Source organism: Pinus tabuliformis, chromosome 9 (assembly GCF_031772625.1).
Source record: "Pinus tabuliformis cultivar Carrire ecotype Pingquan chromosome 9, CPIR1, whole genome shotgun sequence".
Classification (NCBI taxonomy): domain Eukaryota; kingdom Viridiplantae; phylum Streptophyta; class Pinopsida; order Pinales; family Pinaceae; genus Pinus; species Pinus tabuliformis.
In genome coordinates this window covers 205,539,160-205,611,248 of record NC_142307.1, presented here as the reverse complement: position 1 = coordinate 205,611,248, position 72,089 = coordinate 205,539,160, and the positions used below count along the sequence as shown (strand labels likewise).

General features: G+C 36.2%; 1 long non-coding RNA gene across 4 annotated transcripts; it reads right to left on the bottom strand.

Annotated features, from left to right (window-relative positions):
• Positions 1–36,041: 36,041 nt before the first annotated feature.
• On the bottom strand, positions 36,042–50,335 carry LOC149147858 (uncharacterized). 4 transcript variants are annotated; one of them, XR_016262518.1, is made up of 10 exons: positions 49,541–50,335; positions 49,244–49,341; positions 48,780–48,858; positions 48,450–48,549; positions 38,735–38,811; positions 38,026–38,103; positions 37,288–37,364; positions 36,578–36,654; positions 36,418–36,464; positions 36,042–36,269 (listed from the first exon to the last, which is right to left on the bottom strand). It is a non-coding gene; the product is annotated as an uncharacterized LOC149147858 (long non-coding RNA). The 4 variants fall into 4 exon arrangements; XR_016262517.1 differs by having other exon boundaries at positions 48,780–48,853; XR_016262516.1 differs by having other exon boundaries at positions 49,244–49,336.
• Between the last annotated feature and the right edge of the window lie 21,754 nt (positions 50,336–72,089).

The window sequence follows — 72,089 nt, the reverse complement described above, 5'->3', positions numbered from 1 at the left end:
TCATTTCCCCCAAGTCACTTACTAACATCCCCCAAGGGGTCAAGGTCTGCTTGAGCCTCTCAGTTTCATCATTTCCATAAAATTTGCCTTGGTGAGGATCTGCTTCACTCAAGGACTGCTCACTCATCATCTGTGAGCCTTCTTTTCCCCAACAAAGCCTAAGGTCTCATACCTTAGCGCCCTCTTTTCACCTTCATATTAACTATTAACTTTATTATATAACTCCCTAACAATTTTCCCCTTCCCCTATTAAAATCATGTATATAAACTCCCCTATGTAAATACCCCTCCCTGGAAATATAGCCATATTTCCTATAAGTCTGGGAAATCACAGTCCATCTCGGGCTGTCTTTAGCCCATCCGAGACATTAAGGAGCTAGTCTGACATCAGGTCAGCTAGTAACCGCTTCCCTAGCCCTAAAACCCTCAAAAACTCCCTATTTTGTCCCCAAACCAAAGTTTTGTGCATAAAATCCTAAACCCGCGCACTTTTAACCCATATTTTACCCCTTACCCTAAGTCCCAACTGTAAATATTGATCGCGCGCGTTTTAAAAAAAAACCCCAAACCCGCTTTCCCTAAGTCATAACCCACCGCGCGCATATATTAAAAAAGGAATATTCCTGCAAATATTCCCCGCCCTAACCCGCCATCACCTTGCACCGACCGCCAACCGTTGGATCGCCCGCCCCGCAGATCAACGGTGGGTGGGCCATCCCATCTCCAAAGCGCCCGAGCTTTAGCGTCCGGGAGATGGGCGGTATTCCCGCCGTACTCCCGCCACGCGTCAAGCGTTGGGCTGTGGCGGAGCCCCCTCCCCCGAAACCACCTTTGTCCATAAGCGGTGCGCCAAAAAATTGCTTACCACCCATGACGTCATATCCCACGTCACCCCCCTGCACAGTCACTGCTTACGTCACCCCTTTGCCCAGTCACCCAATGAGTCACCTGCCTGCGTGGCCTCCTGCCACGTCACTGCCACATGTCTCTGCCACCGTACCTACCACGTCATCGTCTGTACATGATGATGTCATGTTGACATCATCCCGCCACGTCGCCCTACTGACGTCATGTTGACGTCACCCGTCGTACAATGTCACATCATGCTGACGTCATCAGCACTTTTTGGGCGCAAAGGCGCGAAAGTCGCATTTCGAAGCCCCGGAATCCAATTCTGAGGCAGTTTTTGATGAGCGATTTGCGCCTCATCACAGGATTTTTCAGGCCGAAATGGAGAATCTTTAGGGAATCTTCTCATCATGCGGCCCCAGGAAGCCCGAAAAGGCACAAAAATGATCCGTTTTCTTCACAGAGCATACCAAAAGGAGCAGAAGATAATTCTAGATGATACAAAGGCCGAACAATGGCCATTTACTGGTGATTAGACCCGCAGCACATCAGATCAGCAGTCCAAATTTTGTCAAAGAGTATCAGTGGAAGAAAAGACGCCAAAGAGTATCAGCAAATATTTGTTTAGGGGCTCGAAGCACCTAAACATTGATGAAGCCCCCAGAAAGTCAAATCAATAAGCATCAGCCCATCCTTGCTTTCAAATCACCATTAAGGCATTCAAAGCACCAGGACAGCAAGGAAGCAGAAACCCATGCATATTTATTTCAAAAGACATTGCACCAAGACACACAGGACTACATCATTTATTCATTTTTTTACGGCCGCCCCCAGCGCAGCCTGAGAATTTTCATGCATTTATTTCAGATAGGAGTAGGTCAATAAATTATTTTTTATGACCTGATTAGGTCAAGATGTAATAAAAGCAGTAGATAGAAAGTTTTGCCCTATATATACCACCCTTTGTATAGTTTTAAGGGTTGGTAAATTGAGAATTCTTCACTAGAGACTCGCTGTGTATACCTGAATTTTTCTGTAATCAAAGATTGCCGAAAGCTTGGAGAGCGAACTGTCTGTTGTTGATAAATGCTTTGGAGACTGAAGATGGAATTCTTGTGCTGCGGCCTGAAGCAATAAGTGCCTCTTATCTCTGTTTATGTGTTTGCCATTATCTAAATAGCAGGAAAAAAGAATAGCCTAGAATTAGTTTAAATACTCTCTATGCTCAATTTCTATTGTTTCTTGATGTTTTCCTCTGAATAAATTGGTTATGAATATTGAATTCCTTCTGGCTCATGTTTACCCCAATTCACCTGTGTTGGCCAATTATCTAGGGATTCTTAACTGCCCCTAGGTAGCGCCCTGTTACTTTCTCTGCTAATTTGTTGGAGAGATTCTTAACTGCCTCTCTTTCTTTAGCATTCATTTCATCCTTTAAACCTGAAAATTGCTTCAAGCTCAGCTATCTTGCTCCATGTTCCCTCACTATTATTAAGGAAACGCACCAGCAGTTCCCCTCCTCGACTCCACGCCCAATGGTTTGAAACATTCAGACTATACTCTGCCTCTCTACCTGAAAGTGTCAATTTTCCCACCAAAAAAAAACAAAAAACCCTCTGGACCCAAGACCTAGCCTAAAATCCTTTCAAACAAAGCTAAATCTAAAAGAGAGAGCCCTCTCTGATTGCAGGTTGGCTAGAACCTGCAGTCCAAAGTTGGTTTGTGGTTACCTCGGCCGTATCCCTTTCTTAACCTTCAGGGACAACCTGAGTGATAACATAATGGCGACTCCACTGGAGACTTTCCTCAGTTTATTTTACAAAGTTTCACGAAGAAGGTTAAAAATCCCCTGTAGAAATCGATTTTATAATTGCTATATATTTCCTAAAACTACAGATGAAGCCTGAATGTCAGCCAGGAAGCCTTTGAAACTGTTTTTGTTTTACATTAACAGGTTTAGATAAAAGCCGCTTCAGTCAATCTTCATGCTAGTTTTAAGATATACACAGCCATTCCAAAATCTTATCTGGCCCTTGTGAATACAAAAAATATACCCAAAAAAAAAAACAAGTTCGGAAGTTGGCTCCCAAGAAAAGTTCACGATATACAAGGTCAAACCCAGACCCAGATCCTCCAGCTGTTTTTGAAAACCCTAACATAATCCCTAAATCCTTAGGAAGCAACAAAGACAGGAAAATTTTGCTAATTTGAGTCCTGAAATAGTTTACTCTAGCTTTGTTCCAACTCCTGTCAAGGTTTTATTCCGGTCTACCCCTTCTTCCCCTTGTTCGTCATCCACATCTCATAGCACTCCTTCCACACCTTCATTCACTGCACATACTTCCATTACCACTACCGTTATCCCTGTTATCCCTGTTATCCCCGTTGTTCCACTTGTACCGGCCAATATGGCTAATAGATATGCACCCCTACAATTACCTGCTAACGCTGCGGCTTTACCCCAAGATTACCAATCGAAAATTTTGTATTTTGATTCCACTGGTCCTTTCACAGCTATTCAGCATGCCAAAAAGATGCAAGACTATTTTGAGAACTACGAAATAGATGATGATAGCGTGAGAATGAGAATTTTTGTTCAAAGTTTAACAGGTGATGTGAGAACTTGGTTCAGATCACTCGCTGCAAATTCCATAACCACTCCTTATGAGCTTTACCTATCCTTTACCAACAGATGGGAGAAAAAGAAAGATCCCTTGCACATACTAGCTGAATATGATACAATTAAACGATGTACTCAAGAGACCGTTTTAGAATACTGTGCAAGATTCAACAATGTATATAATGCGATACCACAGAATTTAAGGCCTCCACCCGACCTTGCCTTGTACAAATTTCCTGATGGTTTTGACCCTGATATGGCATATCAGTTGAAAGAAAGAGCTCCTGAAACCCTTGAAGACGCGCAAAAGGTTGTTGTCACGGTAGAAGCCAACTTAATTGCCAAAAGAAATAGAGCCCGAATGGAAAAGAGAACCACCTTTAAGGAAGAACCCTCAGCCTTTGACCAGAAGCTTGATGCTATCATCAATGGCTTGCAGACTGGGAGAGAGGGTAGAAAATGTGGAGAGAAAGGCATCATGGGAAGGACAGCAGTCTAATCCCATAAGAAATCCAAATTTCAGAAAAACGCAGAACACAAATGCTGGTAGGTCTAACCAAGACCATGATATAAGACCCCCTTTTCAAGATAACTATGTAGAAGGATCTACATCTAGTCAACCCATAGAAGACGATCATATGAATTTAATGGATCTAAAGGGTGAGCATCAAACTTTCCTGACACAAGAAGACCAAAATGAGCATGACTGCAATCAATTTCAGACTAAATCTGGTGAATCTTTTGATTTTAAACAAGGTTATGATACTGCTATGTATGAAGTACACAAACAGTATAAGCTCAGAACTAAGACCATTGACATCTCTGAGCCTAGCAAGAAAAAGGAAAGTAAACAACCCAACAAGGTTAAAAACAAAGCTGTTGTAATAGAACCAGCTGATATGACTGTCCCAAACCCACATCAAGTGATTGTAGAAGATATAACAGAAATACAGCGTTCCAAAGATCAGCCTTTTCCACCTCCTTTCTCAAAAGAAAATTCAAACAGCGTCCCAAAAAGTACTCCTGAAGTTGCCAAACCGCAAGCAAATACTTCCCATAGCACTGATAAACAAGAGCAAGTCGCTGAAAATTCAAATGAAAAGGAAAAAACTGTCAATGCCAATACTAAGACTCCATTGGAGAAGCCTTTCAGTTTAGAAACAGAGATTGGAAAACTCAAGATAGCCATTCCTCTTTCAGAATTGGCTAAACACGATGTATATAGGCAACAAATTCAAAGGTCACTTCAACTCCCAGAAAACAAAGATGATGTAAATGTTTTGGATGATTCCCCTGAACTATTGTTTGGACCAGAAGTTGATGGAAAGTCAACACAAGGATCTGTCCCACCCTTTTATGTCAGTCTGCATATACATGACAAAGTTTTACACAACGCTATGTTTGACTCAGGGGCATCGCACAATCTTATGCCCAAAGCAGTTATGGAAAAACTGAATCTCGACATCACAAGACCCTACAAAGATTTATACTCATTTGACTCAAGTCAAGTGAAATGTTTAGGCCTCATTAAAGATCTATGTGTCTCCTTAGTCCAATATCCCAACAAGACCACTCTCATGGATGTAGTGGTGGCTGACATTCCACCAAAGTACGGTATGCTCCTATCGAGATCATGGGGAGCAAAGCTCCAAGGATCCCTTCAATTAGACCTTTCCTACGCTACCATTTCAGTCTTTGGGCTACCAAAGAGACTGTACAGGGAAACGCTGATGAAATATGTAGTAAGTAGTGAAAGCAAGCCTGAAAATTTTCCCATTTATTCAATTCATTCCGATATGGATTCTTTCATTTTATTCAATGATGATTCAAATCTGCCCACTAATAAGGAGCCTTTGGCTCTAGAACAACAAGTGCACATCAATGAAGAAATGGTTGCCCACAATAGAGAAATTGTCAAAACAGTAAATGCAACCAGCATGTTACAAGAACCTCCCCAAACATAAATTTTTAATCTGCCCAACCCTGATTCGGATGACACTCTTAGCATTGTCAACAGGCAAGAAATCACATGGTTCTTAGAGTTTGATGGTTCTGTCAACAAGTTAGGAGCAGGGGCAGGTGTCTGGATTCACAATACACATGATAACCATGCAAAAGGACGTGCCTATAGACTGAATTTCAAATGCACGAACAACATGGCAGAGTATGAGGCTCTGCTTTTAGGCCTTAAACTGCTGAAAACTCTAGGTGTTGTAAAAGTGTTTATCTTAGGTGACTCTGATCTAGTTATACAACAGATGAAAGGTAATTTTGTTACCAATGACAATAGAATGAGAGCCTATAGAACTGCTGCTACTAACATACTCCAGGCATTCACTGAATTCAAGCTTGACAAGATTTCCAGAAATCACAACATTCATGCACACAACCTAGCCACCTTCGCGAGTACATGCAAGCTCCCTTTTGACCCGAATCATCACTTCACAGCCGAAATAAAACATAGGCCCACCGTCCCAAATAATGTCAGAGATTGGCAAGTATTCGAGAATGATGCCCAGATTAATAATTTCCTTACCCTCGAGCATGAATTTTCAAATATTCACATTGACATGGATGCCATGACAGATTCTGAACAACAGAGAAATGAAAGTCAGCAAGTTCTAACCGCTGCAACAGCCAAACAGATTCTGAAGCCAACCATTTTTGACAATGAAAACATTGAACAGCTGAAACAAACACAGGCAGAAGAAGTAGACAGAACAGAGGCAGAGGTCATTGACTTGAAAGATAATTTTTTGCCTGCTGGACTAACTCCGCTAGAAGACATGTTTGACTCTAATGACGTTCCCAGAAAACCAAAACTGCAACCAATAAACACGGAAATTGAAGAACACAACATTGGGACACCAGAGAACCCAAAAATGATCAAACTGTCCAAAAATTTGCCACCTGATCAAAAGCCCAAGTACATTGACTTATTCAAAGAATTTCAAGATGTATTTGCTTGGAGCTATGAGGATTTGAAATCCTATGATACATCAGTGATTCAGCACACGATCCCATTGAAGCCCAATCAGAAGCCCTTCAAGCAGAAATTGAGAAAAATCAACCCTGTGCTGCTTCCCCCGATTGAAAAAGAAGTAAAAAGGATGTGGGAAGCAGGAATTATAGCCCCTATCAGATTCTCTGAGTGGGTGTCCAACCTAGTGCCTACAAGAAAAAAAACAGGTGAAATCAGACTTTGTGTAGATCTCAGAAATTTAAATCAAGTCTCCTTAAAAGACCACTATCCCCTGCCCAAAATGGACCACATATTGCAGAGAGTAGTGGGAGCATCTAGAATTTCCCTGCTAGATGGTTTTTCAGGTTTTAACCAGATACTTTTTCACCCAGACGACCAAGACAAAACTGCCTTTACCACACCCTGGGGAACATTTAAATATGTAAAGATGCCATTTGGACTTAAAAACGCTGGTGCTACCTTTCAACGAGCAATGGACATTGCATTCGCCAAAGAATTACATGACTTCCTAGTTGTGTACCTTGATGATTTAACCCCATTTTCCAAATCTGACGAAGAACATCTCAAGCATCTCAGAAAAATTTTCATGACATGCAGGAAATATGGCATTTCCTTGAATCCAAAGAAGTCCTTATTTGGCCTGGAAGAAGGAAAATTACTTGGCCACATTATATCAAAGGATGGGATTAGAATTGATCCTGAAAGAATACAGGCCATCCTCCAAATTCCACATCTGAGAAACATAAAAGAGCTACAAGCATTCCTTGGGAAAATTAACTTTTTGAGAAGATTTATTCCAAATTTAGCTGAATTAATAAGACTGTTAAGCAACATGCTAAAGAAGGATGTCAAGGTAAGATGGTCCCTTGAGGCCAGGCAGGCATTCGAGAGTATCAACACTGCATTAACCCAAACTCCTGTTCTAACCAGTCCACAGTTTGACAAGGATTTTATCATATTTTCGTTCGCATCTAATCACACGATCGCTGCTATCCTGTTGCAAAAGGATGAGCAGGGAGCTGAAAAGCCAATTGCTTTTTTTAGATGAGCCTTAAGAGATGCCCCTCTGAAGTACCCAATAATGGAAAAGTAGGCCTACGCACTTGTTAAGGCCATCATGGATTTCAGAGTGTACATTTTATATTCACACGTGACTGCCTATGTCCCACACGCTGTTGTTAAAGATATATTGACTCAAGACGGATTAGAAGGCAAAAGAGGTAAGTGGATTGCAAGTATCCTCGAATATGACATTGAAATAAAACCAACCAAGCTGATAAAGGGACACGGTTTAGCCAAGCTGATGTCCGAAACAAACTTTCAGGCCTTAGACATTAACCAGCTGGACAATGAACCGGAGCTGGCGACTCCACAGATCAGTGAAATATTTCTGCAATGCCCCTAGTACACTGATATTTGCTTTGTATTGTTAACCCTGTGTGCTCCCCCGGGATTGTTCAGAACAAAGAAAAGATTTTTAAAAATGAAGGCTTTGAGATTTTGTGTTATAGATGGTGCATTATTTTGGAGAAATCATGAAGGTGTATTGTTAAATTGTTTAACCATGAATGAAACTAACAATGTCATGAAAGAATTCCATGCAGGTGATTGTGGAGGACATCTCTACTGGAAGTCCACAGCAGACAAAATCCTAAGGGCTGGTTTCTACTGGCCCACTCTTTTTGCAGATGTAAAAAAGTTTTCCACGACATGTCACAAGTGCCAAATTTTTGAAGGCAAGAGAAAATTGTTGCCCCTGCCCCTTAAACCCATCTCCACCGAAAAACCTTTTCAACAATGGGGTCTTGACTTCATTGGAGAAATTCATCCCTCTTCCTCAGGCCAGCACAAATGGATCCTAACAGCCACCGATTATTTCACCAAGTGGGTTGAAGCCATTCCCTGTAGACAAGCCAATGATACCATCATTATCCAATTCCTTGAATGCAACATCCTTTCCAGATTTGGCTGTCCTGAGAAAATCATCACTGACAATGCCGCTGGTTTTAAGTCCAAAAAGATGATCAGTTTCTGCCATAAGTTTCATATCACCCTGGGCCACTCTACAGCATATTACCCTCAAGGTAATGGATTGGCCGAATCATCTAACAAGAGCCTCATCAACATCATAAAGAAAATGCTAGAAGAAAACAAGAAAAACTGGCACAAAAAGCTGGTGAACGCCCTATGGGCAGACAGACTTTCAAGCAAAAGATCAATTGGAATGAGCCCTTATGAGCTGGTATATGGCATGGAGGCTAGATTTCCTTCATCCCTGGGCATTCCTACTATCAAGCTGTTACAGGAAATTCAGGCTGAACCAAATGACATTCAAAGAAGAATTAATCAGACAATTCACCTTCAGCAAACCAGAGAACAAGTCTATGACAGAGCACAAATCTTACAAGAAAAGCTCAAAAAGATGTTTGATAAGAGAGCTAAAGCTGAAGATTTCAGTATTGGTGACAAAGTTTTGAAGTGGGACTCAAGAAGAGAAGACAAGGGCAAACATGCCAAGTTTGAATTTCTATGGAAAGGTCCATTTGTAATTTCTGTTGTTCAAGGAAACAACACCTATTTTCTCAGATCTAAGGAGGACAGCACTGTTGAAGAAGGCCCTGTGAATGGAAGGATGTTGAAACATTATCACGATCCTTGTTGTTGAAACAATGCAAATTCTGTAAATATCCTTGTACAATATTAGTTGTATATATTAGCACTCAGTTTAAATTTTTGTAAAAAAGGCCGATTGTTAAGGAATAGCAGTAAATTTGGAAAGGACGTAGCCGATGCAAATTCTTCAACCTCAAAAGCATCAAAACAGAGCAAGAACTTTTAGTTTATATCAACATAGTTGCTCAGGCATTGTACATAAAGATCAAGCGCGCAGAAGAAAGCAGGCGCTGCTGTACAGCTCACAGAAAGCTCTGTTGAGGAGGAGTTGTTCATAGTTCAAAGTTTCATATTTATAACAGCCAGAACAAAGAAGTTTTCCGGTCCACAGCAACAACAGAAGATCAAGGCAGTCTGACCTGCTGTTCTTGACTTTTCACAAGGAAAAGCCATCCCCAAGTGGAGCCACTGTTAGCCTCCTGTTGCAACAGGGTATCATCTTTCATGATTGACATTTTTACATGCCAAATATGTCATACTTTGCAAGCTGCAGTGTTCCATATTTCCAGAAGAGACCAAAGAAGAAGCCATGAAGTGTGCTGATCCAAATGCCACTGCTGCATTCCATTTTGATGAGTTGTTCCAATTTTGAAGAATTTCTTAAAGGGATGTCCAAACAGTCTAATCCTGGTCTCCCTAGGTTTCAATTTCCTGTTGTAGAATATAGAGAATGATATTTGTCCAAACAGTCTAAGCTTGGCAGATTTGTAGATAGGTAGAGAAACTAAGGGACCCAACTATTTAATCTCGGCCCTGGCAGAAATAAGTGTAGATTTAGATAGAAAAAAAAAAAAAATTGCAAACATGGGTCTGCAAGTCTAAGTGCACCCAAAACAAACAGAAGAAAAATGTTAGGACAGTAGGCTGGGTAGGTAGCTGTTTGGTGGCCGAATGATAATTGATGATCAATTTTGTATCTCACAATGTCTTATCTTTTCAGATCATAGTTATCAGGCAGTTTTTCATTCAAAGGAGGTACTCAAGCTAGAATTCACTAACCTCCCCTTCTTCTCATTTCCCCCAAGTCACTTACTAACATCCCCCAAGGGGTCAAGGTCTGCTTGAGCCTCTCAGTTTCATCATTTCCATGACATTCGCCTTGGTGAGGATCTGCTTCACTCAAGGACTGTTCACTCATCATCTGTGAGCCTTCTTTTCCCCAACAAAGCCTAAGGTCTCATACCTTAGCGCCATCTTTTCACCTTCATATTAACTATTAACTTTATTATATAACTCCCTAACAATTTTCCCCTTCCCCTATTAAAATCATGTATATAAACTCCCCTATGTAAATACCCCTCCCTGGCAATATAGTCATATTTCCTATAAGTCCGGGAAATCACAGTCCATCTGGGGCTGTCTTTAGCCCATCCGAGTCATTAAGGAGCTAGTCTGACATCAGGTCAGCTAGTAACTACTTCCCTAGCCCTAAAACCCTCAAAAACTCCCTATTTTGTCCCGAAACCAAAGTTTTGTGCATAAAATCCTAAACCCGTGCACTTTTAACCCATATTTTACCCCTTACCCTAAGTCCCAACTGTAAATATTGATCGCGCCCGTTTTAAAAAACCCCAAACCCGCTTTCCCTAAGTCATAACCCACCGCGCGCATATATTAAAAAGGGAATATTCCTGCGAATATTCCCCGCCCTAACCCGCCATCACCTCGCACCGACCGCCAACCGTTGGATCGCCCGCCCCGCAGATCAATGGTGGGCGGGCCGTCCCATCTCCAAAGCGCCCGAGCTTTAGCGTCTGGGAGATGGGCGGTATTCCCGCCGTACTCCCGCCACGCGTCAAGCGTTGGGCTGTGGCGGAGCCCCCTCCCCCGAAACCGCCTTTGTCCATAAGCGGTGCGCCACAAAACCGCTTACCACCCATGACGTCATATCCCACGTCACCCCCTGCATAGTCACTGCTTACGTCACCCCTTTGCCCAGTCACCCGATGAGTCACCTGCCTGCGTGGCCTCCTGCCACGTCACTGCCACGTGTCTCTGCCACCGTACCTGCCACATCATCGTCCGTACGTGATGATGTCATGCTGGCATCATCCCGCCATGTCGCCCTACTGACGTCACCCACCGTACAATGTCACATCATGCTGACATCATCAGCACTTTTTGGGCGCAAAAGTCGCACTTTGGAGCCCCGGAATCCAATTCTGAGGCAGTTTTTGATGAGCGATTCGCTCATCACAGGATTTTTCAAGCCGAAATGGAGAATCTTCAAGGAATCTTTAGGGAATCTTCTCATCATGCGGCCCCAGGAAGCCCGAAAAGGCGCAAAAATGATCTGTTTTCTTCACAGAGCATACCAAAAGGAGCAGAAGATAATTCCAGATGATACAGAGGCCGAACAGCAGCCATTTACTGGTGATTAGACCCGCAGCACATCAGATCAGCAGTCCAGATTTTGTCAAAGAGTATCAATGGAAGAAAAGACGCCAAAGAGTATCAGCAAAGATTGTTTAGGGGCTCGAAGCACCTGAACATTGATGAAGCCCCCAGAAAGTCAAATCAATAAGCATCAACCCATCCTTTCTTTCAAATCACCATTAAGGCATTCAAAGCACTAGGACAGCAAGGAAGCACAAACCCATGCATATTTATTTCAAAAGACATTGCACCAAGACACCCAGGACTACATCATTTATTCATTTTTTTACGGCCACCCCCAGCGCAGCCTGAGAATTTTCATGCATTTATTTCAGATAGGAGTAGGTCAATAAATTATTTTTTATGGCCTGATTAGGTCAAGATGTAATAAAAGCAGTAGATAGAAAGTTTTGCCCTATATATACCACCCTCTGTATAGTTTTAAGGGTTGGTAAATTGAGAATTCTTCACTAGAGACTCGCTGTGTATACCTGAATTTTTCTGTAATCAAAGATTGCCGAAAGCTTGGAGAGCGAACTGTTTGTTGTTGATAAATGCTTTGGAGACTGAAGATGGAATTCTTGTGCTGCGGCCTAAAGAAATAAGTGCCTCTTATCTATGTTTATGTGTTTGCCATTATCTAAATAGCAGGAAAAAATAATAGCCTAGAATTAGTTTAAATACTCTCTATGCTCAATTTCTGTTGTTTCTTGATGTTTTCCTCTGAATGAATTGGTTATGAATATTGAATTCCTTCTGGCTCATGTTTACCCCAATTCACCTGTGTTGGCCAATTATCTAGGGATTCTTAACTGCCCCTAGGTAGCGCCCTGTTACTTTCTCTGCTAATTTGTTGGAGAGATTCTTAACTGCCTCTCTTTCTTTAGCATTCATTTCATCCTTTAAACCTGAAAATTGCTTCAAGCTCAGCTATCTTGCTCCATGTTCCCTCACTGTTATTAAGGAAACGCACCAGCAGTTCCCCTCCTCGACTCCACGCCCAATGGTTTGAAACATTCAGACTATACTCTACCTCTCTACCTGAAAGTGTCAATTTTCCCACCAAAACAAAACAAAAACCCTCTGGACCCAAGACCTAGCCTAAAATCCTTTCAAACAAAGCTAAATCTAAAAGAGAGAGCCCTCTCTGATTGCAGGTTGGCTAGAACCTGCAGTCCAAAGTTGGCTTGTGGTTACCTCGGCCGTATCCCTTTCTTAACCTTTAGGGACAACCTGAGTGATAACAGGGCCAACTTGCACAGGTTGTGATACAACAATCTGTGCTTGTGACTACGGCACAGTTGTAACAACAAGTGTTGTAGATATGGATGAGACAGATTGAATAGGTTGTGATGGATACACAAGCCTAGGTTGAACGGGCATGGTTGGCTGCCACTGACAGACAGTGATTCCAAGTTGACCTAAAGACGACGGCATACCGACATATGGTTGCCCCCCAGAATATGGAGGATAAGGAGAACAGGCATATTTTTCTCCATATGGGGGTATTCCAGTGTTAAACAGATACATAGGGCAATAGCTAGATAAACCAACTTTATGTGAACTTGATGGGTCCAGCTATTTGGTACTCGTAAATGAGGAACCAGATAGAATTTCAATTAAGGACATTGGTGAAGACCAAGGACTAGAAGCAACACCTGAGTGGGTTCCCGATAAAGATTGGTAAGCCGATGGGATGGATGGAACACCATATAAGTGTGACTCATGTGTGGTAGTAAACATCGAAGAGGTTGCGACAGAATATTATTTCGTAGCCATAACAGATGGTACGGTCTAGGATGTTGACTCTGCCATAGTCAAATTTCCAAATAAGTTTCAAAACGAATCAACAGCTGTCTGAAATAATCAAGATCAAAAGGAGCAGTGAAATGAGGAGTATGAGGATATAGATAAAGCATAGTTCCAAAATGGAATGGATTTCTAGGTGATTCTACCTCAAGTTCCTCTTCTATTGAAATCAAATTAGGTGGAAGAATTTCACCGTCTGGTCCGTGATAGATTTTCGGTTGTTGCTGAGGTAAAGAGGAGGTCTCAACAGTTACACATGTCTGAAGATTTACCGGTCGATCTTCTTCTAGTAAAGTAAAAACTTCTGATTGTTCCACCTCAAGATCCAAATGTTCTAGTAAAAGAACAAGTTTAGGTTAGGCTTCATGAACAACTTCTGGTTCAGAAGTAACTTCTGATTGAACATTGATGGGTTCAGGATCCAATTCTGGTTGAACAGATTCAGGTTCAGAAGTAATTTCTCATTGAACAACTTTGGATTGAGAATCAACTTGTTGTTGAACAACTTGGGTTACCATTTCACTAAATTCAATTCTAGTTTCCTCAGGTAATTGTGGAGATTCCACTTCAGTAACAGATGTACCAGTAATCGTAGGAGTAACTAGGGTCACAGTACTTACCGATATAGGTGTTTCTCGTAATTCAGATGAAGAACCAGATGCTTGTGAAGTACTGGATCTAGTCAAACGAGACCGCTTTGACCGAATAGGTGTAGCTTTGGGCGGTAAAGGCCATTTAATCGCTACTCTCAATGAACGACGAGGTAAGGGTTGATTTTCCTCCACGATTTCTAATTGATTTTATTGCAAAAAAGAAACAAACAAAGAGGGGTAAGCTAGGAAAAAGGTTTACCAAGCAACTGTGAACTGCAAAATACCTCCTAGAAAACCAAGAAGTACAGGCAGGAAATCTCCTCGAATGTTGTGTTCAGTGTATCACAGTGTACAAGGGGGCCGACTCGGTTACCTAAGGATGGATAGAAACCTAGTGTTGTCCTCCCATATATACTCAAAAGTACGTGGAGGCCCAATCCGTATTAGCAATGTCTAATGCAAAACCACACAGTGAGAGCATTCCCATATACTTTATGTACCGTAACATTGCCCTATATACCCGAAGGTACGTGGACGAGTTGCAATATACTCACATACGTGGAATGAGATATCACACTTGGGATGTATTGCAGACAAGTTAGCGATAGTTACTATGTTTTACGATGCTGGAACACGTCTCTAGCCTAGAACCTCTAAATGTTATTCATTAGGTGACAATGCTCTATTAGGTAAATTGAGGTTAATTTTAAGTTGATCTTGATTAAGAATTTACCTTTCAAGGTTCACCATGTGATGTATTTTAAATTCCTAGAATGCAACTAATATGATAAGCATTCTTTCCATTCAATTTAACAATGAAAATCTTAGCTAATAGGGATAAAGCAGTCATATTTCTTTCAATCAAAGAGCAAAGAGCACAATCTAATGCAATTTCCCTAAACTATTCCTATGAGCACACACAAACTTTTTCAATGTACAATGCAAGTTTTTCTTTTCAATTCCCTTAATGTTATGATGAACAAAAAAGGAAACTAATGCACATACAATCAATCAATCTTCTTACAAGAACGAAGACTTTACGACAGTTCTCTTTCGAAGGAAAAGAATACTTTTACGACAATTTCTTTCGAACAAAGATTAATCGACTATAATCTAACTTTGACGATCAATCGATAATGACAAGAAATCATTTAAGAAACATTAATCAATCAAGTCAAAGTAGAGCTGGCAAAGGAGATACAATATTGATTTCAGATACATGACACTCATTGATCACTCAGTAAGCAATCAAACAGAAGAAATTTAGTAAAAACCCTATCCAAAGGTGGAAAACTGACCCAAAGAGGATCAGCGCATCCCTGAATGGGAGACAGTGCACTTCAGAGCACTGTCCCTAAGCCAAGGGTGCTCTGCAGTGCACTGTGTCCCTCACAAGCCTGCGCTAGTGATAGTAAGCCATTTCAAGAGGCAACTAAACAGAGTTTTTGACCAAAATTCACTTTAACAAGGTTGAAATACAATCAATGAAAGGAAGTAAGGTCTGCTAGAGTGTCCTAGGATGTGAATAAGGTACTTGGAATGATGATCGTTCCCGAGTATGGTCGCCAATATGTTATGAAGAATTTGGTATCTAGGGATAAATACTCATTCCCTAGATAAGTAGGCATATCTAGAACAACAGTTTAAAGCACTTTAACCTTTTTCTACAAACAATAGATAAGATAAAGAGAATGAGAGGACCTACATGTACTTATGCTTTCCTCTTGCCTCCTTTGTATCGGTCTTGTCGCTCCTTCTTGTACTTAACACGCTTGAGAAGTAACTGTAAACATCAACAGAAGACAAAGAACCAATCAAAGAAAAAGATCTATTGATTATAAGTAAATGGAATCAGATACATTCACACATATAAGCATCACATATCAAGATAAGCATATGGAAAAAGGTGTGAATACTTTATTGAATAGATGGAAGAATTACAACCATGAATCCTGATTCGAAGTCACTCCTCCAGCTTTGTTTCCATCCACATCACATCATAAGCATGACATTCCGGCAGCATAACGACACTTACAATAGTCTCAATTCTCAAACTAATATAATCTCCTTACAATTCATCAAAGTCTAGCCCTTGATCACTTAGATGAGTGCTCAATTTATAGGAAGATGGAGGAGTTTTTGTCATCAATGAGGGTATTGAATGGCCTTCCATACTTAGAATTAGTTCCATGGAGGAAGGGATGAGAGGATAGGAGGTATATTAACTCATTCCTTATCCATTTTTGATCTCATAGGAGATGATAAGTGTGGGAATCTTCTAGAAGGCTCTAGAAGATAAGAATATTCCCCAAACCCTATGTGAATTTCTCTCAAACTCGCCCAGCGCAGGTTAAAGAGGGCCTAAGTGCTCTGCAGAGCACCCTGGCATGGACTTAATTGCTCTGCAGTTCACCCTTGCATGGGCCTACCTATGTTGGTCCCTCTAGAGGTCATTTCAGGATGCCTTCAGGCCATGAAACTATCTGGGAAGGAGGCATTCAAAAGGTTGACTTGTTTAGGGCATATAGCAACTGAAATTAGGGCTTAATGAGCCCTAAAACACTGATCTGGATGATGGCAGTGATGTGCCCAAATGGATCTGTAACACTTGGATGTGCTCCTTTGAGTCCTACAAACCTTCTATTTATATGTTCTTTTGGGTGCATCGAACAACCCTTGAAATGGCACTTCTAATCACATGGTCAACTTGTAATTTTGGTAGCGAACCCACCCTTAACACATATAAATTCATATCTTGCTTTGTATACCTTTGTTTTTAGTGTTCTTTGTAACCCCTAGATCCTTTTAGGGTTCTCTACAATCTCTAAAAGTCAAACCAACAAAATTAAACAAGGTTTTGGCCCAACTCCTTTGGGTACAAAACCTACACCTTGGGTTCTAAGCCTAGAAACCACTTTTGTGGTGCCCATTTCTCCAAAACTTGAACCCTAGGGCTTGGAGTACTTCCCAAGCTACCAACCTCAACATTATTTAAAAGGAAAACATAAAGAGATTGGAACTCCTAGATATTTGAAAGATTTCCACCCAATCTGAACTAAAAAATTCAAAGTGGATGCAATCTTATACAACATTGCCTTAACAATTCCAACCATAAAGATGGCCCTTCCTATTCACTAATCCCCCTGAACACTATAGATAAACAATTAGGATCCCTTTGAATCTTCTTGCCATGATTTTTGAAGCGCCACCCAAAATAATAATATCATTTGTAAATTGGGAGTGATTGAAATCTTTTACATTTATAGCAATGGAGAGGCCCTACAGTAATCCACTTACTCTGGCTTTTTCTAGATTTATGCTTAATCTATATGTCACTAATATGTACAATAGAGGAGAGAGTCGGCAATGTTGGTATAGACCTCTAGAAGCTTTAAATAAGGGGGTTGGCCTACCATTTATCAAGGAAGTGATCTAAGGGGATCCAATATAAACCTTTATCCAAAGAATAAATTCTTTATAAAAACTGAGTTTCTCCATAATAAGAAAGAGGAAAGAATGACTTACCCAATCAAAGCATTTGTCATGTCCAGTTTAATTACAAATTATGGTTTACCCTTTCTTCGCTAGAGTGGATTGCCTCCTGTCCTAGAATAATATTATCCAAAATGTGTCTATGCTAAAGAAAGTCGCCCTCATTTTTAGACATCAACCTAGGCATCAATTTCTTTAACTAGCCTGCAATTATTTTTGTTAATATCTTATAGGAGGCATTGCATATTGAGATTGGGCGAAATCTATTGAAGTTTGTAGCATTAGACTCTGGGAATTAGGGCTAAAAATATTGAATTAATTCCCCCTCCAACCTTACCCTTGGTCTTGGTCCAACTGAGCATTTTAATCAAATATTTTTTAATCAATAGCAAAAAGGATCAACAGAAGATGATGGGGAATTCGTCAAGCCCTGGAGCCTTATCAAGGTCCATAGACCAAATTGCTTCAATCACCTCCTCTTTTGCAACTTCCTGCATGAGGTGTTGGTTTTCTTCTTTTGAAATCTCTAGAAGGAATGAGGACAGAAATTCTTCAATCTTACTAAGATTTAGATATCCAATTGTTGAATACAAAGACTAGAAGCATCCCTCGGCTTCAACTTTTATTTTTGGAAATGTTGTGATTAGTGTCTTACCGTATGGAGTGATCTCCGTCACCCTATTTCATATTTCCCTTGCTTTTGTCTACTTGTGGAAGAAAGATGTGTTTTGATCACCTTCCTTTAGCTATATACTTCTAGACTTTGAGCCTCCAAAAAGCTTCCTCCTCTAGTTTTTCCTATTAGATTTTCTTATTTAAACGCTTCTCCCTCTCTAGATGCCAGTCTTCCACTTCACTATTTTCCATGCCAGATATACGTTATTTTAGTTCATTAACCAAGTCATTCTTTCTTTTGCATGGCATAACATACACAAACATACACTTCTTTTGCTCAAGATCTAAGCACTTCTTTAATGAACTATATCTTCGACCCTCGCACTGAAGTGCACCATGCATGTGATATTATATCCTTAACGCCCTCCTCTTTCAACCAACCAAGGTTAAACTAGAAAGGGATAGGTCCCAGATCCTCCATTACCAATGAGATTGGTCAATGGTCCAAACTTTTGAGAATCCCGGTCAAGACGAGCTGCTATATGACCAAAATCACTTATGTTCAACCATGTAAAATTCCCTTTCCTTGTCTTGGTGTTTATCATATCCCATTCTGCTTTGAGGTCTCTGAACGGGTCTCACACTATGTTTCTACCCCTTTTTTCCTAATGCAACTAAAGTAGTATTGAAGTCACCTCTGATGATGGAGCTCTAATTCCATTGATCATTCTTTAACATATTAAGCTTATCACAAAATTTTAACTTTTCTGCATATTTAGGAGCATAATCATTCACTCGGTCGTTTCTTTGGTATCATTCCTTTCAAAAATAATAGCAATCCAATTTTATTCCAAAAAAGCCCAGACCTTTGGAGAAAAAGAATCGAAGGCTTCTCCACCTTAATTAAATCCTTGACAGAGAGGCCTTTAAAGGGTCCTCCCAAACCCCCTATGTTCCATGAGAGAAATTTCATCATTTCATAGGAGGCAAGTAATGTTTGGTACCCCCTTTCATTATCTCTATTGTGCCTTTATTTTTGAAGAACTTTAACAGATCAAAGATTTGCAGTTTATTTCCCAATTTTTTTATTGTGCTCAACTTATTTTTCCCTATTCTCCTTTTTAGAATGTCTCCCCCTTTTTCTTAACAGTGCTTTCAGTCTCTTGACTACTCGCTTCATCAAGTCCTCTAATTGTCAAATCCATATTTATAGTCACTATTTTCATGGGTCCTGCTCCTTTCGAAGGGGACTCTAGTTGTGCCAATTGACAAATGATAGGACCATCATTTTCTACGGATGATTTTATGGTCAATGAGAAGGCAACTTCTCCTAGAGTGACCTCCTTCAAGGGTTCAAGGATTTCCCCTTCCTCAACAAGGACATCTTATTTATTTTCCTTCTCAAAGTCTCTCATTGCTCTGCTTGGGTACCTACAAGGGTCTCACTTCTATTTGCTTGGGCATTCTTGGAGTCACGGGTGAAATATCCATATTCATGGCAAACCCAACACTTGAAGAAGATGCTCATAATCCAAAGCTTGACAATGTTTCCATCCTCTCATCATGATAAAATCTCTACTGGAATCCCCTTCTCCAAATCTAGCTTGAAACAATTTTGTGGACATGCAAATTGGCTTCCCTTTGTATTTTCTCTATCTATGTATTTGCCTACTCCATTGTTGATGGTTGTGAGACAATCATCATTCCAACAAGAGAGAGGGAGCTAAGGAATCTTTACCCACAATGGAACTATGTTTGGGATGTCTTCCACCATGTCTAAATCAGGACCTCCTGTTCAAATACATCTTATTCCCAAAGACGAGTAACTTATGAAAATAGCATTTTTGTCTTCCTTGAGCTCAAAGAGAAGGGCAGTGCAGAGAAGCCATTTCCAACTACGTAGACTCACATGTTTCGTTTCATTTCATTGTTCCAATTTTTATTAGCCCAAGCCTCCATGGATTTTGGTGAAGGCCACATCCTAGTGAATTTTCTAACTCAGGTTCTCCCAAGTTTCCTTTCATCTTATTTTTCCAGTTTTTCTAGCCCAAGCCTCCATAGATTTTGATGAAGCCTCCATAAGTTCATTTTTATTATAAATCACTTAAATATCACTTTTATATAAATTTATTGTTTGCAAGACTCGAATTAAAATTATTAATTTTTTTTTAAATCAATAAACTTTCAAGAAAGCTTTGGCCATACTTAAATGTTATGAGAAAGAACCCTTTTGAAATCCTCATATCATAATATAGTTTTTGAACTTTTACAAGTTCATTTTTTTAAACTCACTTATGGTTTGAATAAAAAGACAACAGATGCAATATGATGCTAAAAAATAAATTTTATAATATGAAGATTGATTGGTACGAAGAACATCATGTGAACCAAAAATGAATGCGTTAAAAAATCAATTTTAAAATGTTCAAGTTAAAAACCATATGCATTTATATATTTTACTATTCAAGTAATTCATACAAATAAAATAAAATAAAATAAAAATATATATTAAATATAGTATTTATTTCTATTTAAATATACAAAAAAAAACTCATTATTTTAATATATACAAAACAATTTAATTTTAAAAATAATAAAAATAGTAAAAACATGAATTTATATAATTGTACAAATATTTTAAAGAATAATATGTTGTTCATCATCATATTTCAATTTATTTAAAAAACACCATATTATGCACAATCATATAACACAACACATTACAATACATGAATCAAACTTTATAATATGAAGATAATAAAAGAGTAAAAATACAAATTTATGTATCATAATTGTACAAATATTTTAACGAATAATATTTTATTAATCATCATATTTCAATTTTTATAAATAATATTTTAATGAATCCAATGTTATAACATGAAGATAATAAAATAGTAAAAATACAAATTTATGTACAAATATTTTAATGAATCCAACTTTATAACATGAAAATAATAAAATAGTAAAAATGCAAATTTATGTATTGGAATTGTACAAATATTTTAACGAATAATATTTTATTAAACATCATATTTCAATTTTTATAAATAATATTTTATTAAACTTCAAATTTCAATTTTTATAAAATACGCCATATCATGCACAAACATATATATACACAACACATAACAATACATGACGCTTTATAACATTAAGGGTGATATGTATAAAAGAATAGTATTTTATTGAACATCATATTTCAATTTTTATAAATAATATTTTATTAAACTTCAAATTTCAATTTTTATAAAATACACCATATTATGCACAAACATATATATACACAAAGATATAACACAATACATTACATTACATGACTCTTTATAACATTAAGAGTGATATGTATAAAAGAGCGTGAATGTGTTCAAAATCAAATCTTAGAATGCAAAGTTAAAAACTATATACATTGATGATGATGATGGTGATGGTTAACGTCCACTGAGACCAAATTGGTCTATCAGACCTATAATTTTCTTAGTTCTTAATTGTCTGGCTTCTCGTCTTCTTGGCGAGATTGGTGTTGTAGATTTTTTTTTCTCTACGGTCTTCCAACTTTCTTTATCTTGCATCTCCTTCATCTCTTCTGGTTCTTGGGACATTGGTGTCTTAACTTCGGGATCTGTTGTGTTTGTCCTTTTGAAGATAGTCGGAGAAGAAGTTTGGTCTAGGAGATCTTCTTTACTATTAAATGAAGATTTATTTTGTGCGGTATTCGAATCATCATAACTGTTGATGCTTGAGGGGTTTTCGAGTTCACTTTTTTGTTGTTGGGCGGGGCTTTCCCCCTGCTTGTCTTGAGAGTTGTTTCTTTCTTGCCCGATTTCTTGTGATTCAGAGTTTTCTGGAGAGTATTCTTCCTTGATGACAGTGTAATATTCTTTTTGTGCTCCTTCCCACCATGTAGATCTGTGGTAATTCTTTCTAGCAAAAATTTTTTGGGAGGCTTTTGGGCAATTTTTGGCTAGATGGTCTGTCTCAAAGCAGGATCGACATCTGAAGATGACACTTTCATAATCGAGTTTATGGTTCCACACATAGTCTTTACTCGTTAGGTTTATTTCAGTTGGGAATCCGACGCTAAAGTCCATTTCCACACAGACGCATGCATAGGTGGTTTTGGCATATTCCTCTGTTTCTGGGCACCTGCAGTAAAATTTCCCAATTGCATTTACAATGGCTTTTAGCGAGGAGAAATTCCAAAGATGCAAGGGTAGGTTTGGTAATCTCACCCAAACTGGTGCTGAGGTTATCACTGTTGTTGAGGGATCGAATGACGGGTTCCATGGCTTCATGAATAGGCCTGAGTTTTCCCAAAACCAAGCACCAGAATCTAGAATACATTTTTTTCTTTCAAGGTTTTCAAAATCTACTATATAAAAACCCCTAGCACAGGGGTAGATATTAATTTCATCAGAAATGACAGGCTTCCATACCTCTGAGATCCAACTGTGGAGAGCTGCCTGCCGCGGCCAAAAACCATTGAACCAACAGATTAGGGCACTTTCGAAAAACTTCAAATCCTCATCGAGTGAGGCCTGAACCACCTGTAGAGTGGGAGCTAGGGCTTCAGTGATGATATGGGCAGGAGCTTGCCCCCCAGAGGCAGATGGAACTAAGCCAGCAGCGATCTTCGCGAAGATGGGAGCCATCTGAGAATGTACACCGTGAAAAGATGCAGAAGAGGATCTGCCGCGTGAAAGTGTCCTCTTCATTTCCCTCTTTATCACTGAGAAGATGTGCCCGCTACCGAAAAAATACTCTCAAAGTGCACAGAAATCCGAGATAAGAATCTCATCACCCTTTTGAGAGTACTTCCAAAAATCCGCTACTCTCCTGATACCCTTTCCGTGCTAGAAACCTGAACTGATTTACAATCCTCCTTTAAAAGTGCCCAAGATGGGAATTCGCTTCTTCCTTTTCAACTACAGAATACGAAAATCCAATGCATTATTTGATGCCTTTCCCATGCCAAAAACCAACAGAGGAATATATAATGTTGAGTATTTTTTCCCCTCACAAAATTGACGCGAGTTTGATACCTGTAGCGGTGATCAATATTTTTGTTTCAAAGACTTTTCAAGATCCAACTCCCAAAAATTTCGATGGTGTGGAAACACTTTCTTATGCCGAATTCCAAGATGACTTGAAACGAGGGTGAGGTAACGAACTCTCGACCACCGGGAGAGGTTCTCCACTCTTTTCTCATCCGTATTAGGGCCGAGTGGCAGCCTCGACCCGGGCGGAAGTGCGATGTGTCCGGAAACTCGAGATCGTAAATGGATTCGGGTACCGCTCTTATCGCCTCTTTCATGATCTTCTCTATTGGTACTACTACTGTGAGCGGTCTGAACTTTCCTGAAAAAATGCATAAAGTGCACCGGCTTTAATGCCCTTCCCATGCTAGAATCATAGCATCAGCTTATATTTTTAAAATATAAGTAATTCATACAAATAAATAAAATAAATCTATTTACAAATATATTATTCATTTTTATTTAAATAAAAAAATAAATCTCATTATTTTAATATATGCAAATAAATTAAATTAGAAAAATAATAAAAATACAAATTTATGATATCTCAATTCTACAAATATTTAAAATTTTATATTTTATTAAATATTATTTTAATAAATTTCATTTTATTTCAAATACACCATATTATGTATTATTATGTATGTGTACAATCATATATACACACAAATATATAACTATGCATGTTATAATACATCAAAATAAATATACAACTATATGAATATGAAAAAGATGCACTTGCCCAAATATTTTAAAAATAAGATTTTATTAAACATTATATTTTAATAATTTTCAATTTATTTAAAATGTACCATGTTATATATAACTCTGTATTTTAATATATACAAATAAATTACATTAAAAGATAATAAAAATAAAAATGTATGATATCACAATTCTACAAGTATTTTAAAAACATATATTTTATTAGATATAATATTTTAATAACTTTGAATTTATTTCAAATACACCATATTATGTACTATATTATATGTGTACAATCATATATACACACAACCATTTAACAATGCACATTACAATACATCAAAATATCATATAACACATTACAACAATAAATAAATATATCAATTTATTGTCTTGTAAATTTTTAAATTTTAAATTATTAATTTTTATCAAATAAAATTTTAAATGTCACTGATAGTTAATGTATAGGATATCATGTGAAAACCATATAAATATAAAAAAAGATGCACTTACACAAATATTTTAAAAATAAGATTTTATTAAACATCAAATTTTAATAATTTTCAATTTATTTAAAATGCAACATATTATACATAACCTTGTATGGGTGAAGGAGAAACGATAAACAGGATAGGGTTAGCATTTCGACCGAAACCTGCAGACTCCTCCACACCAACGACCGCCTGACTATGCTGCTGCACTCTTTGCCCTCCCGTACTCCAGTCTTGTTACCCTCACACTGCTCCCGTTTGACGTCGTTACGGTTACTCCATTCTTACCGCTTTGTTTTTTACCCTTACCCTCCTCCTCGACAAGCCCCTGCTTGTTACCCGGTCACTACAGCGACAGGAGACCTTGGATTCTAAAGGCAGCTGGTGCAAAAATATAGTGACAGTTATGGAGGACCTAGTAGACTACTCGAAAGACCCACTAGCGGGTACCTCCATCTGGACTTCTCCCCAGGTTAACCCGACAAGCAGCTTCCATTACGGCTGTGAATTCACCGACACTGTTGCCTCGCTTCCCTCGATCTCAGGGCCCTCGTGCTCGGTGGCTACACTCTCAGAGGCCTCCCCCTCCATCCCTGACCTCACAGCCCAACCATTGTCCCCTTCTACCCTAAATTTCATGGATCAAACCCTAGAACCCAATCTGGGCATCTCCTTTGAGGGTATCTCATCTTTCCCTTCCTTCGTCGGCTCCCGCGTCCTCTCTGCAACGACCATCGGCGATCCTACCGCCTTTGAATTAAGGTTTCCTGTGTTGGCCTCATCGGCCCCCCCTTCTGGCAATATCACAGAAATCCCTCCCATCTCGGGGGTTTTTCCCTCTGACCCCCCCTTGGGCATCCCTGCACCTAAGACTAACCCTTCCCAAGAAACCCATCAAAACTCCATACCTGATGAAGGAACCCAGAAAGTGAAGAAGCAAAGGGCACTGAGACCAAAAGCTTTAGAGGTATTCCTGAGTTTGGGCGAGGATTTCCAGTGGAGTGAGGAGATGGAAACGGCCGAGCGAGTGCTAGTTGGAAGAGTCAGGGGTCGTTTCTACAACGCTAGCAGATTGAAGCAGTGGGCCACAGAGGTTCGGGGCCATCATTTAGCCAAACCACCGGTGGTTCAGAAATTTGTTAAAGGATGGTTCGCGCTTCGTTTTGCCAGGGCGAAGCACACCAACTGGGTACTTTTAGCAGTTTGTCATATTGAACAAGCCCCGGTGCTCCTTCGGAGATGGACACCACTCTTCAACCCAGAAAGAGAACAGTTTGACACCAGCCCTCTCTGGGTTAGACTACCCGGCCTGCCTCTTCAGTTCTAGTCAGAAGACATCTTTAGGCGTATTGGGAACTCTCTGGACACCTATCTAGAGTATGACAAATCCTACCTCTCGACATGAAGAATGGAGTATGCAAGAATATTGGTACACATTGACACCAATGATGGGCTTTAGGAATATATCACAATCCAATGGAGGAATTTCTCTCAAAGGCAGAATCTAAACTATGAAGGGGTTCCATTCAGATGCAGGAGATGCCATAAGGTTGGGCATCTCTTCAAAGACTACCCTCTCAACAAAAACAAGGATAGGGGAGAAGTTGGGAGGACAATTCCCCCAAACACAGATCAGGAATAGGGGGAGCAGCCCCACAACAAGGCGGGCGGGATCCAAGGTGATCCACCTCAATCAGACATGTCTCTCTGTCGCAAGGGACCCTGAAGAAATGCGGTAGGCCTCCGCTTCAACCTCCCTTTCCTCCTCTCATCAAGGAAAGAGCAGCGGCTGGTTCGATGGTTTCTTCAGGTAAGTGACCAAACTCTCCTACTCCCTCTAGTATTCATGATTTTGATGGATTAAATGAATTTCCGGTTTATTGTTCTTTAAGTGGAATCGTAAACCCTCCCTCACAATCCCCTCTGATTGTCCCCTCTCCCACATCTAATGACACCTCCTCTGGAGCCATTCCAACACCCCCTCCCGACATCACTCCTATTCCTGTAGTTGGTCCTCCTTCCCCTTGGTACCAGACCCGATCCAAGGCCAAGCAGAAGATAATGTCCCAGGATTGTATTGGGCTTGATCTCTCTTTAACCCCTTTTCCTCCCAAACTTCCTCGAGGTCGACCCTCCTCCCTCTCAAAGGCTCAAATACGAGTCGGAGGCGAAATTGCCTTAGGTAGGAAATCAACCATTCGCGGGGCACTTAGAGCTTTGAACCCCTCATCTGACCCCCCTCATGAAGATTGCCTCTTTCAATTGCAGAGGGTTGGCTAGACCCAAAAAAAACTAGCCCTCCGCACACTGTTTCTTACCTCTCCCATTGATATCATCCTCCTCCAAGAAACTCTAGGACCTACTGACACCATTACTCACCTCCTCGAGGCTATGCTCCCTAGTTGGAGTTTCATAGGAATAGATGCTAATGGAAGCTCCGGAGGACTTGCCCTGGGATACAACACCCACACCTCAAATCTCTGTAACTATTGGGGAGGTCTTGGGTACATAGCAGCAAACCTCTTCTCATCTGATTTGGGCTTGGAGGTACGAGTCATTAATGTTTATGGGCCCTGCCAACACAGCCCTGCCTTCTGGGACCATCTCCTCTGCTCAGAAATTTTTCAGAATGATTATTTAATCATGGGAGGGGACTTAAACTTCTCCATTGGACACTCTGAGTCATGGGGGCATCATGCACAAGAGGACCCCTTATCTGCCTATTTTGATAATCTGTTGGACTCCCACAATTTGCTCGACATCCTTCTGCCAAGCTCTCACCTACCTAGAGGAACAATAGGGCTGGTGAGGATTGTCTTTCTTGAAGACTCAATCGTTTCCTTATTAAGGAAGGACTTTTGACCTTGGGTCTTCTCCACAGACAATGGGTGGGATCGGGAGGAGTCTCTAATCACCTACCCATCTTCATGGAATTCAGTGGGGGACCTCGAAAACCGAAGGGACCTTTCAAGTTCAGCTCCTCTTGGCTAAAGGACCCCGCCTATAATCAAATGATCAAGGAATACTGGAAGGTGCATCCCCCAGGTGCTGGTGGGAACATAACAGAGGGTTTCGCTCACAACCTCATGGCACTGAAGAGACTATCAAAAACCTGGGCCCACAACAAGAGAATAAAATACTATCAATCTCTATTGAAAGTCGAGGAGGAAATCGCTGAGACTAAAAAAGACCAATCAGGGGCATACATAGTGAGCGATCAAAGAAATAGACTCACTAAGATATATACCACCAGAAGGAAAATTGTTAAGGATCATGAGGAAGTTTGGCGACTGAGAAGTAGGGCGATCTGACTACTCGAGGGAGATGACAATACAAATTTCTATCACAAGTTTGCAAATGGCAGGAACGTCATCAATACCATTTGGAAACTCTCGAACGAGCAAGGCCACATTGTCAATACTTTCCCTCAGCTAGCTTCCTTAGCAAACTCACACTTTAAACAGACCTACAGGGCCCCCCTGATGCTAATCTAGCCGAAATTATTCAAGTCGCTCAATTATTCCCTCGATTTGTGGATCAGGGGGTAGGCAAGGAACTGACAAAGGAGATTACTATCGGGGAATTAGAAGCCACGATCAAATAGTTTAAGAGGGACAACAGCCCAAGGCCAGACAGCTGGACGATTGAGTTCTACTCAGCGTTCTTTGATACTCTGGGGGAGGATCTTCTAAAAGTCATTGAACACTCCAGAACTGGTGGAAAGATTCTTGAATCCTTCACCTCCACTTTCATCGTCCTCATTCCAAAATCTGACAACCCTTCTACCTTCGATGACTACAGACTTATATCTTTATGTAACTGCATCGATAAGATCATGGCAAATATTGTTACAAATCGGATGTGGCCCATACTATCCAAGTATATTTCGCTAGAGCAATTTGCCTTCCTAAAAGATCGACAAATTCATGAAGCATTGGGAACTGCCCAGGAAGTGCTACACTCTCTGCACTCCAAGAAAATCAAAGGTATGATCCTAAAGGTAGACCTCTCAAAAGCTTTTGATAGAGCAAACTGGTTATATATTAGAATGCTCTTAACCCACCTAGGATTCCCTTTTGATTTCATAAAATGGATCATGAGCTGCATCACTAACATACCTTTCAGTGTGTTGATCAACGGGGCAACTTCCCCCTTTTTTTTACTCTGAAAGAGGTCTCCGTCAGGGTTGTCCCCTATCCCCTTTGTTGTTCCTACTGATAATGGAAGGTCTCAGCATGTTGGTCAAAGAAGAATTCAGAAGAGGTAGAGTAAAGGGAATAAAAATCACAGATGATTGCACTTTGACTCATTTGCTATTTGTGGACATTGTTCTTCTATTCCTCAATGTAAGCATTGGAGATTTAACAATCATGAAGAACGCAATTGCTTTATTCCAAACAACCACAGGTATGATTGTAAATTGCAACAATTCGACCCTCACAGAGGTTGGATGTTCCCCCCATGAAATCCATTATGCACTACAAAGATTCCAGTATACTCTTCTTACGCTGGAGGATGGTCTCAGATACCTGGGCTACAAGCTGAAACCTCTGGGATACAAAATCGCAGATTGGACCTGGCTAATCTCCAAAATGGAGAAAAGACTAAACATTTGGTACCACAAATACCTTTCCAAGGCAGGGAGACTTACGCTCATTAAAGTTGTCCTGGAGGCCACCCAGTTTACTAGATGTCATTGGCTTAGATCCCTCGAGGTATTCTACCCAGAATACAGGCCTTATGCTGCAGATTCCTTTGGAAGGGACAACAAACAGGAAGAATCTTCGCAAGGGTAAACTTGCCCAAGAAATGGGGCGGATGGGGCATAAAGAAATTAGAAGACTTCTCCTCAACTCTGGCGGAAAAACTAGGATGGCATCTTCTTACAACAAACAGCCTATGGACTAGGGTGGCATGTTCAAAATATATTGCCCCCTCAAACCTGATGGATTGGATAAGTCAACCACAGAGATTACAATCAGGGTTCTCAATTATATGGAAGGCGGTAACAAAATCACTTAACATCATCGCGAACGGAATTACATGGAAAATTCAGTCTGGAATGAAAGTAAGGATAGGTCGGGATACTTGGATTGGATGCGGGATTTACATAGGCTACCAGATGACCTCAGATATTTCTTTAGGGATTGCAACATTACCCATATTAGCCATATAGCAGACGTGGAGCGCTCCAACCCTTTTCAACAAGCCCGGAAATCGACTCAAAGATTAAACATTCCCCATCAATGGACTCAAAAATGGAATACATTCATTAGGGCCCTCACTGAGGCACATATCAGGGTTGGTGAGGATGAAGATGAAGTCATCTAGGCACTTTCAAAAACAGGGAAATACACACCAAAGGAGGGATATCTAGTACTAGCTGATGATCGTCGCCCACAAGTCCTAAAGTCATGGTGGAAGCATCTATAGAAGCTAAAATTCCCCCCCCCCCCTAGAGCAAACTTCTCATGTGGACTATTCTAAAGAACAAAATCCCCACTGGAGATAATCTACTCAAGCCAGCTCATCATGGCCCCTTCTAGTGTCACCTATGTAAATGCAACAATGAATCTGCCACTCATCTTTTTATTGAATGTCTGGCTGCCCGAGAGCTATGGCAATCGATCTCAACAATGATTTCTTTCCCGACAAGGTGGCATGGCGCTTCTGTAAAGGAAGCTTGGTCGAATTGGTGGACAAGTGCCTGCCCACAAAAACTGAGAAATCTGCCTTTACTTATATGTTGGGGACTGTGGATAGCCCGCAACAACCTCATCTTCCAAAACCTCCTGCTATACTGGCCCTCCATTACTTCTCATATCATCTCTGACTATTACATCATACCCGATGACGAGGAGAAAACCCAAACCAAAACCATCATTCCCGAATCCATAAATCATTCAAAGCCATGGGCTTACTTCGACTGGTCTGCCAAGGAGGACAGATGCGGGGGAGGGGCCATACTTAACCTCTCTGATTCTCATTCCCTCCATATACAGATGGGTTTAGGGGGAGGGAGTAATAATTTCGCAGAGCTATCCTCTGCAAAATTTCTCATCAAACATGCTCTGCAAATCCAATGTCGAGACCTTCAACTCTTTGGTGACTCAAAAATTGTTTGTGATTGGATAAACAAAAAACCTAGATGCTCAACATACACTTTGTTACACATTCTCGAAGAGGCCCACCGTCTTATTATTGCTTTTGACTCAATTACATGTCATCACATTTTAATGGAGCGAAATACAGATGTTGACAGATTATCCAAAGAAGCTACGCACAGGCCATCCTGCACTTGGATGATCCAAGAACATAAAGAGGGAAATTTCTACCAGTACTACCACGGCCCCTCATGGACATAGATGCTACAGCAAGCTCACAAGGAGCTTAAATCATGGATTTTTTTGCTTACCACATGTAAATATTTATATGTTTTATTTATTTTTTAGTTTCCAGCAAGAACTATGGACAGGTTATATAACTATGAGCCTGTCTATGCTACTCTTTTTTTTGGTAAAAACAATGTAATGATCATATCAAAAAAGGATGCCTCCCTATGTGGATAAAAGGCATCAAATTTTTGGATTTCTTTTTGAAACTAATAAGCACTACCTCTTACAGCATATGCTTATGCATATACAGCAAGCATATAATTTTTTTTATATCAATGAAAATTACTTTTTTTCCAAAGGAAAAAAAAATTAACCTTGTATGCTTTTTGTTATATACACACAAACATATAATACATCACAACACAACATAAATAAATATATAAATTTTGAAGCCTTGTTAATTTTTAAATAAATCTGTAAATTTAAAGTAGTATTAAGTCTCTTTAATTTTTAAATTTTCAATAATTTTTATAAAATAACATTATTTTGTGAAGTGTAGTTTGTGGATATATACAATATCATATGAATATAAAAACAATGAGATGTGATGAATCAAAGTTTTGAATAGAAAATGTGAGTTGAAATCTTTAGTTTTTAAATCACAAATTTAAAATAAAACTAATTTTATATTTTAAACAAATAAAAAATCAAATATCATTACTATGTCACTTACATAAATCCAACTTTATCATTAAAATATTATTTGGAAAATTAAAAATTTAAAATAAATAAAATTAAAACACTTGAAAAAAATGCTCAAAGACACTCACTTCCCACCTCCCACATTTTCGCACTTGTGTGATGATATACATATTAAAAATTTTAATATTTCAATTATTGCTATTAAAAATACTTGGAGATTTATATGTACAATTTTAAAATATAAAGCTAAAAACTATATATGTGTTTATAAAAATACAAATCTATGAAGAATGAAGTATTTGCAACTATATATGAGATCATACAAATTTAAATGTACAATTTTAAAATGTAAAGTTGAGAATTATATATGTGTTTATAAAAATACAAATTTATGAAGAGTTAATTATTTGTAACTACATGAGATCACACAAATTTCAATGTGCAATTTTAAAATGTAAAGTTGAAAACCATATATGTGTTTATAAAAAAATACAAATTTATGCACATGAGATAACACAAGATAATACAATTGTACAGATATTTTTGAAACTAATATTTATTAAATCTTCATAACTATAAAATACAAAATACATCATATTAAGCACAATGTCATGTGTGTATAATCATATATACACAACACAACACATCACATAACACATTACAATACAATACAACACATCACTTAATACAACACAACATAAATAAATATAAAAATTTAGTCACTTATTTGCATAAATTTTAAATATTATTTTTTATTAGATAACAAAATTTTAAATATGCAAGTTAATCTTGAATCAGAATTTTTAAATGTAGTTTATTTTTATGAAATAATTGTGAATGTGAAAAAATGTGAAAATGTAATTTTATGAGTTCAATTTTACTAAATTATACAAATTTATGAAGAATTAAGTATTTGTAGCTATATGAAATCACACAAATTTAAATGTACAATTTTAAAATGTAAAATTGTAAACTATGTATGTGTTTATAAAAATACAAATTTATGAAAAAATAATTATTTCAATATACAATTTTAAAATGTAAGTTGAAAACCATATATGTGTTTATAAAAAATACAAATTTATGCATATGAGATATACAATTGTACAAATATTTTTAAAACTATTATTTATTAAATCTTCATAACTTTAAAATACAAAATACATCATATTAAGTACAATGTCGTGTGTATAATCATATATACACAAACAACACATGTGTTTATAAAAAATACAAATTTATGCATATGAGATATACAATTGTACAAATATTTTTAAAACTAATATTTATTAAATCTTCATAACTTTAAAATACAAAATACATCATATTAAGCACAATGTCGTGTGTATAATCATATATACACAAACAACACATAACACAACACAACACAACACATCACATCACATCACATCATACAATACAACATTCATAAATATAAAAATTTAGTCTCTTATTTGTATAAGTTTTAAATATTATTTTTTTATTAGATAGCAAAATTTTAAATATGGAAGTTAATCTTGAATTTTAAATGTAATTTATTGGAAGAAAAAAAATAACCTTGTATGCTTTTTGTTATATACATATAAACATATAATACATCACAACACAACATAAATAAATATATAAATTTTGAAGCCTCTTTAATTTTTTAAATAAATTTGTAAATTTAAAGTGGTATTAAGTTTCTTTAATTTTTTAATATTTTATTATTAATTTTTATAAATCAACATTATTTTGTAAAGTGTGGTTTGTGGATATATATAATATCATATGAATATAAAAACAATGAGACATGACAAATCAAAGTTTTGCAAATGAGATTGGATGAATCAAAGTTTTGAATACAAAATGTGAGTTGAAATCTTTAGTTTCTAAATCACAAATTTAAAATAAAACTAGTTTTATATTATAAACAAATAGAAAATCAAATATCATAAATATGTCACATGCATCCAACTTTATTATTTGGAAAATTAAAATAAATAAAATTAAAACACCAAAAACAAATGCTCAAAGACACTCACTTCCCACCTCCCACATTTTGGAAGTGTTGTGATGATATACATATTAAAAATTTTAATATTTCAATTATTGCTATAAAAAATACTAGGAGATTTAAATGTGCAATTTTAAAATATAAAGTTAAAAACTATATATGTGTTTATAAAAATACAAATTTATGAAGAATTAATTATTTGTAACTACATGAGATCACACAAATTTCACTGTACAATTTTAAAATGTAAAGTTGAAAAGCATATATGATATGTTTATAAAAGATACAAATCTATGCACAAGATAACACAAGATAATAAAATTGTACAAATATTTTTGAAACAAATATTTATTAAATCTTCATAACTTTAAAATACAAAATACATCATATTAAGCACAATGTCATGTGTGTATAATCATATATACACAAACAACACATCACATAACACATTACAATACAACACATCACATAATACAACACAACATAAATAAATATAAAAATTTAGTCTCTTATTAGTATAAATTTTAAATATAATTTTTTATTAGATAACAAAATTTTAAATATGTAAGTTCATCTTGAATCAGAATTTTTAAATGTAGTTTATTTTTATGAAAGAATTGTGAATGTCAAAAAATGTGAAAATGTAATTTTACTAGTTCATTTTTACTAAATCATACAAATTTATGAAGAATTTAAGTATTTGGAAGAATTGTGAATGTCAAAAAATGTGAAAATGTATAGTTGAAAACTATACATGTGTTTATAAAAATACAAATTTATGAAGAATTAATTATTTGTAACTATGAGATCACACAAATTTACAACACATCACATAATACAACACAACATAAATAAATATAAAAAGTTAGATAACAAAATTTTAAATATGTAAGTTCATCTTGAATCAGAATTTTTAAATGTAGTTTATTTTTATGAAAGAATTGTGAATGTCAAAAAATGTGAAAATGTAATTTTATGAGTTCATTTTTACTAAATCATACAAATTTATGAAGAATTGTGAATGTCAAAAAAATGTGAAAATGTAAAGTTGAAAACTATACATGTGTTTATAAAAATACAAATTTATGAAGAATTAATTATTTGTAACTATATGAGATCACACAAATTTCAATGTACAATTTTAAAATGTAAAGTTGAAAACCATACATGTGTTTATAAAAAAATACAAATTTATGCATATGAAAATGTAATTTTATGAGTTCATTTTTACTAAATCATACAAATTTATGAAGAATTGTGAATGTCAAAAAAATGTGAAAATGTAAAGTTGAAAACTATACATGTGTTTATAAAAATACAAATTTATGAAGAATTAATTATTTGTAACTATATGAGATCACACAAATTTCAATGTACAATTTTAAAATGTAAAGTTGAAAACCATACATGTGTTTATAAAAAAATACAAATTTATGCATATGAAATAATATTTTTGGAACTAATATTTATTAAATATTCATAATGGAACTAATATTTATTAAATATTCATAACTTTAAAATACAAAATACATCATATTAAGCACAATGTCGTGTGTATAATCATATATACACAAATAACACATAACACAACACAACACATCACATTACAATACAATACAACACAACATAAATAAATATAAAAATTTAGTCTCTTATTTGTATAAACTTTAAATATTATTTTTAATTAGATAACAAAAGTTGATTTTGAATCAGAATTTTCAAATATAGCTTATTTTTAGGAAAGAATTGTGAATGTGAAAAAATGTGAGAATCTAATTTTGTTAGCTGATTTTAATAAATCATACACATTTATGAAGAATTAAGTATTTGCAACTATATGAGATCACACAAATTTAAATGTACAATTTTAAAATGTAAAGTTGAAAACTATATATGTGTTTATAAAAATACAAATTTATGAAGAATTAATTATTTGTAACTATATGAGATCACACAAATTTCAATGTACAATTTTAAAATGTAAAGTTGAAAACCATATATGTGTTTATAAAAAATACAAATTTATGCATATGAGATAACACAAGATAATACAATTGTACAAATATTTTTGAAACTAATATTTATTAAATCTTCATAACTTTAAAATACAAAATACATCATATTAAGCACAATGTCATGTGTGTATAATCATATATACATGAACAACACATAACACAACACAACACATAACACAACACAACACAACACAACACAACACACAACACAACACAAATAAATAAAAAAAATTAGTCTCTTATTTGTATAAATTTTAAATATTATTTTTTATTAGATAACAAAATTTTAAATATAGCAGTTTATCTTGAATCAGAATTTTTAAATGTGGTTTATTTTTATGAAAGAATTGTGAATGTGAAAAAAAAGTGAGAATGTAATTTTATGAGTTCAATTTTACTAAATCATTTATGGTTGTCATATAGAGGTATCAAGTGAAAGAATTGTAAACGTGAAACAAAATTAGAAATAATATAATTTTATGAGTTCAGTTTTTATTAAATCATTTGAGGTTATTATATGTAAGTGTGATGTGAAAGCAATGTGAATCTGACAAAAAAATGTGAGTATGCTCAATAAAATTTTAAAATATGAAGTTTGATTTTTTTTTTCCTTTTAAAAGTATTAATTAATTAAATAATTATAAACAAAAACATATTTTAAACAAAAACATATTTTATCAAAAACATATATATATAATTATAATTATAAATAAAACAAAAAAAAATTGAAAAAAAAAAAAACTCCAGAAAGACACTCCTCCAAGATAGCTTTGGCCATGCTATCTTTGGAGGTTGTGAGAGGGGTCTAGCCCCTCTCAAAAAAAAAACTGATTATATATTAAAGTATAGTTTGTGAGAATACATCAAAAATCATAATACAATTTACAATTACACCTAATATGTGATTATTTGACAGAATTTGAGCCTTTGTGAAGCACTTCCCATCTTGCTGCTGTGCATGCTCTTCTTGTATTGATCTCTGTTCATACCATCAGAAAATTAAAGTTTTGATAATATTCCTATTTTAAAATAATAAATAACAAAAACAATTAAAAAAATAGTTTTCTCCCTTTTAAAATTGGAGGAAAAAAAAAAATCTCACAAAATTGGGAGAAAATTTAATCTACCTTCTCATATATTACTCTGTCACAACAATCTGCATCTGCTTAACAAACTTGTAAAAAACAAAAAAAAAAATAGTTAAATATTTTTCAACATCTATTTTAAAATAAATAAATATTATAAATAATAAAAATTAATCTATTATAAATATTATAATAATCTCACATGAAATTGGGAAGACAATTCCATCATCTTCTATGACTTCTGGTCAAAAGCCCTCTCCCCATCCAATTGTTTAACACCTGTTTCATAAGATGGGAAAACAAAATTTTGATTACAAATTTACTAAAAAATAATAAAAACAAAATACAATAATTAACTATCATTCCCAGTCAAATAACTATTATATATAATAAACATTAATTCATTGTAAATTTCAGGTATGAAGTAAATAGTCATAAATTACAAAAATAACTATTATATATAATAAAAATTAATTCATTGTAAATTTCAGGTATGAAGTAAATAGTCATAAATTACAAAAACAATATCTAGGGTACCCTAAGGTAAACTAAATAGAAAACCTAAGCAACCCATCCCATCTCTTAAAGCATTTCAAGTTTCAAAAAAGACCTGTAAATGTAAATGTTGTAAACGTTATTATCATTTTATTTTGTATCGAGGTATTGAAAGTGCTATCAAATGAAAAACCTTGCCTAATGATATTACTATGATAAACCTTGCCTAATGATATTACTATCTTAAGAAATCATGACCAGAATTCCTATTACTATGTCACAACAATCTGCATCTGCTTAACAAATTTGTCAAAAAAAAAAAAAAAAAAATTAAATATTTTTCAATATCTATTTCAAAATAAATAAATATTATAAATAATAAAAATTAATCTATTATAAATATTATAATAATCTCACATGAAATTGGGAAGACAATTCCATCATCTTCTATGACTTCTGGTCAAAAGCCCTCTCCCCATCCAATTGTTTAACACCTGTTTCATAAGAAAATGGGAAAACAATTGATTACAAATTTACTAAAAAGAATAATAAAAACAAAATACAATAATTAACTATCATTCCCAGTCAAATAACTATTATATATAAAATAAACATTAATTCATTGTAAATTTCAGGTATAAAGTAAATAGTCATAAATTACAAAAATAACTATTATATATAATAAAAATTAATTCATTGTAAATTTCAGGTATGAAGTAAATAGTCATAAATTACAAAAACAATATCTAGGGTAACCTAAGGTAAACTAAATAGAAAACCTAAGCAACCCATCCCATCTCTTAAAGCATTTCAAGTTTCAAAAAAGCCTCTTAAAGCATTTCAAGTTTCAAAAAAAACCTGTAATGTAAATGTTGTAAACGTTATTATCATTTTATTTTGTATCGAGGTATTGAAAGTGCTATCAAATGAAAAACCTTGCCTAATGATATTACTATGATAAACCTTGCCTAATGATATTACTATCTTAAGAAATCATGACCAGAATTCCTATTACTATGTCACAACAATCTGCATCTGCTTAACAAACTTCTAAAAAAAAAAAAAAAATTAAATATTTTTCAATATCTATTTCAAAATAAATAAATATTATAAATAATAAAAATTAATCTATTATAAATATTATAATAATCTCACATGAAATTGGGAAGACAATTCCATCATCTTCTATGACTTCTGGTCAAAAGCCCTCTCCCCCATCCAATTGTTTAACACCTGTTTCATAAGAAGATGGGAAAACAATTGATTACAAATTTACTAAAAAGAATAATAAAAACAAAATACAATAATTAACTATCATTCCCAGTCAAATAACTATTATATATAAAATAAACATTAATTCATTGTAAATTTCAGGTATAAAGTGAATAGTCATAAATTACAAAAATAACTATTATATATAATAAAAATTAATTCATTGTAAATTTCAGGTATGAAGTAAATAGTCATAAATTACAAAAACAATATCTAGGGTACCCTAAGGTAAACTAAATAGAAAACCTAAGCAACCCATCCCATCTCTTAAAGCATTTCAAGTTTCAAAAAAGACCTGTAAATGTAAATGTTGTAAACGTTATTATCATTTTATTTTGTATCGAGGTATTGAAAGTGCTATCAAATGAAAAACCTTGCCTAATGATATTACTATGATAAACCTTGCCTAATGATATTACTATCTTAAGAAATCATGACCAGAATTCCTATTACTATGTCACAACAATCTGCATCTGCTTAACAAACTTGTAAAAAAAAAAAAAAAAAAAAAAATTTTCAATATCTATTTCAAAATAAATAAATATTATAAATAATAAAAATTAATCTATTATAAATATTATAATAATCTCACATGAAATTGGGAAGACAATTCCATCATCTTCTATGACTTCTGGTCAAAAGCCCTCTCCCCATCCAATTGTTTAACACCTGTTTCATAAGAAGATGGGAAAACAATTGATTGCAAATTTACTAAAAAGAATAATAAAAACAAAATACAATAATTAACTATCATTCCCAGTCAAATAACTATTATATATAATAAACATTAATTCATTGTAAATTTCAGGTATGAAGTAAATAGTCATAAATACAAAAATAACTATTATATATAATAAAAATTAATTCATTGTAAATTTCAGGTATGAAGTAAATAGTCATAAATTACAAACAATATCTCGGGTACCGTAAGGTAAACTAAATAGAAAACTTAATCATCCCATCTCTTAAAGCATTTCAAGTTTCAAAAAAGACCTGTAAATGTAAATGTTGTAAATGTTATTATCATTTTATTTTGTATCCAGGTATTGAAAGTGCTATCAAATGAAAAACCTTGCCTAATGATATTACTATCTTAAGAAATCATGACCAGAATTCCTGTCTACGGGAAAATCCAATTGGCTGAGAGTTGTTAATGAAGACCGAAACGAATCCCGTCGACACCAATGGAGGAAGCCACCGCCTAAAACCCTATTCGGGGGTTAATGAGGCTTTAATCGGTTTACACACTTTTGTATCTAGATAAAGATTCACTAATTCAAAATCAAGGTAAACAACAGAATCCACGCGAAGAGCAACTGGGTATATATATATCGATCTAGATAGGCACAATGAATTGGTTTTAAAAACATAAACTATCAAAAAGGTATTCCAGACCCTCCGACTGGGTATATATATCGATCTGGATAAGCATAATGAATTGGTTTTAAAAACATAAACTATCAAAAAGGTATTCCAGACTCTCCGATGAGAGGTCATCGCTCTCACAGAAGTCACTCAGGGAAGTAACTCTTCGAATCATTACGGTAGTAACACAAACTGATGGGACAGTGATCGAGGCCCCACATCGCAAGACATACTGAAATCGGTCTCTTTTTAATTAATAGCGATGTACATCCATTCAATTGACAACAATTGACCTGCTTTTATTTGATCAGGGTCCAATACTGTCTCTAAACCAACTGATACCGATCATGAAGGGTTTCAACATCTGTGATGTGTTTCAATCGCTTTCCTCCATGACCATCTGCATGATGAATTTGCTTACATGAAAAGCAACCACATTCAAATATATACTCGTTTGATTTATACAGAATGAATATAGTGAATATGCATCAGAAGATATGTGCAATTTACCAACCACATTCAAAGATATACTCATTGTTGATTTATACAGGATGAATATAGTGAATATGCAGATATACTCATTGTTGATTTATATAGGATGAATATAGTGAATATGCGTCAGAAGACGTGCAATTTTTACCATGAAGAACAGTAGAAGTATATTTTTGGGTCCCTGGAACAGTAGAATGTTCGCCTTACATGTATGTTTAAGTTATAGATGACAGAGAAAGGGCAGTAAAAGAATTACTTGACATGGACATATATCATATAGTGCCCAGTAAAAAGCCCATTTGCCTATCCAGTAGTGTGACAGCTCAGTTTGGAGAGCATCAGACTGAAGATCTGAAGAATCCAAGGAATTACTATGACAAAAAAGAGAGTTCATTTTACATGGCAAACTGTAACACTCAAGCAGGCATCTGTCAAATACTTTTAACAGAAGGTGAAGTGGAATGACTTCATTAGTAACTAACGTTTCTTTACAATTGATTCTGTGTATTTCCATTTATCCCATCATCGTTGTGGCAAAGGACACAAGATATTTAGAATGAAAAACTGTTAGTTTTGCTTCCTATCCAATTGTGATAAAAGAACCTGAAGCCTGATAATTTTCTGTCATCCAGGGCTGGTTCCGCTTCATCACTCTCACAAAACTCACTCAGTGAAGTAACTCTTTACACATGGTGCAACAATTGACCTATTTTTATTTGATCAGGATCCAATACTTTTTCTAAACTAACCGATACTGGCCATGACGGGTTTCAACAACTGTGATGATGGGTCTCCATTTCTTTCCTCCGTGACCATCCCACAAGCTATCAAAGTCCAAAGGAGCTGATGAATTTGCTTATATGAAAAGCAAACACATTCAAATATATACTCATTGTTCATTTATAAAGGATGAATACGGTGAATATGCATCAGAAGACATGTGCAATTGGTATTACCAACCACATTCAAAGATATACTCATTGTTGAAATATACAGGATGAATAAAGTGAATATGCATCAGAGAAGATGTGCTATTTACCATGAAGAACAGTAGAAATATATTTTTGGGTCCCTGGAACAGTAGAATGTTCACCCTACATGTATCTTAAGTTAAAGATGACAGAGAAAGAGCAGTAAAAGAATTATTGGACATGCACCATATAGTGCCTAGTAAAATCACCCCTTCGTGTGATAGCTCAGTTTGGAGAGCATCAGACTGAAGATCTGAATAATCAAAGGAATTACTATGACCAAAAAAGGCCCATTCTACACGGCAAACTCTAACACTCAAGCAGGCATTAACAGAAGGTGAAGCTAAATGACTTCATTAGTAACTCAAGTTTATCTACAATTGATTCTCTGTGTGGATTTCCGCTTATCCCAACATCATTGTGACAAAGGACACAAGATATTTAGAATGAAAAACTGTTAGTTTTGCTTCCTATTAAATTGTGATGAAGGTCCCTGAAGCCTGACAATTTTCTGTCATCCAGGGCTGGTTCGGTTTCACTCCTTATTTCCTGAATTTTACTCCTTACTTGACTGGCCAACTCCCAAGAATGTGACTCACTTGAGAGAACTTATAGAATATGCAATTTATACTGTCAAAGGTTTTGGAAGCATCATAGCACACCTCACTGACCAATAAGGATCTCAATTAATGGATGGCCGCTGCAAAGGGACTACCGTTTTATCAATGCAAACTGTAACACTCAAGCAAGCATCTTTCAAATACTTGTAACAAAAGGTGAAAACGAATGACTTCATTAGTAACATAAGTTCGTCTAAAATTGATTCTCCCAAAATATTTCCATTTATCCCAACATTATTGTGGCAAGAGAGGCAAGATACTTAGAAAAGAAAACCATTAGCTTTGCTTCCTATCAAATTATGATTAAGGAACTCCTAGATCATAACCATCCAGAGCGGGCTCTGTTTCACTCCTAATTTCTTGAATTTCACTCCTTCCTTGACTGGCCAACTTCCAAGAATGTGACTCAGTTGAGAGAACTTTATAGAATATGCAATTTATATAGCATTGAGCTTTTTGGCTACACCCACGGAGATGAGACTGTTGATTTGACGCGGGTCTTTAATCCAGATGGAGACAAACCTGTTCACATGTATAAGAACTCCAATCCGGTCGGTGGAGTACCCCTGCCCTTGCTACTTTTTATGAATGCAGGAGTTGATGACCTTTCTTTACCGTTAAGGTTAGTATGTGGCCAAGAAGAAAGAGGGACTATATATGTCGAAGACATAGTACATATCATGTGTGTTACTTAATTCTATCTCTGTCTAGTTCATAGCTCTCAGTTTCATCTAGGTTTTAGCACTCAAATTTGAATTACAGTTTAGTGAGGTTCACAGTTACAGATTTCTTCTCCAGATCTAGTTCACAGCTCTCAGTTTCATCTACTAGGTTTTAGCACTCAAATTTGAATTACAGTTCATTGAGGTTCACAGTTAGAGATTTCTTCTCCAAATCTGGTTTATTTCGTTAAGCCTAGTATGTGTCCAAGAAGAAAGAGGGGCTATGATGTTATGTTACTTAATTCTCTCTGTCTAGTTCACAGCTCTCAGTTTTTTCATCAAGGTTTTAGTACTCAAATTTGAATTACAGTTCATCGAGGTTCACAGTTACAGATTTCTTCTCCAGATCTAGTTTATGTAAGGCGAAATTATTTAAGTAATAGAAAGTGGCAAGTTAGGTCTTCATTTTCAGTGATTGTGTTTTGGCTTCAAAGTTCTGATTACTTGACATCTTGTGTTAATGTGGTTTAAGTTTTAACCAATGCCCATTTAATTGGAATAATTGTCCTGCCTTTAAAATTTCATTTTTGTGGATGCCAAAATGGTCACTGATTTTGTCAAGGGTTTTGGAAACATCATGGCACACCTCACTGATTTTACCAACAAGGATCAACTTAAATAGGTGGACCCTTCAAAGGGGCTACCTTCTTATCTATGCAAACTGCAACACTCAAGCAGGCATCTATCAAATACTTGTAACAGAAAGTGAAACTGAATGACTTCATTAGTAACTTAAGTTCGTCTACAATTGATTCTCTCAGTATCTTTCCATTTATCCCAACGTTATTGTGGCAGCGGACACACGATACTTGTGAAAAATAGCTAGTTATGCTTCCTGTCAAATTGTGATCAAGGAATCTGAAGCCTGACAATTTTCTCAATCATCCAGGGCTTGCTCTTATTCACTCTTTATTTCAAAGAATGTGACTCAGTTGAGAGAACTTAATAGAATATGCAATCTATATAGAAGTTTGTCAAGGGTTTTAGAAGCATCATGGCCCACCTCACTGATCTTACCAATAAGGATAGATTTAAATGTATGCAGGCTGCAAAGGGGCTACCTTCTTGTTTATGCAAACTATAACACTCAAGCAGTCATCTATCAAATACTTGTAACAGAAAATGAAACTGAATGACTTCATTAGTAACTTAGGTTTGTCTACAGTTGATTTTCTCAGTATGTTTCCACTTAACACAACATTATTGTGGCAAAGGACACAAGATACTTAAAATGAAAAACCTGTTAGTTTTGCTTCCTATAAAATTGTGACCAATGAATCTGAAGCCTAACAAGTTTTCCAATCATCCAGGGCTGTCTTTGTTTCACTCTTTATTTCTTAAATTTCACTCCTTAATCCTTGACTAGCCAACTCCCAGGAATGTGACTAGGTTGAGAGAACTTAACAGAATATGCAATTTATATAGGGAGGAGTCTGTCGGTTTTGGAAGCATCATGGGCACACCTAACCAATCTTACCAATAAGGATCAATTCAAATAGATGGAGGCTGCAGAAGGTCTCCCTTCTTATCTATGCAAACTATAACACTCATTCAGGCATCTATCAAATACATGTAACAGAAAACAAAACTGAATGACTTCATTAGTAACTTAAGTTTGTCTACAACATTATTGTGGCAAAGGACACAAGATACTTAAAATGAAAAACAGTTAGTTTTGCTTCCTATAAAATTGTGACCAATGAACCTGAAGCCTAACAATTTTTTCAATCATCCAGCGCTGGCTTTGTTTCACTCTTTATTTCTTAAATTTCACTCCTTAATCTTTGACTAGCAAACTCCCAAGAATGTCACTCGGTTGAGAGAAATTAACGGAATATGTGATTTATGTAGGGAGTCTTATCAAGTTTGGAAGCATCATGGCACACCTAACCAACCTTACCAATAAAGGATGGATTCAAATGGATGGAGGCTGCAGAAGGGGTCCCTTCTTATCTATGCAAACTGTAACACTCAAGCGGGCATCTGTTAAATACTTGTACACAAGGTGAAACTATATAACTTCATTGCTAACTTATTTTTTTTAAATTAATTCTCAGTGTATTTCCATTTATCCCAGCATTATTGTGGCAAAGAACACAAAATATTTAGAATGAAAATCATTTAGTTTTGCTTCCTATCAAATAGTGATCAAAGAAGCTGAGACCTGACAATTTTCTCAATCATCCAGTGCTGGCTCTGTTTCACTCTTTATTTTTTGGATTTCACTCTTTATTTCTTGAGTGGCCAACTCCCAAGAATGTGGCTCAGTTGAGAGAACTTGATAGAATATGCAATTTATATAGGAAGTTCTGTCAAGGGCTTTGGAAGCATCATGACAAACCTCACTGAGCTTACCAATAAGAATCAATTTAAATGGATGGGGACTGTAGAGGGGGGCTACTGACGCATGAAAAAGGCCCAGCCCTGTATTTGCACTTCCAAATTTCTCAGACTTTTTAAGTGAAATATGATGCTTTGAGCACTGACATTAACACTATGGTCATGCAAATCAGCAGCCTATAGCTTTTCAAAGTAGAAATTGACTGACAAGGAGCAGTTGTTATGCATCTATGATAAGGAAATGTTGACCCTTATGAATGTTATAGTAAAATTCAAGCCATATTTATTGGGACAACGCCTCAAAATCCAAATGGAGCATGAAACTTTGGAGTATTCGTTTTCCTAGTGTTTCCTAGTGGAATTTTGGTGAAGTTGTAAAGTCAACTACAAGGTTTTTACTTTGAAATTCAATATAAGTGCATAAATAATGCTTCAGCTGATTTCTTAGCTATGTTATCTGAGCTATGTGCCATATCTAAGGTAGAACTGGGACGCAGAAAAAATTATTAGCTGAATATGCAAAAGATGAGAGGGCTGTTTATTTGCTACAAAACTAGAAAAGGAACCAAGACTAGGGCGATGGGTAAACATTTTCAGGCAATCTGATTTTTTAATAAGAATTGCACATATCTAGTACCGAAATCTATATTTTTAAGAAGGGAATTGGGTCTGTTATGGGTTAATAGCGATGTGTAAACCCACCATTCCTAATTATTGGGTGCATGGTAGGTGATCATCTTAATAAAAATCTTCTCACCATTGGCATCCAACTAACAAGAATGCCAGGTTCATCTGAATGTGCCTAATGCTCTTGCGCCCTTTCCTCCCCATCCAGAATACCCCTCTTGATCATAGCTTCATGGGTTGATCATTTTCATTGACATTCTACTTTCTACACTTGTTTCTCTTAGTTGAAGGGAGAACCCAACAGAAGCGACAAAAAGTAGAAAACTAACCCCAACAGCTTGGTTTGATGGCTCATAAAACTAACTCGCCATACCTCATAAGATAGGCTAAAAGAAAAAAGGTTCAAAATGGTGAGTTACAACGAATTACTGGCTTGCATCGTCCACCTAAATCCATGCTCATTTCTAGCTCTACCTTACTGGTCGACTTTTGACACCTTTAAGATCCCTTACTGTTTCATTCATGAAGTAGCCTTAAAGATACATTTTAGATCAATTATATTTCTACCTTACTCATTGATTTCTGACACCTTTAAGGTCCCTTAATGGCTCATTCCTGAAGCAAGTTTAAGGATACATTTTATAACAATTAAAAAAAGTTAAAAGACTAATGGAATCTAACTGAATGCACCCTATATACATTAGGCTCCTATATTATAACTGTGAACACATTGAAGGGACCCTTTGTCTTACCTATATACATATGTTATATGTTAAAGACTCCTATGTTACTTTATGGTCACAAAATTTTAAATAGTGGAATTAAAATGTTCAAAGAGTGCAAACCTTTTCACATTCTCTTTGTCCACTTTAGCAAGAGAAGGACTAAGAGGTATCTACCATGGTTGGATATTATAGGAGGAGGTAAAAAGACTATGTAGGTGGATTCTTTTTGGTAAACTCTTTCATGCACTAACCTTTTACCTTTTAGGAGGGTTAAGTCTTTAAGTTACCCATTCTCAGCAAACTCATTAATGGATAACCAGACACTTCCTTATGGGTAAACCCTCACATTGCTTTAAGCAAAAATAGATAGATGGAATTTGTTATGGGTATAAGATATATGAATGGAATTGGATGATTAAAAATGAACTGGTAAATCTTATAATATTGTTGAATGGAGAGAAATGGATTGTTGTTTGGGAGTTGTTTAATTTTACCAAATATTTTCTTATGTTTGGGAGATAAGTTAATTGCTTTGGCTCGACTGTTTCTGTCCCTAAAGGAAGATTATCAATCAATAAAAAATACTCCATTCTTACTCTCCAATTTTAGCAGTCACTGACATAAATAAACACACTAGAAACACAAGGAGTTGGGTTCCGTCCATATAAGATCAATATGCAAAGGAATGCAATGCTTAAAGACAAGGGTAGTACTCTCTTAAATTGAAAAATATAAAAGGCATTTTTATGGGCCTTGGCTACAAAAATGTTCGCAGCATACTTAATATGAAGGAAAATGTAGGAACTATATTTCTTCTTCCAAATCATAACGTAGGTATTGATTTTGCACAAAGATAGCTGAATCGGATTCGAGTTAATGTTTTGTAAAATAAAAGGAATGAGCCTACCCTGAACTCCTCATTAGAAAAAATCACATACTTAGGATTTGCTTTGAGTAAGACTAAACAGAGGTGCTAACCCCTGCCAAGTATTTGAACCTTCTTTCCTTATCTAGGTTAGATCACCCCCTAGCACACCTATTGTTAGTTCATCCCATGCAACTTGCTTACACTTAGATAGGTAAGGACACATTTGAGAAACCATAATTTTCTAAATTGGCCTTGATTCAAAGTGTTTGCTCACATAATGGGGTCTTGCTGAATCCAAATGTCTTCCTACAAGTTTTGCTTCAATGTGCTTTTGCATAGGTGGTGTGTTTCCATCTAATGCAAGTGTGACCTGGCAGGTCTCATTCCATCCATCTTAGATGGCATACCGGCACTTTTTCTCCAGGACTAGTAAGTCTATCCATGATCCCTAAAGCCACTTTGTTCAAGCTGGTTAAGAAAAATAACAAATGGAGATTGATGAATATGATTGTTCCGGGTCATTGATTGGTTAATAATCTCACCCCAAATGTGTGTTACTTTATAAGTTCAAGATGGCATGGATTGTGGGTTGCTCAGCTAAATAGGGAACCCTCCAATGACCAAATTCTATGTGCAAAATGTTGGAGATAAAAGAATTATATAGAACTGGAATAAAATTTAACTCGAGTATTGAGGAGATAAAAGAATTATAATAGAACTGGAATAAAATTTAACTCGAGTATTGAACTTCTACAAATAGTAACTAGAAAGAAAATTCTGGAAACCCAAAATTTTCTTTAGGTTTCAGCATTAGAAGGTTTATCCTAGCACGAATTGACTGTTACAGGTCACTGAATGGTTAATGATCTCACCCCATAATATGTTAGTTTATAAGCCAAACATGGCTTGGACTGTGGGTCACTAGCCTAAATAAAAAACGTCCAATAACCAAAATCTGTTTGCAAAATGCTGTGAAGAAAATTATAATAAAATTGAAATAAAATTTTACCCACATATTAAACATTTGCAAACAGTTCCTAAAAGAAAATTTCTAGAAACCCCAAATTCTTCTTCAAATTTATGCATCAGAAGGTCTTTTGATGGCACTACTGAACATCAATATATTGAACTTTGACAAACAATACCCAAGAATAAAACCCTATGGCAACCAGTACAGAAAAATAAAATCTATGGATAAAATAACATTCAATGACCAAAATTTATTTGCAACATGCAGGGAGGAAAATAATTATAATAAAATTGAAATTAAATTTTACTCACATATTAAACATATGTTAATAATTCCTAAAAGAAAAATTCTAGAAATCCCAAATTCTTCTTCAGATTTAAGCACCAGAGGGTTTTATATTGAAATTTGATAAACAATACTCAAGAATAAAACCCTATGATAACCATTATAAAAAATAAAATCTAAAGACATTGAATAACCCAAAAAAAATCAAAGACTACGAAATTTTTCCACACCAGTATGTATCTAAACAGTAAACTGAATAATTACATCTTTCCCTCATTAAAAATTATTTAGATATTGACAGAAACCAAAAGTTAATGCTCACCTTCAATCTAAAAATACACAGCATGTGTGTTTTCCACCACTATTAACTCATGCTCTAATTCTCCCTTCATTCTCCCTTCATGGTATAGTATTTCCATACTCTGCACTTGAAGAGGAAACTCCACAAGTTAACCCAAAAAAAAAAACAGGATAAAATGCTCTACAAAGTAATCTATCCATGAGCTACATTGTGATTTAAAAATTCAGATAATGAACTATTAACCCTTACATGCATAGTGTGTTTGTATCTAAACCCTAAGCTTGCTAAGTAAGCCTACCCTACCCTCATTAAAAATTAATTAGATATGAGAAAACAAAAGTTAATGCCCACCTGCAATCTAAAAAATACACAGCATGTGGTGGTGGTATAATTCTTCCTTCTTGATCATATAATTCTTCCTTCCTCTGCACTTGAAGAGGAAACAGGACAAGTTAATCCAAAGAAAAAAACAACAAGATAAAATATTCTACAAACAGTTTCTAAAAGAAGAATTCTAGAACCCCAAATTCTTCTTTAGATTTAAGCATCAGAGGGTTTTATGCTGCACTACTCAGCATCAATATATTGAACTTTGACAAACAATACTCAATAATGAAACCCTATTATAACGGGTACAAAAAATAAAATTCAAAGACATTGAATAACCCATGAAAGATTATGAAAATTTTCCCCACCCTTGCATGCATGGTGTGTATGCATCTAAACCCTAATTGTATTAAGTACACCTAACTTTCCTCATTAAAATTTAATTAGAAATTATTTATATAAGACAGAAACCAAAAGTTAATGCTCACCTGCAACCTAGAAAATACACAGCATCTGTGTTTTCCACCACTATTAACTGGTGGTATAATTCTTCCTTCCTGGTAGTATAGTTCTTCCTTCCTCTGCACTTGAAAAGGGAACAGGACAATTAACCCACAAAAGATTAAAAAACAAGATAAAATGTTCTACAAAATACTCATATATATTCGGTAGACAATGCAATACAATAGATAGTGATTTAAACATTCAATACATAGTGATTTAAAAATTCAGATAACAACCTATTACCATCAAAAATTTTAAATAGCAAATAAAATAATATATACCTTCTCAATTTTCACCATTAAATCAGTCATCCCATCTTATATTCTTGGCAGCCTCACTCTCCCAATCAACCCTCTTAACCCCCAACCAACCAGTGTTCACCTCTCAAACCAGAACGCAAAACCAAATAAGCAGCAAACAACCAAATAAACAGCAAACAACCCAATCTAGAGAAACAAACCATTTTCAAAACAAAAACAAAATAAATAAATAAATAACTAAAATGCACAGGCAAAATTCAAAGTATAAACAAATAAGCATGGCCATGCTCAAAAAAAAAGGAAAACACAGTATTAAAATCCAAATTCTAAAACACAAAATTCTACTCTACTACCTAATTTCTCCAACCTTTCTCCAACAAACCCAAAATCTGTTCCACTCTGCTAGCTAATTTCTTCAACCCTTCTCCAACAAACCCAAAATATGTTCTACTCTATCTACTACCTAATTTCCTCAGCCCTTCTCCAATCTCCTTCTCCACTTAGCAGCCAATCGAAACGCAGATACTCTACACCATCTCCCAGCCATGAAACGTAGCTTGCCCACCAACTCCCAGCCATGAAAGCCGATACTGGCCACTCTTCTTCCTGTATCTGTCGGCCAAGCTTGCTAGTGCGATTTCCCTTTCTTTTGCCGTCTAAATGTAATAATGATATATCGGATTTGAAATGCATTCTTGTTTTTCCCTTTCAAATCCGCCAGCTGCGCACAGAGCCCAATGTAGCCGTAGAGATTATTAACCGCTGCGCACGGAGCCCAATGTAGCCGTAGAGTATTAAATTTTGAAATCGGCATACAAGCTAATATGATCGAGTAAATGACGTGGAATATGATCAAGTAAGTTACGAGTTGCTTCCTGCATCGAATTGTATGCGAGCAAGTGACGTGGATTTGGAAAGACAGTTTTATTTTGATTTGAAAGTGACGTGGATTTGAAAGACATAGTTAAACATAATTTCAAGTTGGGTCTTTAAAAAATGACGTCACCTCTTTAAAAGAAATTTAAAAATGCCACCTGTTTCAGGTTCGGTCTTTAAAATTAAAAAAATGACCCGTTACGTATTTTTAAAAAAATCGTTTATAACACAGTTTTATTACGAGAAACCGTAACGATGAATCACTAATTAAAATATATATTTTTTATAATTGTATTAAAAATGTGATATCAATTTTAAAAGAAAAAATAGTTAAAATATTATATTTTATAATATTAATTAAAAAAAACAGGGTCATTATCAAAATAAATAAAATATATCATAGATATAAATAAATTATATGATATGAATATATATTATAGATATAAATAAATTATATTTTAAGATGAGAGAATTATTTTAAAATAGAAAATTGAGGAAGAAAATTTGTATGAAGAATTATTAGTGATTAAAACTTCTATGCACATGCATGCTCCTAAATACATGTGCATTTTTAAGTATCTACATACTTGTAAGTTTGTGTGCTCATTTGTAGTTTATTTGGAAAATAGCTCATGGCCAATTCCATTTTACCTAATCACTTGACACATTTTGTAAGTTGTTTAAAGTGATTCCACAAGGTATTGTAGGATTGTTTGAGTGTTTTGAATGCCTCAAATCTTTCTTTAGTACCTAAGGCATGATCTTCTTCCATGAAATATTTCCAAGACCCTTGTGCACATACTTATTATTAAAAACCACCTAGTAGAAACAATGCATAGGTGTGTCCTACCAGCCAAAAAGTCTTCGAGATCCAAAAAATAGGTGTGAAATAAATCAACAAAAAATCCTAAAAGCTAGGCATTCGAAATTGTGTATAAATTCTCCATTTTTATGCATAAAAGGGGGCTAAAACTGCCCTAAATACGGTGCCCTTGTCCAACAAACGTTATAGGATAAAAATGCCCCCACACTCAATAGGTTAAGGACAATCCTCAGTTGTAAATTTTGATACCTGAAAGAACAACCAAGTGGAAATAATAAAACTTGCACCAAGGAGAAAGATAACATCTTTGGGGCACTGCTCTCCTTAAATGGAAACAATGTGCTAGAATAAGTGCATTGGAGAGAGAAATTAGCCTAAAAATTCTTCAAGTTGGGGTTTCATTTCACATGTGAGGTTTGCAAATTCTACAAAACCAACATGAAATTCGTAGAAACATTCCTAACCAACAGTGAAGAAGGTCAAGGAGGATCACATTGGTTCTCATGTCATGTTGAGATCATCAGAGATAGGTGAGGATTGAATGGTGTTGAAGAATGTAACTAGTGTTGGTCTTCATAATTGTACTTGAGTCATGATGTAATATATTTGTCAAAAGAAAGAAAAAGGAAATTTGTTTGTAAAATAAAAATCATTTATTAATATTGGTTTCATGCTTTATTTATTTATTTTTAGGTCAAAGCCTCAATTGTAGGCTTCTAGGGTTTATGTCAAGGGTCGTAGTTCTTGTCATCATGTAATAGACCCTTCTTAGGCTTTATCTATCAAGAAAGAAAAATATTTTGATGTAAAATGAGTCAATTAGGCCTCCTCCACAAAGTCGGCCTAATTGGGAACCAACAACCACTATATATAGGTAGCAACTCGACCTCATTTGGAGCACACAAATAAACAAGTTCAATCTACGGTTGTTGGAGAAGAAAAAGAAGAGTGAAATGCCTAAGGAGAAGTAGAAAACCCTAGAGAAGGAGAAGGAGACGTTTGTCAAGCAAGAAGAAGCCAAATTTCTCTCTTTTCTGCCACACGTGCAAGTTTCTAGGTTGATGCAAGAGGGACGAAATTTCAATCTGCAGTAGGGTCGAAATTCTAGAAGTTGGAGGGACAAAATTCTAAGTTGAAGTTGTTTGACTAAGGTTAACTATTGAATATTGTCTAATCATCTTTAAAGGCTGACTTGGTGGAGTGAGGAGAGTCTTTTGGTCTGGTCTAAGGTCATGGATTGTCTCAAGTTTCATTTAAATCTACTAGTGGAAGATTTTGACTTGGTTTTCCCCTTCATAAGGGGTTTTAGCCCTGGTTGAGTGCTTATATCTTGTGTCGTTGATCTTCATGTTTTTATTTAATGATTGCTTGATGAGAAGAGGATAAAAGAAGAGCATAAAGAAAGTTAATAAGAATACAAGAATATCACAAGTAATTGTCAAAACAAGAGAATGTTTCTGCCTTTTTGATTTTATAACATGGTATGAGAGCTACAGTGAAATAAGAGAAGGAAAAAGGCAGCTTGAAAATCTATTGAAGGAAGGATTAAGAAAAAGGCTTTCAAGGAAGAAAGTATTTCAAATTAAGGAAGACATTATAAAGTTTATGGCAACCTCAATGAAGACAGAAAATAAGCTAGAAGGAGACTCCAACTATAGAGCATGGAAGAAGAGGTTAGATCTCATCCTTACTAAGCACAAAGTATTGGATTTTGTTAATGGAAAAGTTGAGAAACCGGCAGATAATGCAGGAAAGGAAAAGTACAGGGAAACTAACATCTTGTCCATGAACCTAAATTGTAAATGGAGTGAAGGACAATATAATCCCCTACATATACAACATAAATACCGCATAAGGGATGTATGAAACTCTCTCCAAACTATTTACCATCAAGAACATTGGTCAAATAACTAGTCTCAAGAATGAACTAAGAAGAATAAAGACGACGAAAGATGACACTATATCTTCCTATTTTTTAAGGATCTCTCGAATAAGAGATGAACTCCAAGCCATTGATGAAGTTGTACCAAAGAAAGAACTTGTGATTATTGCACTATTAGGTTTACCAAAATCATGGAGCTCTTTTGCATCAGGTATTAGCAGTGGAAAATACATGCCATCCTTTGAACAAATGTGGAATGTATGCAGTCAAGAAGAAGCATGCATCTCATTAGTAGTTGACAAGAATGAAGATGAAGAGAACAACACATCCAAATGCATATTCTACTCAACACAAGAACAAGGGAGGATAAAAGAAATTTAAAGGACCAAAGAAGAAGGTTGGTCTATCAAAAATTGAATGTTACAATTGTCATAAGATGGGACACTACAAGAATCAATGTGCAGAAAATCCTAGGAATAAGAAGAGAGAAAAAGAACATTCAATAGTTGTCAATGAAGATCTACCCAAGAATAATAAATTTGAAAATTTTAAAGTCAAAGATTTATTTTCTTAAGTCTTTTAGGGATACTAATATCCTTCTACTTTAGGTTTTGTAATGCTTTATGTTTTGATTTGTATAGTTCATAGATCTAATATATCATGATATAAATTATTGAATTGTATTTTATAAGTTGTAGGTATCCCTCAGAAAGATTGAATTAAAAGGGAGCCTTCACCATTTTACCAAAAGATAAGTATCTTGTTCTTTGTTTCCTCTTTCATGTTTGTTTTCCTCCATACATCTAGATCGACGTGTATTACTTATTCATAACTTTTCTTTACACTTTTCCTTGGTAGGAAAGCTTACAAAATACACAAAGGCTGTGAAGGAAACTTCAAAGAAAGATGTGTATCATGAAAGTAAGCTTGTTATTAAAGAAAATTTACAAGTTTTGTTAAAGAACAACCCAAGGTATGTTTGATTTGATTTAACTCGTTGCAAATCTTCTTCACATAAGGAGGTATGATTATTTTTTCATTTGAAATTTATTTTATATTACTAACTCTCTTATGTTTAGGGTTTTGAATCATAAAGATTCGTGTTAGGGTGATTAATCACTAGATTGAATCTACCATTGTTATATTATCTTTTACCATTTGTTCATTTTATTGAACCCCTAACCTTTAGGGTTAACTATAAAACGTTAAACTTTTGATGTTAATGGTATGTCAATGTTAATAATGAAATCCTAGTCTTCTTAGGGTTTGTTGATAAAATCAATAACATATGATGAAATCCTATTCTTTTAATGTTTAGGATTTTGATCATGTTTTTGGTAAAACCCTACCCTTTTTAAAGTTTGTTGTTGATGTCTAGGTTATATAATGAAACCCTAGATCTTTATGTTTTGATAAATTAGGGTTTATGAAAAAACCCTTGGTATAGTCAATGTGAGATTCTAGGAATAAAATCCTTAGGTGTATGTACTTTTGTATAATCAAAACCCTAGCGTGGTCAAAATTTGTTGTATATCTAATTTTGAAGTTTGATACGAAATAATAGAATGATAACTTGATTATTATTGATGTTTTAGTTTAAATAAATTTAGGGTTTGTAACAAAACCCTAGTAAAGTTTGACATGAAATTCTAAGAGCATATTGTTGAAACCCTAGATGTATAATATGGTTGGATTATTAGCTTGTTTCTGTCGATGATATCTAAGACTTTAGTCTTGGTGATGGAATCTAGGGTTTGTTACTAAACCCTAGAAAGTTGTTAAAGTCGACTATATAAAAGATGTAACCCTTGTTGACTATGAACCTAACTAGGTTTAGGTTTTTTATGTCTAAAATTGATTTTCCAATAATTTTGATAAAGTTGACTTCATACTCTACCTGGTTGTACGTGTTGCTGAAGATTTGCAAGTACATAATCTTCAAGATATTGAAGATGACTTGATAATAATGATGATGATGATATATATAACGAAAGCTAAAAGAATGATGTATAGATGACCTTGTTACCATAAGAAAGAATAATGTTTGTGAAGAAATTGAAAGATTGAAGTTTCTCCAATGTTATGAAGTTATTGATCTCCCTAAGTTGAGGGGGAGCTTGGATATAAAGAATGAGTATATCTCCCCAGTTAAGAGGGAGGGCATATAATGACAAATATAGTGAATACCTTGAATAAAGTATAAGATCAAAGAATGAATGAAAGTACTACATATGGATAAAGATGCTAACAAAGACAAAATCATGTTGAAAAAATGTTGAGGTTGTGTTTGGCGTTGTTGAAGAAGTTAAAGAATAAATTTTCTGGCGAGATGTATTTGGATAATTTGATAATAATCTAAGTAGCATCATAGTGATTGAAGACCTCAAAGGTTTGTGCTTACTCGTATATATTTGAAATTTTATTACTAATTGGGGTTGTGATTGTGCAAGATCTCTCCATAAGTAGGTTGAACATTTTGAATAATGCTTGGACTAGTGGATATATCTAATTTAGTTAATAAGGAGAGATGAAGCATCTTGGGGCAACAAGATGCTTGGGAGGACATATGGTCACCATGTGATGATGTCTACATCCCGAAGTAGGGAGGGTATCATTGGTATTGTGGAGCTCTGACCTTATATACGATACTTATATTCTTAGGGTTGTGTTGGAGCTAAAACTTGATGGTACCTTGAGTAGTTGAAGCTTGTAACACACCTTAGTCCCAAATGATTAGATACCTTTGTCAAGTATATAATTCAAAGCACTGTGTGTGTTGTGACTCTTCGTAGAGCATATAATTTTGAGATCCTCCATATACCTTTGTATATATGTAATTATAAACACCTCCCTAATTAAGAGGAAGTGTTGAAGAATGTAACTAGTGTCAGTCTTCATAATTGCACTTGAGTCATGATGTAATATATTTGTCAAAAGAAAGAAAAAGGAAATGTATTTGTAAAAGAAAAATCATTTATTAACATGGGTTTCATGCTTTATTTATTTATTTTTAGGTCAAAGCCTCCATTGTAGGCTTATAGGGTTTATTTCATGAGTCATAGTTCTTATCATCATGTAATAGACCCTTAGTGGGCTTTATCTATCAAGAAAGAAAAATATTTTGACGTAAAATGAGTCAATTAGGCCTCTTCCACCAAGTCGACCTCCAAGAAGACAAGTCGGCCTAATTGGGAGCCATAAACCACTATATATAGGTAGCAACTCGACCTCATTTGGAGCACAAGAAAATCAAGTTTGATATGTAGTTGCTGGAGAAGAAAAATAAGAGTGAAATACTTATGGAGAAGGAGAAAACCCTAGTGAAGGAAAAGGAGACACTTGTCAAGAAAAAGAAGTTGAATTTCTCTCTTTTCTACCACACGTGTGAGTTTTTGGGTTGTTGTGGGATGGCTGAAATTTCAAATCTGCAATAGGGCCGAAATTATGGAAGCTGGAGGGACGAAATTCTGAGTTGAAGTTGTTTGACTAAGGTCAACTATTGAATATTGTATAATCATCTTGAAAGGATGACTTGGTGGAGGAAGGAGAGTCATTTGGTCTGGTCTAAGGTCTTGGACTGTCTCAAGTTTAATTTGAATCTACTAATGGAAGAGTTTGACTGGGTTATCCCCTTCAGAGGGGTTTTAGCCCTGCTTGAGTGCCTATATCTTGTGTCATTGATCTTCATGTTTTTATTTTGATGATTGCTTGATGAGAATAAGATAAAAGAAGAACGTAAAGAAAGTTAATAAGAATATAAGAATATTACAAGTAATTGTCAAAACAAGAGAATCTTTTTGCCTTTCTGGTTTTGTAACAAATGGAACCACTAACAAACCGTGCAACCTACAGTAATATAGAGAGAGAGATACACAGAGAGAGAAACATTGATTAAAACATTAAACTAAAGCATTATGGTTGTAGTGTGAGATATTACAAGCACAAGTGAAATGTTAAGCTTGAAAAGAGAAGACAAGGCGGCCCTTAAACAAGATGAAACACAAAGTGTAAGTGACTATAAGATAAATAGTCAATCACTAAATTATTGTGGTGTTGCAAATGAATCACGAGGTGTTCATTTATGCATAACTTACGTGGTGGTTCCCTTCCCCCATGAGGGGGTTATAATCCCACATAAATGCTTAGGCAGGCCTTAGCCACCTAGAGTAATATAAAATAAAGTTGGCTAGGTCATTTATTAAACATTATCTTGCTAATACAATAATGAAGGTAATTATTCATAATAACAAGTAATCATAATTGAAGATTATTACCATTTCAACAAATATTACTACATTAATTTCATCATGTTCTCTTGATTTGAATTGAGGAACATGGAGAGAAGAGATTACATCAGAAGAGTGACATACTCCCTTAATTTCAATCTCTCCCCTTAACTTGAATTAGGGTCCACAGAGAGAAGACATTACATCATAAGAGTGGTGTACCCCTCCATAATGTTGATCAAGGATTGAAATAAAGATGGCATTACATATCATCCCTTGTTGAACACCATATCTCAACCTTAGCAACGTAATGGGATCATTAGTAGTAGATAATGTGCTCCATAGTGACAAAGGTGCACAAATACAAAAGTTGTTGGGCATGTCATGGACCATGGAAATGAGGGCCTATGGTGGAGGAGATACCTAAGGGGCTTTCAAGGAAATTTGTAGCATCTACGAGTGTGGAAATGGCCCACTTGAGCATTGCCTTTGAACGATTTAAGAGTAGTTGGAGGAGATAGATTGCTCAAAAAATTTGCATCATTGTCATTTAATTGCTCATATGTGGAAGGAGTGACATAACAAGTTGTTTCTATGGTTACTTTTTTATATCACTAGGAGATAGAAGATATGTGGTGAATACTTCAGCAAACCTTGATTCAAATTAGAAAAACACAATAGGCTTATAAGAACATTACAAGAGAACATCGTGCCATAATTGAATATAAGAACTCCTAGTCCCTTGGTGATTCTTCATGGAGTCATGGATGTCTTAGTTCGGGTGGATGATGGACCTTGGTTAGAGTGTTGAGATGACACCCTTATCTAGGAGGTTGTTACTCTAATTGGTATGATGACTAATCATTGAATTCAAACAATGGAGTAGATACATTGATTAATATAGGTACCCACCTAGGGGGAGGACTATTGGGTACTTGGAGGAGGGCACTTAGCCCTTGGATCTTAGGGTCATTTGGTGTACACCTCAAACATGGTTGGGTTGAAAATCATACTAATGGAGGTTGGTGATGGACTTAAGCACATATGTCAAGGGTGAGCATTGGATCTTAGTGGCCACATTGGCACACATGTTGAGGAGAATTGTGCATGGGAGGAAATTTGGCACATTGTTAGAGGAGTGCCTTACCTGAGGACACTTGGATAGCGAAAAATTATGGAAGAGGGAGTGTTGGGCTAACAACTTGTTGGAGAGCACATTAGCTTGGAGGAGCGGTGTTGAGCCCAAGGAGAATTATGTACAAATGGCATTTTATAATAGTAGTTGGATAAACCATTGCATGACATTTGTATATCCTTGTATTGTAGAGTGCTTCATTGTAGGTTTCCTTGTTGGTTACTCATATGGAAATGTGTCCTTATTTTATGTTAAGCTCCCTCTCCTATTGTATATATAAGGGAGAAGAGAGCACTTATGATGTCATCATCATTCCATCTCCATTATATATTTATAATTGTCTTAAAGAGAAGTCTTTTAAGGAGCAAGACATTAGGGTCTTGTTGCCTAAAAGTCTAGCAAGCCTTACAAGGGGAAGAGCCATGCTAAGACACAATAATAAGGTGGATGTCACTGTCACCTTAGCACTGCACTTCCCGCTCCCCAATGGAATTTCACCACATGGGAGGCTTCCCATTATATGTCACCTAAGAGGTATTCTAAGTCAATAGGTTTAAGGTGATGCAAGAGAAGGGCTTAATAAAGGTACTTCTTAATTGGATTAGGGTAGAAATATTTATGTCAAGGAGCAACATACCATAAAATAAGCCTATAAAAGTGTACTTGAGTTCTAGGGTTTCACGATATGACTCAATAAGGGTGCCTTTAGTCATACAAGCACAATGAAGAGGTTTACTTCAAAGATGTAATCAACAAAACGGAATGGTAAACTTTTAATAAACCCTAAGTAGAAGCCTTGTGTAGAAGTAGGGTTTACTGGGGCATTAATTTACCTACGGTTGATGATGTCAACCCTAATAAAGAATTTTTCACCAAGAAAACTGCTAAATTTTGAGTTTGTGAGGTCCAACAAAATGAAAAGATGCCAAATTAGCTCCAATGCTTTAGTGGCTCAAGTCCTAATTGAATTCAACCCCTGCCCTAGCCCTAGCAACTTTCCTTGAAGGACTGAAAAAGAGAGAGAGAGAGAGGGACGGTAAAAGTTTTCAATTTTTTTTATCATCAGAGGGATCCCAATGCCTTTTCCCTACTTGGGTGACAGAGTCTTTAGGATTCAAACCATGGATATATCAACCTTTTGCAAGGACTAAGGGGGAAAACCTTAGTTTTCACTTTCTAACCTTAACTATATTTTTATGAGGGAGAAATTAACTAGAAAAATGATCTCTAGGAGGTTTTCTAGGGAGTTCAAGGAATATAGATTAAACAGACAAGAATTTACCAAGATTTTCCAATAAAAAATGTTATACAAGGAATCAATAGAAATCCTAGCAATATTTCGTTATGTGTAAAACCATAAAAGGTATGCAATAAACACTCACAAATTATCATAGAACATGACTTCTTTCAATCTTAAAAAGATGTATCCAACACAAAAACTAGTCTCCATTTAGCAAAAATCCATAGAAGATCACATCTCCTCAAGTAGTGAAGTATAATAGGCTAAGTCGAGCTCTTCTAGAGAGGTTGAAATCCATAATTGTGATGATCAGAAATGAAAAGTGGTGATCTCCTTTTATAGGAGGTTTATCACATATAACAATCCACTAAAAGCCACTAAAACATGTATAATTTTGAGTAAACACAAATTAAATGGGTTACAAGCCAACCCAATAGCTCAACAACTAAAATATGTCAATAAATTCCCACATGTGTGAGCTGTAAGCCCTCAATAAGCATGATGTCATGACCTTTTAGGGCTCAAAATGCTCCAAAGGTGCACTGGAAGGGCTAAATGATTTTCTAAACATCATGATCAACCATCAATTTGAAGAAGGGTCCTCAAATCAAGCCTTAAAGCATCTTCATGTGTCCAAATGCTAGCTTTGGGTGCCCTATGTAGTCTCTATGGGTGCCATGTAAACAAAATGGTGTATATAATAGCCCCATCCTAATCCTCACCATAACACCGATTAAGAGGGGTGGTTACTATACTCTCCCAATATCCAAGGTGTCATTATGGAAATGGGATCTAAAAATTTTAGTCTCTTCAAATTACTTAAAACCTTAGTTCAACATCATCATTATGTTTGTCTCGTCAAGACGATTTTGGTGATATAAAATTTTACTTCAATTCGACTTGTGACCATTTGAATTTCTAACACATAAGAAAATGCCACATCATCAACCTGGCCAAGTGGCAACCACGTGGCTATACCAACTTGGCTAGCATCTCAACACCACTGGGAAATTGTTTATTTGTTGTTGATCCATTCATGGGTTTGGGTTTTGTAATGCCACGCTACCCATTAAAATGCAAATCATATGCATTTACATACATACATACATACATACATACATACACACATACATACATACATTCTTTGTTGTCAATATTCTTATCACCTGGACTCTGTTACCCAGCCCATTGCAATTGCATGCTTAACATTTTCATTGGGGTTGACCCTTCGGTCTTATCTATCTGTGGGTCCACACATACTCCATGCTCCAATGAACGAGTTGTCAAGGCCATTGTAAACCACCACAGCATGGGCTAGCGTCATGTTGCTCCCCTCAAATTTTGTCTTACTTGCACTCTTGGGGAATAACCTCTAGGGTCACGTGCCCAGGTGGGTCCACACCATTGTGCTGACAATGTTTTTGATGGGTTCACATTCCTATCACGACGGCCCGGTGTCGAGTCATCGTGACTCTCCCTACAACATTGTGTGAGGCCTCCTCCGGGACATGAAAGTTCCTGTCAGCTGTCATTGAAATTCCCATCCATGTGGCCCCATTTTTAAACCTCCTCATGCTACGATAGGCCCAATTACATGGGAAGTGGTTCCACTTACAACGAGTTGTTATATGCCACTAATATTCCTGTCACTCGGGCTTTATTACTTGACCTATTACAATTGCACCCTTAACATTTGTGTCAAGGTTGACCCTATGGGCATACCTGTCTATGGGTCCACACATACTCCATGCTCTAATGAATGGGTTGTCAGGCCTGCATTTATGCCATCACAGCCTGGCCTAGCATCATCCCACTCCCCTCCACTTATGTCTCAATTGCACTCCCAGGGAAGAATCTTTAGGCTTACGTGCCTTGGTCGATCCAAATCGTTGTGCTGATATTGCTTCTGATTGGTCCTCATTCTTGTCGCAATAGGTCGTCATCGAGTCATCTCAACTCTCCCTTCAACATTGCGTAAAGATTCCTCTAGGAAATAGACTCTGGGATGTGCAATTTCCTATCTATTGTCGTTGAAATTCAATCCATGTGTCATCATTTTAACACCTCTTAATGCTACGATAGGCCCAGTTACATGGGAAGTGGTTCCTCTATAGTGAAGAAGGTCAAGGAGGATCACATTGGTTCTCATATCATGTTGAGATAATGAGAGATAGGTGAGGATTGAATGGTGTTGAAGAATGTAACTAGTGTCGGTATTAATAATTGTACTTGAATCGTGATGTAATATATTTGTCAAAAGAAAGAAAAAGGAAATTTGTTTGTAAAAGAAAAAACATTTATTAACATGGGTTTCATGCTTTATTTATTTATTTTTAGGTCAAAGCCTTCATTGTCGGCTTCTAGGGTTTATGTCATGAGTCGTAGTTCTTTTCATCATGTAAGAGACTCTTCTTGGGCTTTATTTATCAAGAAAGAAAAATATTTTGATGTAAAATGAGTCAATTAGGCCTCCTCCACCAAGTCGGCCTAATTGGGAGCCAACAACCACTATATATATGTAGCAACTCGGCCTCATTTGGAGCACAAGAAAAGCAAGTTTGATCTACGGTTGTTGGAGAAGAAAAAGAAGAGTGAAATGCCTAAGGAGAAGGAGAAAACCCTAGTGAAGGACAAGGAGACATTTTCCAAGCAAGAAGAAGCCAAATTTCTCTCTTTTCTACCACATGTGTGAGTTTATGGGTTGATGCAGGAGGGCTGAAATTTCAGATCTGCAGTAAGGTCGAGATTCTAGAAGCTGGAGGGACGAAATTATGAGTTGAATTTGTTTGACTAAGGTTAACTATTGAAGATTGTCTAATCATCTTGAAAGGCTGACTTGGTTGAGTGAGAAGAGTCTTTTGGCCTGGTCTAAGGTCTTAGATTGCCTCAAGTTTGATTTAAATCTACTAATGGAAGAGTTTGACTGGGTTTTCCCCTTCATAAGGGGTTTTAGCCTTGTTTGAGTGACTATATATGGTGTCGTTGATCTTCATGTTTTTATTTTGATGATTTATTGATGAGAAGAGGATAAAAGAAGGGCATAAAGAAAGTTAATAAGAATACAATAATATCACAAGTAATCGTCAAAATAAGAGAATATTTTTGCCTTTTTTATTTTATAACATGGTATCAAATCTAAGGTGAAAGAAGAGAATGAAAAAGGCAGCTTGAAAATCTATTGAAGGAAGGATTAAGAAAAAGGTTTTCGGGGAAGAAAGTATTTCAAATTAAGGAAGACATTATAAAGTCTATGGCAACCTCAATCAAGATAGAAAATAAGGTAGAAAGAGACTCCAACTCTAGGCAATGGAAGAAGAGGATAGATCTCATCCTTACTAAGCACAAAGTATTGGATTTTGTGCAAGGAAAAGTTGAGAAACCAATGGATGATGCAGGAAAGGAAAAGTACATGGAAACTGACATCTTGGCCATGAATCTAAATTGTAGATGGAGTGAAGGACAATATAATCCCATACATATCCAACAAAAATAATGCACAAGGGATGTATGAAGCTCTCTCCAAACTATTTACCATCAAGAACATTGGTCAAATAGCTAGTCTCAAGAATGAACTAAGAAGAATAAAGATGACGAAAGATGACACTATATCTTCCTATTTTGTAAGGATCTCTCGAATAAGAGATGAAATATAAGCCATTGATGAAGTTGTACCAGAGAAAGAACTTGTGATTGTTGCACTATTAGGTTTACCAAAATCATGGAGCTCTTTTGCATCAGGTATTAGCAGTGGAAAAGACACACCATCCTTTGAATAAATCTGGCATGCATGCAGTCAATAAGAAGACTGCATCTCATTAGTAGTTGACAAGAATGAAGATGAAGAGAACAATGCCTCCAATGCATATTCCACTCAACACAAGAAGAAGGGAGAATAAAATAAATTTAAAGGACCAAAGAAGAAGGTTGGTCTATCAAAAATTGAATGTTACAATTGTCATAAGATGGGACACTACAAGAATCAATGTCCTGAAAATCCTAGGAATAAGAAGAGAGAAAGAGAACATACAATATTTGTTGATTAACCTCTACCCAAGAAAAATAAAATTGAAAAATTTGAAGTCGGAGATTTATTTTCTTAAGTATTTTAGGGATACTAATATCCTTCTACTTTTGATTTTGTAATGCTTTATGTTTTGATTTTTATAGTTCATAGATCTAATATGTCTTGATAGAAATTCTTGAATTATTTTTTATAAGTTGTAGGTATCCCTCAGAAAGATTGAATTGAGAGGGAGCCTTCACCATTTTACCAAAAGATAAGTATCTTGTTCTTTGTTTCCTCTTTCACGTTTGTTTTCCTCCATACATCTAGATTGGCTTGTATTACATACTCATAAGTTTTTCTTTGCATTTTTCCTTTGTAGGAAAGCTTACAAAATACATAAAGGTTATGGAGGAAACTTCAAAGAAAGACTTGTATCATGAAAGTAAGATTGTTATCAAAGAAACTCTACAAGGTTTGTTATATAACAACTCAAGGTATGTTTGATTTGATTTAACTCGTTGCAGATCTTCTTCACATAAGGAGGTATGATTATTTTTTCATTTGAAAATTCCTTTATATTACTGACTCTCTTATGTTTAGGGTTTTGAATGATAAAGATTCTTGTTAGGGTGATTAACCACTAGATTGAATCTACCCTGGTTATACTATCTTTTACCATTTTTTCATTTTGTTGAAACCCTAACCTTTAGGGTTCACTGTAAAACCATAACCTTTTGTTGCTGAGGGTATCTCGATGTTAATAATGAAATCCTTGTCTACTTAGGGTTTGTAGATAAAATCAAGAACATATGATGAAATATTATTCTCTTAATGCTTAGGATTTTGACAATCTTTTTGATAAAACCATACCCTTTTTAAAGTTTGTTGTTGATGTCTATGTTATATAATGAAATCCTATATCTTTAGGTTTTGATAAATTAGGGTTTATGACAAAACCCTTGCTATAGTCAATGTGAGATTATAGGAATAAAATCCCTAGGTGTATGTACTTTTGTATAATATAAACCCTATCATGGTCAAAATTTGTTGTATATTTAATTTTGAAGTTTGATATGAAATAATAGAATGATAACTTGATTATTATTCATGTTTTAGTTTAAAGAAATTTAGGGTTTGTAACAAAACCCTAGTAAAGTTTGACATGAAATTCTAAGAACATATTCTTGAAACCTTAGATGTATAATATGATTGGATTACTAACTTGTTTCTCTTGATGATATCTAAGACTTTAAGTCTTGGTTATGGAATCCCGTGTGTGACTAAACCCTAGCAAGTTGTTGAAGTCGAGTATATAAAAGATGTAACCCTTGTTGACTATGAACCTAACTAGGTTTAGGATTTTGATGTCTAAAATTGATTATTCTAATAATTTTGATAAAGTTGACTTCATGCTTCTACCTGGTTGTACTTGTTGTTGAAGATTTGGGGGTACATAATCTTCAAGATGTTGGAGATGACTTGATAATAATGATGATGATGATAGATAAAGGAAGCTGCAAGAATGATGTATAGATGATCGTGTTACCATAAGAAAGAATAATGTTTCTGAAAAAATTGAAAGATTGAAGTTTCTTCAATGTTATGAAGTTGTTGATCTCCCCAAGTTGAGAGGGAGCTTGGATATAAAGAATGAGTATATCTCCCCAGTTAAGAGGGAGGGTAGATTATGACAGATATAGTGAATACCTTGAAGAAAGTATGAGATCAAAGAATGAATGAAAGTACTACAGATGCATAAATATGTTAACAAAGACTAAATCATGTTGAAAAAATGTTAAGGTTGTGTTTGGTGCCGTTGAAAAAGTTAAAGAAGAAAGCTTTCGCCAAGATGTATTTGGATAATTTGATAGTAATCTAAGTAGCGTCAAAATGATTGAAGACCCCAAAGGTTTGTGCTTACTTGTATATATTTGAAATTTTATTACTAATTGGGGTTGTGATTATGCAGGATCTCTCCATAAGTAGGTTGAACGTTTTGAATAATGCTTGGACTGGTGGATATATCTGATTTAGTTAATAAGGAGAGATGAAGCATCTTGGGGTAACAAGCTGCTTGGGAGGACATCTAGTTGCGCTGTGATGATGTCTAGATCCCAAAATAGGGAGGGTATCATTGGTCTTGTTGAGTTCTGACCTTAAATGTAATGCCTAGATCCCTAGAGTTGTGTTGGAGTTAAAGCATGATGGTATCTTGAGTAGTTGAAGCTTGGAACACACCTTAGTCCCACCTGATTAGATAACTTGTTCAAGTTTATAATATGTAGCATTGTGTGAGATGTGACTCCTCGTAGAGAATATCATTTTGATATCTTCCATATACCTCTGTATATATGTAATTATGAATACCTCCCTAATTAAGAGGAAGTGTTGAAGAATGTAACTAGTGCCAGTCTTCATAATTGTACTTGGGTCATGATGTAATATATTTTTCAAAAGAAAGAAAAAGGAAATTTATTTGTAAAAGAAAAATCATTTATTAGCATGTGTTTCATGCTTTATTTATAGGTCAAAGCCTCCATTGTAGGCTTCTAGGGTTTATGTCATGAGTCGTAGTTCTTGTCATCATGTAATAGACCCTTCTTGGGATTTATCTATTAAGAGAGAAAAATATTTTGATGTAAAATGTGTCAATTAGGCCTCCTCCACCAAATCGACCTCAAAGAAGACAAGTAAGCCTAATTGGGAGCCATAAACGACTATATATAAGCAAATTGACCTCATTTGTAGCACAAGAAAATCAAGTTTGATATGTAGTTGCTAGAGAAGAAAAATAAGAGCGAAATATGTATCGAGAAGGAGAAAACCCCAACGAAGGAGAAAACCCCAACGAAGGAGAAGGAGACACTTGTTAAGCAAAAGTAAGTTAAATTTGTCTCTTTTCTGCCACAAGTGTGAGTTTTTGGGTTGCTGCAGGAGGGCTGAAATTTCACATCTACATTAGGGTCAAAATTCTGGAAGCTGGAGCGACGAAATTATGAGTTGAAGTTGTTAGACTAAGGTTAAATATTGAAGATTGTTTAATCATCTTGAAAGGATGACTTGGTGGAGTGAGGAGAATCATTTGGTTTGGTCTAAGGTCTTGTATTGTCTCAATTTTAATTTGAATCTACTAGTGGAAGAGTTTGACTGGGTTATCCCCTTTAGAGGGGTTTTAGCCCTGGTTGACTACCTATATCTAGTATCATTGATATTCATGCTTTTATTTTGATGATTTCTTGATGAGAAGAAGATAAAATAAGAACATAAAGAAAGTTAATAAGAATACAATAATATCACAAGTAATTGTCAAAACAAGAGAATCTTTCTGCCTTTCTGATTTTCTCACAAATGGAACCACTAACAAACCCTCCAACCTACAGTAATAGAGAGAGAGAGAGACATGGAGAGAGAATCATTGATCAAACCCTTAAACTAAAGAATTATGGTTGCAGTGTGAGATATTCCAAACACAAGTGAAATTTTAAGCTTGAAAAGAGAAGACAAGATGACCCTTAAACAAGATGAAACACAAAGTGTAAGTGACTATAAGATAAATAATCAATCACTAAATGATTGAAATGATTGAACATGGAATTGCGAATGGATCATAAGGTGTTCATTTATGTATAAGTTATGTGGTGGTTCCCTTCCCCCATGAGGGGGTTATAAGCCCACATAAATGCCTACGCAGGCCTTAGTCACCTAGAGTAATATAAAATAAACTTGACTAGGTTAGTTATTAAACCTTATCTTGGTAATACAATAATGAAGTCAATTAGTCATTATACCAAGTAATCACAATTGAAGATTACTACCATTTAAACAAATATTACTACCTTAATTTCATCATCTTCTCTTGATTTGAATTGGGGAACATGGAGAGAAGAGATTACATTAGAAGAGTGACATTCTCCCTTAATTTCAACATCTCCCCTTAATTTGAATTAGGGTCCACAAAGATAAGACATTACATCATAAGAGTGGCATACCCCTCCATAATGTTGATCAAGGGTTGCAATAAAGACGATGTTGCATATCATCCCTTGTTGAACACCATATTTCAACCTGTTGACGGTGTTGGACCCACCAAAATGTCAAGGGGATCTCCCCAATAATAAGTCCCAACTAGACCTCAGACTATTTGGTGTAGGAGTACCAGCAGTGGGTCATAAAGTAATGCCTTAACCACGATGTCGCATAGAGGCAAGTAAGATAACTATGTCAGTAGCAAGGGTGTGACTGATGTAAAGAGTCAAGGAAGGTGCATGAGAGGTTCTAACACTTCGAAGGGAGAAGAAGGTGAAGGTGAGTTCCAGGTTGAAAGGGACCAGTCCCAACTCGGCTAAGAACACACAACACAAAGGACAAGGCATCACCATTCTGGCTCTCATCAAACTGCAAGGCAGTTGCATTGCTACCTATTGCAATAACCAGACTATCCCACGAATCTGGTAGAGAACACAACAAACTGATGCACTTATCTTCATCTGAAATTTTAATATCAACAGATAATAATTGACTTTCCACATTATTAAATGCGTTCAAATGCTCTTTCAACAAAGTCTCCATCTTTCATCCTCAGGTTATACAACTTTTTCCGTAGGAACAATTTATTCACCAGAGACTTAGATTGGTACAAATTCCCTAACTTGTCCCACAAAACCTTCATCGTAGCTTCCCCTGATACATTCAGCAATACTGAATATCAGACACACAATCGTATTGTGCTCTTTGCCTTCTGATCCAACTTCTTCCATTCTTCATCGGACACTCCTGTTGGTTTAGTACCTGGATCTACTACGATCCACTGATCTTTATCCACCAACAAATCCTCCATCTTGAGTTTCCATAACTCAAAACTCTGACCATTAAATTTCTCGATCTCTATCTTTCCACTGCTCGCCATCTTCTTTCACCACCAGAATCGATCCCGCAGATCTCCCACTGAACAGGGTATACCATAGGCCCGAGCGAAACCCCTTAGAAACAAAGGCATCCCCTTGAAGCCAATACAACTCTGATACCAAATGTAGGTTTTAACCTCGTACAGAAATTACCTACACACGAATTCTAAAACACAGAAAATAAACAATGCGAGAGCATAACACATAAAACACATATACACATAGATTTTCCCCTGGATCCCAAAACCAAGACTACCAGCTTGATTTTTCATTATGTTCCTTTCAATGTTACAATACATATTTATACATGCCGAAGCATCCAATACCATGGACCAAAAACCATCGCATCCAAAACCATGTGTGAAAAATCATGCACAAAACCATAGGTAGGTTCGCCCAACCTAATATAGGGTCCAAAAACAAAATTTTCCAGGGCGCTGCCCTGAACCCCATAGAGTGGGGTTACCTGCACCCCTCAAACCCCCTATGACCCTCCCCCGGCTACACAATCGACGCAACAAAGGGGGGGCTCCGCCTTCCTTCACCCCCTGGTTAACTACGTGGGCTAGTCGTGGAAAGAATATAACACAACCCAACACTGTACACTGGGTGACAAAATGGTTAGACAACCGTATGATCACTCCTCTGAAGCTACATTTAGACAACAACTTGAAATACGTGTTCACAACAGTCTCCGCCAGTGACCATGCCCACTCTAAGCCCGGGAACTCATGTCGGGCACAAACTACATCTAGAATGTAGGCAGACATATAAATCTTTGCATGCATACCCTCGGGTGACTGTCGAGCCTTCATGACTTGTTCCCTCAACTGATGAGCTAGTATGCCGGACCAGTTGCATGGTCTTCCTTCTCTAGCCAGTTAGTCCAGTGCGATCACCCAACTCTGAGGAAAGGTTTCATTGCTTTCTTGGCCCTCAGTCGACATGCGAATATGACCAAGTATTTGTATTCCTTCCTCAATATCTTTGTCTTGTAGATCTGATTGGGTGTCATATTGAAACGAGCTGACTCCTTTACCCAATCCTTCAGAATGTCTCTGGAGTGAGCTATGTTGTTGGGCAAGATGAAGAGAGGAGTCATGACAGACATGGGCTCGGTCATATGATACATCTCATTGTAATTTCATGCCCAGAGGTTGCAAACTTCGTCCCACTAACACTGCTCAAGGTCATCGTCTCGGGGTCAATGTGAGAGATGATCTAGTGAATCATGTGCGTGCCTGGGAACACAGGGTATCTGCATGCAATCTGGTACAAGTCGGAATTATGAATGTTCACATACACATAACTATCTTCAAGGTATTCCCTAAAAGTACATGCGAATGTTTCATTCACCTCTTACCACTTCAGTTTGATGTCCTTGTCTAGATACAACTTCGTATCTTCATAGATCGCAAACCAGAGGCCACCTACTCGGCTGCTTTTCCACCTGAAATACCATTACTGTCCTGAGATCTTGTTCTCTTAAAATCCATTGAGATAGATGAACACCTGAAAGATCTAGAAACAAGCAGCATGCATGGCAAGAAATATGTAAGTGAAAACAGAGCAAATCCGGGGAAGGAAACAACACATACCTGGGAAACTGATGAGAAAGATTGCAGAACTTTCCCAGGGAGGCTGGGTGATTGAATGCTAGAACTGCGCAAAAGTTAGTCTGGGTTGTCTGGGAGGCAGGACTAGTTGTTGGATTTGTAAAATGTGCAATCCAATCAGGAAACAGGTTGCTGGGATTGCGTAATTCCAACTGGGAAGGACTGTTGGCTCAAGGATATAATTGTGCAATTTCTTGGGCCAAGCAATGACTGTCCTCCAGAAATGCACAAAATAGTCCTAGAGGCCAGTGATGGGCAATAATGCGCATAACTGGAGAGGAAGGTGAGCCTTCCTTCCCCTGATTGTGCAATGCAACCTTGGTGAAGGCAGAGCTCGAGCCAAGGTTGGCCCAACTCACTAACGAGCAACTAAAAGCAAGTAAGATAGTGAATGCATGGCGACACTAAGTGATACAAGAAGTGATAAACAATGCATGCAAAAAATGAATGAAAGATTCATCAAATAGATCAACATGCATGTGGGTGAGGTAGTTCATCGGTTGGGCGAACGTCTATGCAAAACAATTTCATGCATGCGACAACAGTGAGATAACAATGAAAACTAAAACAAAGCTAGGAAAAACTAGAATACATGTAAATGACAACAGGTGTTCAAAGAAATCAAGCAAACAACACTCACACAAATGAATACACAAAAAGCGACAGAAATGTTGAAAAAGACAAGTTGAGGCCACTTACCCGTGAATAGTTGAGCCCGATGTGTCGAAGAGTCCTGGATGTGTTGTGGGACGTCAGAGCTCCAAGATCAATGTGAATTAATGAGCTATGATGCATTGAATAAATAATTTTGTCTCATGACGCGCATGCCACAAATCTAGGAAAAAGTGACACTTGGAGGGAAACTTCTAAAACAAATTTGCATGTAATCCCTGGCTGCTAAAATTAGCTCCTTGAATCATGGGATGCCCTTTGCATGATGTCTTTTGCTATTCTGGGAAGATCAAGTCATGCTAGCATGCAAGTCAAGTTTCCTTGGTCCCGGGTGGAATTGGTCAACCAGACTATCCATGCATGCAGTTGCTCAACTGCTTGGGAAAAATACGCATTCCTAACTGTGAGCTGGGCTGATTGCCCAAGGGGATTGTGCAATTTTTGGGTAGAGCAGCTGACTGTTGCCCAGATTTGCACAAATCCTTGTCTGAACAACCTACTACTGGGAAAATTTGCGCAAATCCTACTGGGAGGGTTGGCTGGCAGGATTGCGCAATCCTGGAGCCCAACAGGCTGTCAGAGAGGATTGCGCAATTCATGGATGGAAGGATCGTTTCCCTCCAGAAATGTGCAATTTTCAAGGGGAAGCTTATCAACCTGCAGCTAGACCAAGTCTGTGTGAGCAGCCAATGAGGGGAATGGATCAACTGTGATCGATAGGTTGCCTTTGTGCGAGGGAAACACTTGAATCTTGAGTACTTGATGAAGAAAGACAAAGTGATGTGTAAGGTTGGTAGGGAGGCTCCAAAACAAGCTAAGGAAAAATTTTGGAGGGTGGTTGTAGCTGCTACAACACTTGGCGACACACTGGTAGAACTCCAGCTCTCTGAATGGACCTTGTTTGTGAAAAACAAGTCTAACACCTCCAGAAGTATTGTTCAGTTCTCAGCTCATATTGACTTCACACTAGCTTGATGTAAGGTGTAGCATCTGCCAGACTCTTGGTCAATTGACACACATTCCAAGCCAAGGCAACACAACTGTTTCGATTAGGGTTGAGGGGTATATAGGTGCACAAGCAGTATAGTCGTCAGAGTCTTAGTTTCACCTCTGGTGTTGCTCCACTGTCAGCAGGCCTGGACAGTACCCCAGTGGAGTCACATAGGAACACAAGCATGGCTCCGCTACCA